The sequence below is a fragment of the Pinus tabuliformis genome, chromosome 4_2, assembly GCF_031772625.1.
Source record: "Pinus tabuliformis cultivar Carrire ecotype Pingquan chromosome 4_2, CPIR1, whole genome shotgun sequence".
Lineage (NCBI taxonomy): Eukaryota > Viridiplantae > Streptophyta > Pinopsida > Pinales > Pinaceae > Pinus > Pinus tabuliformis.
Window position 1 is genome coordinate 725,010,822 of NC_142304.1, and position 72,089 is coordinate 725,082,910.

A 72,089-nucleotide genomic window follows, 5' to 3' on the forward strand; every position below is an offset into this window, starting at 1 on the left:
CAATTGGAATCAGAGCAGGTCCTTCAGAGAAGCTTGATCGCTTGAAGGTAGATCGTTCATCATGAGCAACTACGAGAGAGAAGCATCAATCAGGCCACCGATTTTTGATGGGACAAACTTCAATTATTGGAAGGTAAGAGTTACTGCATATCTTCAATCTCTTGGTACAAAAGTTTGGGACATTGTAGAAACAGGCTATGCTTTTCCTTCAGCTACTCCTACAGATCCAGCTGAGAAAAAGAAGTATGAAACAAATGCAAAAGCAGTCAGTACTCTATTAGGAAGTATATCCCAAACAGAATTCATGAAGGTAATGCACTTCAAATCAGCAAAAGAGATATGGGACAAAATGGTCACGAGCTATGAAGGAGATGAACAGGTAAAACAAGCTAAACTTCAAACTCTCAGGATTCAATATGAGACTCTCAAGATGTATAATGATGAAAGTGTTGCTAATTATTTTCTTCGGGTAGATGAGATTGTTAATTGTATGAAAAATTTGGGTGAAGAAATAAAAGAGGCTATAGTAGTTCAAAAGATTCTAAGATCATTATCCCCCAAGTTTGAATCTAAAGTATCTGCAATAGAAGAAAAGGAAAATCTCCGTGTTCTCACTATGTCTCAGCTACATGGAATTCTAACTGCTTATGAAATGAGAAAGGGAGGTCCATCAGACAGAAGGGAAGCTGCTTTTAAGGCATCAGGCAAAGAAGATTACTATGAAGCAAGCCATGTTCCAGAAGAAGAGGAAGAAGAATCAAATTTTGTCAGAAATCTTCAAAGGGGTTCTGGAAGGTTCAGAGGTAAGCTACCTTTCAAATGCTTTGCTTGTGGAAGAGTAGGTCATTATGCTGCAAAATGTCCTTATAAGGATAAAGGAAAGGAACCTGCTAGATGGAACAAGAAACAAAGTGCAAATAAGAAAAGCTACTACACCCATGAAGATAGTGATGGTTTATCAAACAGTGATGAAGATGAACAAGGTAATAAATATAAGTTGTTAATGGCATTTGAAGATGATGATTATGAGGATGCTGTAGATGTGAATAACCTCTATGATGAAATTACTAGACTCAAGAGATGTATAGAAGAAAAGAATGTGATCATTGATACTCTACAATTTCAAATTGATGAAAAAGAAAAACATCTTGAAAAACTAGAAGGTGAAATTGTTGGTCTCAGAAAAGAAATTGAGAAAACAAAAGCTATTAATCTTAAGTTTGTCAAAGGATCTGAAACTTTGGATGAGATTATCAATGTGCAGCGGTCTCCTCTAAACAAGACAGGTTTGGGTTACAATGGAGAAACCTCTCAAGCATCCACCTCAAAAAGTTATCTTGATGCGGCAAGAAGAAATGAGCAGAAGAACAATGAAGATAATCAGGTAAAGCAGGGACAAAATACAAACAGAAACTATCAGGGGCAATCCATCTTAAGGGTGAACAAAAGCTACAACCAGCCACAGGTAAAATCTTCTCAGTTTGGTTCAAGAATAGATGAAAATAGAAATTACAATCAGTTGGCAGGTAGATTCAATAACCACAGAAGCTTCTTCAATGGACAATGCTTTTCTTGCCATAATTTTGGTCACAAAGCAGCTCAATGTGTTGCATATAAAACAATCATGACTAGGGAAGCTCAAAAACAAAGAAGTATGACAGGGATGACAAAAAGGACCTATAACAACTTTTCGGTTCTTGAAAATGAAGTCGAATGTTCTATTTGCAATAACTTTGGTCATGAAGAATCTGAATGCAGGAGCAGGTTTCAGCAGAAAAAGGAGCAAGCCTCAAGCACCAAAACATGGAGAATAAAGGAACCTCAAACAGAAAGATGTGGAATAGCATTTTATGCAGAGGGACAGGAAAATCTATGGTACATTGACAGTGGATGTTCGAAGCATATGACAGGTGATAAAGAAAAACTTGAATCTTATTCTGTTCTAGAAAATGGAAAGAAAGTCTCTTTTGGAAACGATACTCCTGCAACTATAAAAGGAAAAGGCATTGCTCAGTTAAAAGGAAAGGTCAAAGCTGGAAATGTTTTGTATGTTGATGGATTGAAGCATAATCTTCTAAGTGTCAGCCAGATGTGTGATCAAAGAACCGAGGTTATTTTTAGATCAAATGGATGTATTGTTCGTGATCTTGATACAGGTAAAACAGTACTCAAAGGCAAAAGAACTCCAAATAATCTGTACATATTTGAAGAAGGACAACAACAATGCTATCTAAGCAAGGATGAATAGCACTGGTTATGGCATCGAAGGTTGGGACATCTAAGCTTCTCACAAATAAGGAAAGCATGCAAATATCAGGCAGTTCGCGATCTTCCAGATATCAAAATTCCTGACAACACCATATGCAGATCATGTCAGTTTGGAAAACAAACCAGGACTAACTTTCCAGAGAAAGAAGGATCAGCTAGCATGCCTCTTGAGCTAGTACATACAGATACATGTGGTCCATTCAGGAAAAGAACACCTAGAGGAGAGGAATACTTGATATTATTTATTGACGATTTCTCCAGGTTTGTCTGGTTAGGACTTATGAAGCACAAAGATGAAGCATTCGAAAAATTCAAATCCTTCAAAGCCTTGGTTGAAAATGAATCAGGTCACAAAATTAAGTGCCTCAGATCCGACAGAGGTGGGGAATTTACTTCAAATGAATTTTTCGATTTCTGTGATGAACATGGGATAAGGAGAGAATTCTCTACAGCTAGAACTCCTCAGCAAAATGGAGTTGTTGAAAGAATGAACAGAACAATCCAACAAATGGCTCGTGCTATGCTTGATGAATCAGGAACTCCCGCAACTATCTGGGGTGAAGCTGCACATGCTGCGGTTTTTATTCTCAACAAAACAAATGTCCGGGTGAACAGCACTCAAACTCCTCATGAGCTTTGGAGTGGCAGGACTCCTTCGGTAAAGCACTTCAAAATCTTTGGGAGCAAATGCTATATCAAGAATACTGATGAGCAGCTTGGCAAACTTGAACCTAGAGCAGATGAAGGCATTCTTCTTGGCTATTCTCCACATAGCAAAGCATACAAATGCTACAATAAAAGACTTGGCAGAATTGTTGACAGCATTGATGTAGTGGTTGATGAGAAGGGATATATTCCTAGGCAAGTACATCATGAAGATATAGAAGAAGATGAAGGCTACCCTCAAAGACAGAATAATGAAGAAGAAGAACCCCAAGGAGAACCTCAAGAAGAACCAGAGGAGCAGGCAAGAATAGAAGAGAAAACTCCATCCAGATATGTTCAGAAGAATCATCCAGAATCTCAGATTGTGGGGCAGAAAGAAGCAGGTGTACAAACAAGAAGAACAGTTGCAGAAGCCTCAAGCTATTTGGCATTACTCTCCTCTACTGAACCACAAAATGTGAAAGAAGCATGCAAAGATGAATGTTGGGTGAAAGCAATGGATGAAGAACTTGAGCAAATCGAAAAGAACAACACTTGGGAGCTGGTTCCTAGACCAAAGGATAAGAATGTTATCGGAACAAAATGGGTCTTCAAAAATAAATTGAATGAAAATGGAGAAGTAATTAGAAACAAAGCCAGACTTGTTTGTAAAGGGTATGCGCAGCAAGAAGGAATAGACTTTGAAGAAACTTTTGCTCCTGTTGCAAGACTTGAGGCCATCCGAATGTTCCTTGCTCTCTCAAGTTTTCAAAACTTCAAAGTATTTCAAATGGACGTGAAATCAGCCTTTCTGAATGGAGACTTGGAAGAAGAAGTGTACATTGAACAACCAGATGGGTTCATTCTTGGAAATGATCCAAATCTTGTATGCCGATTGAAAAAGGCTCTTTATGGTCTCAAACAAGCTCCAAGGGCTTGGTACTACCGGTTGGACAAATATCTTCATCAACAAGGTTTCTCAAAAGGTTCAGCAGATAGCAATCTGTATATAAAAGTTGAAAATGACAAATTGCTAATACTTGTTGTGTATGTAGATGACATTATTTTTGGCAGCAATGAAGAAGCTATGAGTCAAAGCTTTGCCTCAGTCATGCAGAAAGAATTTGAAATGTCCTTGCTAGGAGAACTGACATATTTCCTTGGTTTGCAAATCCAACAAAAGGAAGGAGGAATCTTTTTATCTCAAATCAAATATCTCAAGCAGATTTTGAAGAAATATGGTATGGAAGATGCAAAACCAGTATGTACACCCATGGTCACAGGATGTAGTCTCAGTGCAAATGATGAATCTGCAGCAGTACATCAACCAACCTACAGATCTATGATTGGAAGTTTACTATATTTGACAGGTACCCGACCGGACATCATGCATGCAGTTGGAATAGTTGGAAGATTTCAGGCAAATCCGAAGGAGACTCATTTTCAGGCAGTAAAGAGAATTTTCAAATATCTTCAAGGGACTCAAAATTATGGCTTATGGTATCCTAGAGATACAGATCTTACTCTTCATGCTTATACAGATGCAGATTGGGTCGGAAGCGTGGATGACAGGAAAAGCACAAGTGGTGGTGCGTTCTTTATGGGTTCCAGACTGGTATCTTGGTTCAGCAAGAAACAGAGTTCCATTGCCTTATCTACAGCTGAAGCAGAATATGTTGCTGCTGCATCTTGTTGCACCCAACTCCTTTGGATGATGCAGACTTTGCAGGATTTTCAAATCACTTGTACTCCACCAATCCCCATCTTATGTGATAATACAAGTGCAATCAGCATCTCAAAGAACCCTGTTATGCATTCAAAAACCAAGCACATACCAATCAAGTACCATTTTCTCCGGGAACAAGTGCTTGAACAGAAAGTCAAGTTGGAGTATGTTCCTTCCAAGGAACAAGTTGCTGATATTTTCACCAAACCATTGCCCAGGGACACATTTGAATACCTCAGGCAAAAGCTGGGGGTTGTTGATGCATCATCTTATTGTTGAACATCTTCTTATTGGTGGTACAAGGCTCAGGGGGAGCACATAATGCATTGTTGGCATTATGGAGAAGGAGATCTTGGAAATAGCTGCAATATGTCTCTATCTCTTTCATGGTGGATTTCTGGTTATTTGTTGCAGATCTGGAGGAGCATGAGCTAAGGGGGAGCATACCCTTTGCCCTTGATGTCAAAGGGGGAGAATGAAGCTGAAGCTTGTAAGATTGAGGTTGCCATCAAGTCCAAAGGGGGAGATTGTTGGCATTATGTTATCTGGTATGACTGTATGTTACAGATGTTGTACTTGATGGCAACTCCAGTGGTAAGGCTCTCAGTTTGTTGAAAAATTAAGAAGGACGCAGGCAATCGGTTCAGAAAGTGCGTCCCCGCAGGTATACCATGCAGAACCCGCGTTCAGGGACGCCGGCCAGCCGTTCAGGGGGTGCGTCTACCCAGTGCACACATTTCAAGGCAGAGAAAAGCACGTGGGGGTTTCTTGTGTGGTATCTAGCCGACGGTTTTATGTTTCTATGGTGTCGGCTCGTGGTATTGTTCCATGTTTTGGGGAGGAGCTTGCCTATATAAAGCAAAGGAGTTCATTTGGATTGTGCAATTGTCTTGGGTTGAATATCTTATTTGGTGAGATCTAGTCCAGATCTAAGAGGGCGAATCTTCTAATGGACTGTGATCTCTATGGCGCATGATCAGATCTGTAGATCTGACTGTTTGGGTTTGTCCTGAAGCCTTCATATCATTTATATCTAAAGGGTCGCAGGTTCAGTGAAGGGAAAGTGCGCCGGGACGCAGGTACTGTAAAGGGCAAGTGCGCCGAGACGCAGCACAGTAGAGAGAGACCTGCGTGGGGACGCAGGGCGATCAAGGTTCAGGTGCGTCTCTGAAGCAGAAGGACGCGGCGCGATAGTGTTTTCAGGTGCGTCTCTGTAGCGAAAGACGCGGCGCGATAGTATCTTTGGGTGCGTCCCTGAAGCAACAGAACGCAGAGCAGTCAAAGGAACAGTGCGTGGGCACGCAGCGGAGCAGAAGGATATCTGCGTGTCGACGCAGAGTAGCAGAAGGTTAACGGCGTCTGGTCGCAGGCCACAGAAAGAAAAACTGCGTCTCTGTTTTAAGATGTTCTGTTGATTGAATTTCTCTATTGATAAGGTGTTCTGGGTTAGTTCTGTTGTTGCTGATCTCATATCTGTAGTGATCTATATCTGTTATGTACTTGTTGATTATCTGATGCTTTATGAAAAGAAGTAGGGGGTTATAGCTCCCTTCCAGGAGTAGACTGGAAAACGAGAGAGAGAGAGAGTTGTAGCTCTCTGCAGGTTGCAGCCTGCGTACTGGTAAAGGACTGCACCAGTACAAAATCATTGTAAAAGAAGTTTCTAAATTGAAAGAAGATAGAGACATATTGCAGCAGGTGGTTTTCACCCACATTGGGTTTCCACCTTACATCTTGTGTTCTTTGGTGTGACTATCTGTTTTTCATGCTCATTATTTTATGGTACTGACATGCTAAAATAATTCAAAGATCAAATAAGGAAGATTTATTAAATTGCTAGATAATACTGATTCACCCCCCCTCTCAGTATTATTTCCAACAATCTCACCCCAAGTATATGATTCAAATGGCAACTGAAAAATCTCTTGCAACCTGATATAATCAACAAACCTGGATGGAAGAGCAACAAGATAAACCTCTTTCCATAGCAGATTTTTTGAATCTTTCACTTCAGATTCTTTGCATCCAATCCCTGTGAAAGTCTTCATATTGTGACATCTTGTGACACTTGAGATTCATGAGAATAACTTCATTCTTATTTGCAATCTCTGTTTCACTGCCACACCAGTGCTCCAAGATCATAGATGTCAGAGCTCCTATCATGTTGCTTGTAGTTGAGCCATCTGAATTGTGAATCACATCTCCTGCTTCATCTTTAAGCACTTGTGCTTCCATTTTTATCAGTAGTGTTGGAGATGATTCAGTGTCCCACCACCTGAGCAGTGTTCCTGTAAAACACTGAATAATAGTCTTGCATGCTTCTATTTCACTTTTTCCTCTAAGACACATGAGTTTATATTCTGTGAACATCATATCAATTAATTGTCTAATCTGACCAACACTCAGATTATCAATATTCCACTCTCTGTGTGATTCAGGGAAAAATGTATGAGCTTCAGGAAGCTTGCCTTTTCCTTCAAGATCAGGTGCAGGATATTTATTGAACCTACTTTCAAGTGGTTCATATATGGGAAAGATCTGAGACTCAGATTCTTTCTTTTCATCTTCTTCTTCCTTGAATAAGGAAGCAATGGTGACTTTTTCTGTAGCCTCTGGTTTTTCTGCTGAAGATGTGGCTACTTCTTTGGGAAATAGTGCCGGGAACCTGTTGATTGGTTTAACAGGATCTTGAATCTTTATATTTCTTTTGTAGAGAAAAGAGGTAGGAACTGGTTTATCAGTTTTTGACAGATTTATTTTTTCAACCTTCTTAGTTAAACCAGATATCAGATTTTTAGTAGTATCCATATGATCTACTATTTTCTCTTCCACTTCCTCTATTTTATTTAAAGATTCTTTGGCATAAGATCTAACAACAGATGAAGTATACTGTACATCATTGAGGTTTCTATTAACCTCATTCAGTGAGACTTGAACAATATCAAACTGTTCCTTTATTTCTACAACCTTTGTTGTATTTATCTCCAGACCCTTTATTGCTATATTAGTCCAGTTGATTTGTTCACTGGCCTTTTGAATCCTTCCATCTATCCCCAATGCATTATCATCTTTTTGAACCAAAGGAATTTCCTTTGCTGCATTTTTATTTTCTTCGATGATAATTCCTCTGTAGGGAGGAAAAGTAGATGGAGTCTCTACTCTACTGCCATCTAAAGCAGTCCAAGCATGTTTGGTGGATGATGAAGAGGATGATCTTGTCAACACAACTTCAGGGGAAACATTTTTCTTCCATTCATAAAAGGAAATCCAAGAATTTGTGACTTCCATATAATGTTTCCAATCTTTAGATAATTTAATCTTCTCCTTAATAGTATGAATAAGGCCAAACTGCTCTACTTCTGGATTGGTAAATAAGTCCTAGTTCAACATGGATTTCATCCATTTAGAACTTATTTATGATTTCAAGAAGCCATTCATCAGAGTAAAGAACTTGTGCATTTCCATGACTGCAGGCTTTTTACAGTCATCTGGAACAGGACCAAATCTACATGAAGGAATCAGGCCTTTTGCTTGCTCAAGATAGCCTAGTCCATATTTGGGCTTGGCTGGCCTCATTATACTGAACATTTCTGTCAATCTGGGATCTTCCCCTTCTAGAGTGATAATCTCATGCATCATTAGAACATGGTCAGACTCTGGCTCATGGGGAAAGGGATGTTTGAACATTTTGGGTTCGGGCATGGATTAACTGATGTGGAAGGAGGAGCTTCTCCAGTTCTTGGATGGTGATTCTCATGGATGACAGATTCAACAAGGGTACATAAATTTACAACAGCTTTACATTCAGGACATGTAACTTCTAGGGAATTGAAATTGACTAGCTGGGCAAATTTAAACAAAGAAATATGTTTACAAGAAATTGAGCTAGACAAGTGATATTGACAGTGGATGGATCTTTATAAAATGTAGAACTTTTGAAGGCTCTTTCAATTCCTCTGTAATAAATAGTAGATCTTCTAGGGAAAGATAAAACAACAGAGGATTGGTTCTCTTGGATATCGGCAGAGGTTATTATTTTAAGTGCTGGAGGCTTGGGATTAGAAACTACCTAGTGTTCAGGGAATGTAAGATCTTCCCATCGAATTGTCTAATGTTATATTTTTTGATTCTTTGAATTTGTTAGAAAAACGACACTTGCTTTTGAATCCCGACTGGGTGTATGGCATATGGCTGGCCATAAGGTATTTGTGTGCCAGAAACATCCTCTGGATTGTATGGCTATGTTATGTCTTTTCTGGTGCATATCAAACCCTGAAGTTTGGATCTAATCTATTGTTTCGTCAACGACATAGACTGAAAAATTAGGATAACAGTCAAAGTATACTGGGCCATGCGACAGAGGGGAAACTATGCCTCCTATTAAGGAATTGGTATACTTATTATGAGTAAGATCTCAGACTGTGGCTAGCACAAAAGTATTTAACCCTTGATGAGTCAAAGGGTTGATCCCAATCCTTATGCATCCCAAGTGCAAATATTTTGTTTTTAACCTTTTAGCTTCGGCCTGTAAAGTTTTTGGATCTAGAAGAGGGATAGATTGAATATTGTCAGAATTCTCCTGAATCTAACTAATAGACTCCTTTATACTAATTCTAGTGGTGGCTTTTAAATGGAATATAGACAAATCATCATAAACTTCTGATGTAGAGATACTAGGTAATTGCCATCGAGCAGACGGTTGTGGCTCTTCATATTCAAGTTCTGCTTGATTTAAGACTCGACTAGAACTTGATGCAAACATATCCCTAAGGGGATTCTCTGTAGCGGATGACTCTCTATCTTCTAATTCATGGAAGGATACAGACTTCTTGAATGGATCCATTAATATGAGTGATGATTTAGAATACCAACCTCTTGAACCAGACGTTACTGGCTCTGATACCAATTTTTAGTAGGGGCTTTGGGCTTCCACAAAGCTTGCTACAGTGATGCGTGCTCCGCGCACTATGCTGTCGCGCTTTGCTTTCGTGGCCTTGTTGTGTCTCTTCGTTTGTCTTCATTGATCCATCTCTGGTGAACTTAGTGCGAACCTACTCGGATCTTTCACACTCTGTGACCTTACACACGGCTTCCTCGCCTTTTAACAATTTTGCGTCCCTTCGAACCTTTTGCAAACCCCTAATGAACTTCAAGTGAAGATTATGAGACAACTACTACACAACAGACGATTTATAAAAGTGCACAAGTATTCAAATGCAGAAAATGCCTTCTCATATTATTTCTCAGAAATGGATATAGATTACAGATTATAGAGTGTATTCTTTATCAAAGATAGACTATTGTTTCATTTATCAGACTTTTTCTTTTCACAGAGGAATAAGCATTACTGAAGGCTTCCTGGCAACAGATAGGCTCTGCCTCAGAATATACAGATTCGACTGGTATCTAGACTTGACTGACTTTAGACTACTAATAGATCTGGCCACTTTAGGTTCTTACTAGTGCTGAGCACACTGATACGTAGGCTTCTCATATCTCTAAGACTCTAAGACTCTAAGAATCTCCAAATGCAAATGCCTCAAGAATGAGCCTTACCCTCAATTTATAACAAATGAGAGGGGACAAAAATTCCTATAGAGCATCAAACAACTGGATGGAATCATTGCTTTCGGGTAACACTAAGGTGACATCCGCACAAAGATTCCAGTTCGGAAAAGTAAATCCTACGGGAAAATATGTTGTCTGTATTGTTTACATAGTGGATGCTTTTGTACAGCAAAGCCCACGAGAAAAGCTGGCCACAATTAAGTCCTTGTGACTGGACAACATTATTACAATAATGGATGCTTTTGTCGGTCAAGCCCATGAGAACCATCAGAATACAATGATTTCAGGGAATCTATGCTTTTTGTACAATAATTCGTCCCATGCTTTGGTAAAAATTCTCCGAACAATCATAGGTTTCCCCAAAATGATTTGATGCTTAACCTTGGTTAAAACTAACCATTCATAATGACGGGTCATATATTCTCTTAGAGTTTTATTGTCATCATGAAAAGGTGACCATTCTCCTGCTGTCATTTCTTTGACAGTTTTGTATGGGATGTGGAAGCAATCTAGGATGTTATGTTCGAAACATATGTCACAATGGAATCTATAGTGTGACTCATGATAGAGTGGATCCATTGCTGTCCCATTAACACCAAAATCAATGCACCAGTTTTGCAACCATTCACATTGTTGATTTCTTTGCATTATTCCCGTTGTACTAAATTTTAATTTAGTATAATGGGTTTCTTCCTTGTCATCTACAGTCAGAAAATCCCACCATAGCTTTTTATATGCTGCAAAATCATACACTATGTCTGGAAAGATTAGCTTAGGATCTCCTCCTGGCCATAATGCAGAAGTTTGAGTAGGCATAGGCCATGCCAGATTCCTGGTTCGGTTGATGCAGAAATATTTTTCATAAATTCCTCGGTGGATACCTCCATGACACCAAATTCCTGAAATATCATGAAAGTCTCTTTGAAGAGCATCTTTTGCATATAATGCATCCCTTTTGGCTTTTGTGTAGATCATGTCATGTATCCATTTACTCCCTTTTGGATACACCCTTCTTTCTGGTACAAGATGTTGAATGTCAGTATGTGCTTGCAGATTAGCATCTAACACCTTGGTATTTCTCAACTGCCATGTTGGCTTCCACTTGTCCCTGTATTCTTCCCAGTCCTGATTGTCTGGTATGGTGCGCAGGACTTCTTGTTTCTGATTTTGGTCCCATTCTATGACTATGACCATGATATGTTCTTGTGGTTGGATAAACTCCCTGCTGAGAAAATCTGGGAGATAGTTCTTTGTGCCCTTTATATGTTTGACTTGAAAGTCGAAGTTAGCAAAGAGTGCTTGCCATCTGGCAAATTTGGCCTCTCCTGGCTTCTTGATGACCTTAGTTAAGACTTTCTGCAAGGCTGAAGCATCAGTTTGAAGCAAGAACTGTTTGTTTATTAAATGAATATCAAATTTGCTGATACAATTCCACGCAGCTTTTACTTCTTTCTCAATTGTGGAATAATTTTGTTCAGCAGGATTCCAGGTGCCTAAAGCAAACTGGAGGATTTGCTCAGTGCCATCTTTTCTTTGTTTTAGGATACCTCCCCATCCTATATTACTGACATCTGTTTCAACAATATTGAATGCACTATCATCAGAGACATATAAAATGGGAAGAGACTTTACCTTGGCTTTGATGTTCTGAACAACCTTGGTGTGTTCTCCTGTCCACTGAGGTGGCTCCTTTCTGAGTCTTTGATTTAGCACACTTCTGTCTGTGGCACAATCTTTGTAAAAATTACTGACATAATTCAAACACCCCAAGAATCTCTGAAGCTGATTCTTGTCTGTAATAACATCTGGGAATTTGTCAGCGAACTCAAGCGCATGCTTCTGCAGAGAGATTTGGCCATTGAATATGGTATGGCCAAGAAATTTGATAGTAGTCTGAAAGACTTCTATCTTTTTCTTACTCAAAACTAGACCATTATGTTTTACCAGCTGTTTAAATGTATGAACATGCTTAAAATGGTCTTGGATGTTCTTGGAGAAGATTAGAACATCATCAATGTAAACTATAAGCCAATCAAAATATGGCTTAAAATTTTTATCCATTACCTTCTGGAATTTTGATGGAGCATTCTTTAAACCAAAAGGCATGACATTCCACTCATAGTGGCCTGCTGGAATACTGAAAGCAGTTTTGAACTTATCTTTTTCTGAAATGGCAACTTGCCAAAATCCTGCCTTCAAATCAAACTTTGAAAATATTTTAGCTCCAACTATCCTACTCATTAGGTCTCCTTTGTGAGGAATTGGATAGGTGTCATCTGCAAGAACATAATTTAAAGGTTTGAAATTTATTACCAGCCTTGGGATACCTCTGATTTGTTCTGCTCTTTTATTGACATAGCATCCATAACAGTTCCAAGGACTATCAGATTCTCTGATGAGCTTTTTGTCTAAGAGCTGTTTGATATCGTTTTCGCAGATATCTCTATATTCCTTGTTCATAGGAATAGCTCTACTTTTATAGGGCTTACCTGTATATCCTTCTTTGTATGGGAGCTCAATAGTATGCTGCTTTCAGTGCTAGAATGCATTTGGTTCTTCTGAGCAGCATTCATCTTCAATTTGTTTCTTCAATTCCCCAATTTTCCTCTTAACCTGAGGATCCTTCAGCTGTTCTTCTACCTTAAGTGTAGATTTCAGATCTTTCAGATATGTCAGTTTGGCTTCTGCTTTGTCCAAATCTTGGACAGTCTGGACCATTATAGAGACTCTAGTATTTGAGATATAAGGCAACTCAATCCTTTTTGTTATTTCTTTCGAAGTAGGAACAGAAATAAAATAACCAGTTTTGTTTTCTTTTAATCTGGTTGACCCATGTGGCTCAACAGCTACTTCATGTTGGGATTCTATGCTTCATGTTGGGTACATGCAACTTCCATTATTAGATTCTTCATTTCCTTATGACAAATATGTTGTGGAAACATTTAGCTTACGATTATATTTGTCGTTAATTCATTATGACGTTGCTCGAACATCCTTTTTTTCGTTAGATATTTCCTATAACAATGAGCTATGATAAAAGTCAAGATCCACATTTTTCAGCGATATTTTAAATGCCACCTTCAACAATCTTGTTCATAATCTGTTCCTCAGCACGTAATTTTCAAGAGGTTATAAATTAATTTTTTTTATAAGAAGAAAGATATATCTATATAAAAATTAGTGTTAGTAAATATGATTGATATCAGTGTATAGGCATGGATATAATTTAACTATATTTATTATACTAATATCGATGTTATAATATTATTATAATAATTTTAAATTTTAAATTATAATATAATTATTTATTTATTTATATATCAATTTTGTTTTATTAAAAATTTAAAATGTATACTTTCACGTCATATTTTTTTTTTATTTTTATAATTAATAAATATCTAATCTAGTTTATCCACCAACACAACTCTCAATGCTCTTATCTTAAATGTCAAGGTGAAATACCACCCAATAAATCTAAGACTATATGAATTTCATATTCTATATAATCCCATCTAATGGACATAAATTATTTTCTCTGAATAATTCGTGTTAAACATATTTATCAATTTATTTTCTCTAAATAATAGATGTTAAATGCATTTATCGAACATTGGGAAACATATTTATTAAACATCCAAAACATGTTTTAAATTCTCTATAGATCTTCCTGGCCCTAAAAATAAGTTGCAAACATTATGCTAATTTAAATAAATTAAACAAATATTATATCATAATTAAAATAAACAATTGTTTGGAAGGAGGTCCTTTTCTTCACGAACTAGAAATAACATTGAATGAGTACATCACCTTCAAATCAAGGATAAAAAATTGCATAGCACAAACAAAACAAGCAATCTAATTAGAAGCAAACCCTCTTCACGCATCTAGAGAAAAAACAAGCAGCCTAATTGGAAGAAGATCCCGTGACAAAACCAACAACCTAAATGGAAAAATATCCAATTAGAAGACAATTTTTCCATTCAGGTACCTGCAAATTTAGTCATTTAACTTTTCCATTATCTTATGGAAATGAAAACTCTAGTTAAGAGATTGATCAAATAAAATGCTGGTAAATCTAGATCTTTAGTTTTTATGTACATCACCATGGGATTGTGTTATACACAAAGCTTAAATTTATTAGGCATGTTGTTGTAGAGATGAGGAAATGCAATTCTATACTTTTTCTAAAGTGGAGAGCAGATAATAAGCATATTAATATCATTGAATTTATTCTAGTCTTCATCACGCTTCTCCATATCTCGGTACAAAGGCTCAAACTTTGGTCCTCTTGTTGTTAAAATAGACATGAGAATAAAAGTATGACTTGATTGCAACAATAATAATTATGACAAGAGAAAACAAAATAGATGACTAAAGATTGAAACAACATTTTTCTGGGCATGGACTTCATAATACCTAGTATGCACATTTTCTCATATCTAGTCTTGAACATATGTGAGGGCTTTTAGGTCCTTTCTCATACCTAGGTATTATGAAGTCTAGGTATGCACATGCCGATAGACTAGGTATGCACATTTTTCTTTGTCATGTATGTAGGTGATATGATCCCTATAAGAAATTTTGAGAAGCCCATGCATGATGCAAGAACAATCTAGCGAGTGAATTTGATATGAAGAACATAGTCTATATGCATTACTTTCAAGGTCTAGAGGCTTGTCAGGGTATAAGTGAGGTCTTCCTTGGACATGGGAAATGCACCATAAAATTTTTGAAGAGATTTCAGATGTTGGATTGCAAACCCTTGGTTACTGGTGTGGTTCCAAATCTGAAGTTTGGAGAAAAACCAAGAATTATTTTAGAAATTCTAGGATATGAAATATTTAAGTACATATGTTATTTATCTACCTTATGTTGTCTTATACCATCCATTCTAAAACCCATTCATAGGATTTTTTATCAGGTATACTTTTGAGGGCCCATTGCGGGCTCATTAGTTCTGACCATTTTACTATTCACAAACAACAAAACTAGATGTATGAAAATGTTCAAACACCAATACTAGATGCATTTTATACTATAAGCTTCCCTCTCTTTTCTCTCCTCTATTTCTATAGAAAACCTTCACATTTCATCATCTCCTTAGCTCATAATTGTAGGTTTTTACAATTCCTTGTCCCAAGAGCATGTTTCATTTTGAAAGACACAGATATTCCTTACAAAGCTACCAACAGATTTCCATTGTGTTGACGGTGTTGGACCATCCAACATGTCAAGGGATCTCCCCGCTAAGAAGTCCCAACTAGACCTCAGACCGTTTGGAGTAGGAGCCCCAGCAGTGGGTAGTAAAGTAATGCATTGATTGCGGTAGTGCACAGACGTAAGTAAAATAACTTTGGCTGGAAGCAAGTGTGCGGCCTTGCAACGAGTCAGGTGAGATGCATGGGGGTTCTAACACATGGAGGGGAGAAGGAAGTGTGTCCCTTAGAATCCTGTAATAGTACGTAGCCTAAAAGGAACACACGAGCGGAATGACATCACAAGTTGGAAAGCATAATAGTCCACAAACCAAATTGACAGGTTAAACCCAAAAAATGTTTGCAACAAGATTAATACAATTGCATAAAAAATAGTTCATAAACAAAGCGTAAGTTAAATAACCTACATTACTAAAGAAACCATAATAGTCCAAATACAATAACAACGTATGCCTGAAAATGTGTTGGATATGTTATACATTATTAAGTGAAAGTTTTATCCATACATACACCGTTGACAGCTACTAGCCCCAATAGTGGAACATTACAGCCAACACTTCCTACTCCTCCAAAGAGATGTGCTCGCTCTGCACTATGGAGAAGCCAAGGCTCGTCACAATACTCTCCAAGCCTTCTCTAAGCAATGCCTAGCCAAAAGCTTGGCTCCCAAAAGCCTATAATATGAGTGATAAGGTTCTATATATAAAAAAGGGTGGGGTGACCCTTCACATTCGCCTTTGACTCTTGGACTACCCACATGACTCTTCACCTTACATAGCGACTATTCACATTCCACTAGTGACACTTGGAATTTCACTTACAACATATTTACAATAATACTATTTCCACATAATATACCCATGTGGGAAAAAATAGGCTTGAGTCAGCCTAACAAGACAAACAACATCACTTGGGATTGTTTATATAATCTTCGGCAAAATCACATAACCAAACTTTTGTCGACACGTTTCGAACCAACCAGTGTGGTTCATCGTCAGGACAAGTTTAAGAACCAATCCGGCTTAGCTTGATTAAATAGAGTGTGCAGAGACTCCAAAGGCTATAATGCTAACGGCTAATTTTGACCTAATGAACCTAGTCAAACCACTAATTTAATTATTAATATTCTTAGAAATAGCTGATGTTCGGGAAAGACCAGCTTGGTAACATCCTCGTGATGCTCTTCGATGACGAATTGATACCAAGCTTGGAATTGTGTTATTGTGTCCCCGTACTTTTTGGTGATGTCTTTGTCGAGGTGAACTCTTGCCTCCATGGCTTCTGGGTATATGGTTCTGAAACCTCTGTCCAGATCATCCTCAAGCATGAGCACCACTATCTTGAGTGTGGCTAGACCACCTATGTACTTATGCATGTTCTTTGCACTGAGCTGCAAGTTATCACTTGTGGCTTCGCGCATCAACTGTTCTATGTACTTGTCGACCTCCAGCATGACTTAGTTATTCTTCATGGCTTGGGTGAGGGTTCCGAGGGAAGGGATCTTGGCATCCACGCTATGACATCTAAACTCATGGACAAACATGCATATGAATCCCCAATGCTAGTGATTAGCAAAGGAAGCTGCTCATAGTTCTGGATCAACATCTAAATCTGAGCTTTGTCTTGCTTAGCCTGTGGCTTAATCCTCTTATGCAAGTAAAGTGGGCCCCCCTTGTACCTCATTGTACATTCTTGTATATGAACAATAACAACATGGATTTCTTTAAGATTTGGGTTGTCAACGCGCACTGCTGCTGAGGACCGTATAAATGGGCAACTGCTTTGTGCATGGTAAAAAATCTGCTATACAACATCTACATGGTGGTATCCAAGGTTGATATCTCTAAGAGTATTTCTTTCTTCATTTATACCATAGCAGATCCCGCAAACTACTTTGTTCTTTTCCTTACCTCTTGCAAGTCCTTTGCCGTCCCATCATTCTCTACTATGGAAACTAGATGTCTTCTAACATCTGACACAATCACCCTTTCTTCTACATGTGTAGGTGATGTGTGATCATCCAGGAGCTTCTTTCTTCCTACCTATACAGTCCTTTGTCATGACTCATCAAATGAAAAATTATACACATCCATATCCATACCATCATCAAGGAGAACAAATTCTCCTTGCTCACTCGGGATTGGTTGTGATTTTGGAGGTGGCGGAGACTATGGTGCGACCTCGGATGCCCTCAGCATGAGATCAGTGTCTTGTTATTGTAGCTCCTGTTTCGTCTCCATGTTCATTGCCTCAACCATCTGTTTAACCTATTGAGTAAGTTTCTGAACCTGCACCTTCCCACCCTCTTCTTCATCTGCTAGTTGCTCTGCTTCCTCAACATGTATTTACTTAGTTTTCTTTGTCAGTGCACCTTGTCTTTCCTCCTATTCTTGTTTCTAGTTTTCTTCCCCTTCTCTCCTCCTGAGCTTTTGTTCTACTTTCAGCTTCTTCTCTGTCTCCTGTAATCTCTTCTCTGTATCTTCCAACCTTTGCTTCTCTCTTTTCCTCTATTCTAATCTCCTTTCACATTGTCGCCTATTTGCCTCTATATCAAAAGCTACTTTCTCAACAAATGGATCTTCTCTCAACTTGTAGCTTTGCTCAGCCTCTACACTCTCGGTAATCTTCCTCTTTCCTTTGTCTTGCACCTATTTGTTTCTCACTGTTGTTGTTGTTGTTTCTTTTTGTGGTGCTTCTCCTTGCAGTGCTGCTTTCCATTCTACCACTATGCTGATCGGTTCAATTAGATTAGAGGAGTTGTAGCAATACCTCCAAGGATCTTCCTCTAGCCAATGACATGCCCCGTGGATAGATGGGTAGTACACCTTCGCAAAGTGGTTCTTGCATATGTAGTGGGGATCATACGGATTGAAACTCTTGGTGCCAAACCCAAACTTCTTCAAGTCCTTGGCCTTGACATCTTTATCCTTCAAGGTACAAATCTCATACAATCTAATTGATAAAGGAAAAGTATGCCATGATGCTTTCTTCCTACTTTGAATTCCTATTGATAACCCTACGAAGATGTGGTATGCAACCTCTTGCATGACCAGCTTGTCCGTGGCAAAATTTGGTAGCTGATGTGGAGGCTTCTCTCTTCCAAACATCTTGATGAAGGTGCCACTAGGTGAGGCATACCAATATACAATGCTAAGCAATGCTTGCATCTCTTCTTGGGACATGTAAGGTGGATCCTATTTGAAGATCATAAGGTAAATCGGGGTGATGAAGTGGTCAGACAGTCTCGCCATGACTCCTTGATAGCTGCACTCAGATAGAAACTTGCAATAGAAATTCACAACATCATCTGATGTTGTCCATGTCCAACCCATACCAAGGAAATACTGTTGGGCACAAATTGCATCAAGCAGGTACGTGGACATATAGAATCTTGCTTGCTCATCCTTAGGTGGACTCCAGGCTTTAGAAAAATGCACTTTCAGTTGAATAGCCAACATGTCCGACCAGTTGAAAGGCCTTTCTTCATTTTCCAACTGATCCAACCTAACCACCCAACTCTGCAGGAAGGTCTTCGTGCCCTCTTGACCATATAAGTGACATGCGAAGATGACCAAGAGTTGATAGGCATTCCTGAGTGAATTCATCTTGTATACCTAGTTGGGTGTCATCTTGTATACATATGATGTTGGTTTTCAGACCTGAAGGTGGAAAGTTGTGTACCACTGCACCTGCTCAATGTGATCATCTCAGGATCGGTATATGAGACAATCCAGTGAATGATATCTGCATATGGGAAGGCGGGGTACCTGCATGTAACCCTGTACAAGCCTGACTTGTGAATGTTGACATAGACTTGTCGATCTTCCAGATCTTCCTTAAAAATACCTGTAAATATGTCCTTTATTTCTTACCATGTAATCTTCATGTCCTTCTCTACGAACAACTGTGTGTCTGCATAGATGGGCAAGTTCATCGACACTTGTTCAAGTGTTTCTCTCTATAGTGTCCTTTGATCGAGATCTCTTGGAAACAATGATGCTTGTATTGTTGAGAGACTGTTCGACAACTAATGTACTTGGAGACAGAGAAGACACTCACAAAGAGCAAATGTCAGCTTAAAACAAAAAGTGCTTCAAGGACCAATCATGAAAAAATTGGGTGACTGTTGGGCAAGATTGCACAGTTGTGACTGTAAAAGATGAGGGATTGTTAGTTGGATCTACGTATTGCACAGTCCCAACTACTAGTGAGAGGTATTGATGACTGGAACTGCATAGAGCGCAGTCTAGTGAAGCTTGTTGTGGAATAGAACTACGCAATGCATAGTTCAGTATGGCTTGATACTGCTGGGACTGCACATTGCACAGTCCCAGTGGGAAATACTAGGGAATGACTCCCAGAAATGCACAAAGCGCAGATGGAGCTAGTGAATGACAGCCTCTGTGCAATTCCTAGAGCCAAGGCAGAGCCTTGAGTTCTAGAAATGCATAGTGCATGCTGGAAAGAGCTAGATCTAAACCAAGGCAACCTAGCTCTGCCCAAAGGCAACTAGAAAATGAGTAGATCTAAATTCATGAGAGAAACATGGTGCATATATGAGTGAATGGTCATGCATGCAATCAAAACAAATGTAGGAATTAGTCAAACTGATGAAAAATGAATCTTGTGGGGAGAGTCACCACTATGAAAATCGTTAGCGCAAAAATTGAGTTATGCATATGATGCTCAAGAAAGACAATGGAAAACTTGAAACAACATCACTTCTACAAGTTAACAAAAAAATAAAAAAAAACAATAGTCATTCAATAAAACATGCAAAACAACACTCACACAAGCTAAGGAAACAAATGCGATAGAAAAAGCAGCAAAATACCTTAAAATCAAAACTTACTCGGAAAAGTTGCGTTGATCGTGCCAAATTTTCCTATATGTCTCAAGAATGCCAAAGATCCAAGATAAAATTTGAAAATGAGCTCTGGCAGTGTCCATTTAAATAGATTTGATTGATTTAGGATTTATAACGCGCATTCCAAAAATCTAGGAAAAACAACAAGTGGCGACAAGTTTCTAAAATTTACTCGAGTGTAACTCCTTGTGCTAAAAATAGATCCCTATTTTTAGGGACACTTTTTGCTTTTTTCTTTTTTAGAAATGGCTGCCATGCATGCATGGAGGAATTGTGCAGTTCTGGAGGGAACCAAGTAACCGGCTAGCACATGCATCAGACAACAACTGAGGGAATGATTCTACACAATTCTTGGGTTGAGTGGCTCTCGCTGCCTCTTATGCTCTGCGTGGTTTCTTAGCTAAAGACAAGTTGTCATCTGGTTCTATGCAGTTCTGGAGCGTAAGATCACTCTTGAGAGAAAGCCTCACTGCTGGGCTGTAGTGCACAATTCTTGAGAGCAAGGCTCACTGCTAGGCTGCACTACACAATTCCTGAGAGAAAGGTAGGATTTCCTCTAAGACTGCATAGTTTTCCAAGGTAGTGCAAGAAACTAACACAAACCAAGTCACGGGGGGTCAGCTTGTGGTTAGACAGCAAAGCATGTAAGAGAACACAAGTTGTAAAGAGAAATATAGACTCTAAATGAAAACATAAGCACGTGAGTAGTGCAAGACAGGCTGCTAAGATTTTGAGGAAGGAGGCACCAAAATAAAGCGAAGGAAAAATTTTGGAGGGTGGTTGTAGTTGCTACAACATTAGCGACACACTAGTAGAAATCCATCTCTTTGTATGGACCTTGTCTTGTGTAAAGTGAGTCTAACTCCTACGAAAGTATTGTTCTATTCTTAGATAGTCATGGCTTCCTCACTAGCTTGAATTAAAGATATAGTCCCTGCCATTCTCTTGATCGATCAACACACATACTAAGCCAAGTCAACTGATTTGTTTCGATTGAAAATGAGGGGTATATTGATGCAAAAGTAATATAGGCTCTCAGAGTTTTAGTTCCATCTCTGGTGTTTCTCCGTTGCCAGCAAACCTGGATAGTACCTCGATGGGTCACTTCAGGAACACAAGCATTGCTCCACTGCCAGTGAGCCTGAACAGTACCCTAACAGAGTTACTTGCTTCACCTCCCCACACAGGAATAATTTCTCTTATTTCACCTTTATTTATTTTTCACTTTCATTTTTTAGAGAACTGTGCATAGGCACTTATTTATTTCATGAGGCGGAAGAGGGATACTGACTTATTGAATGTAGTATACCTAGGGGGGATAATATGGGGTACAAAGGGAGGTACCCAAAAGAATAATGTAATAATGGGATGGGCCATAGTAATAAATAAGGTGGTTAACCCATATCATGTAAGGGACCACAAGTAGTTAACAATAATGTAATAAGCCCATGGTATTAGATAGATGGTATTGAGGGAACCATGGTAATGTATGTATGAGGCCTATATAGAGGCTAAAGACTCCCCGTTGAGAGGTGCCAAGGATTATTGTATGACCAACCATATGGCTTGTGAAGTGTTCTCCTTCCTTAAGGAGTGAATGTATGGTGTTGACCTACCTTAAGAGTTTGATCAATGTAGTATACCTAGGGGGGATAAAATGGGGTGCAAAGGGAGGTACCCAAGGGAATAATGTAATAATGGAGTGGGCCATAGTAATAAATAAGGTGGTTAACCCGTATCATGTAAGGGACCACAACTAGTTAGCAATAATGTAATAAGCCCATGTTATTAGATAGATGGTATTGAGGGAACCGTGGTAATGACCATGGTATTGTATGTATGAGGCCTATATAGAGGCTAGAGACTCCACATTGAGGGATGTCAAGGAATATTGTATAAACAGGCATATGGCTTGTGGAGTGCTCTCCTTCCTTAAGGAGTAAATGTATGGCGTTGCCCTACCTTAAGGGTTTTGATCAATAAAGAAGCATTTATATATAATCAAATCTTGTTATTTTTGGTGATTATTTGTAATTATTGGGTATATTGGTATTATTTTCATATATTTTTAGATTAGATCTGTAACAAGTGGTATCAGAGCTATAATAAGTGGTATCAGAGCTAATATGAAAATATATGAAAATAATACCAATATACCCAATAACTACAAATAATCACAAAAAATAACAAGATCTGAATATATATAAATGCTTCTTTATTGATCAAAACTCTTAAGGTAGGGCAACACCATACATACACTCCTTAAGGAAGGCGAGCACTTCACAAGCCATATGTCTGTTCATACAATATTCCTTGACATCCCTTAGTGTGGAGTCTCTAGCCTCTATATAGGCCTCATACATACAATACCATAGGTCATTACCATGGTTCCCTCAATACCATCTATTTAATACCATGGGCTTATTACATTATTGCTAACTACTTGTAGTCCCTTACATGATATGGGTTAACCACCTTATTTATTACTATGGCCCATTCCATTATTACATTATTCCCTTGGGTACCTCCCTTTATATCCCATATTATCCCCTCTAGGTATACTACATTCCACCCCCCTTAACATGTTTCATCCTCGAAACATGGGAAGAACACAAATAATAAGATCTACTCAAATAATAATAGTAGTCCACTGGTACCATGGACGTGCATCTAGCCATCTAAGAGAAAGGTGAACTCTCAATCTAGCTGGTGCCTCGCTCGCTTGAGATGGAAGTTGACCCTGGTGGCTCTTCTGTGTTGATGTGTAGTAGGTGGATCATCGCTTCTCTCTATCTATCATGTGGGGGTTGTTGTCCTTGTGGCTAATTGGTTGCCCTCTTGTTGGTTGTTTTCTTACAGGGTGATGTGGATAATGATATGTTGAAGTTTTAACCCATGGTGTCTTTTTCTTTGATTCACCCCTGACTGGAGCCTGACTGTTATCTGGTGCATGTTGTGGTGCCTATTGTGGTGTCTTATCTTCCAATATTACTTCAACCACTGAGCCCTCATTTGATGTATCAGCACCTGTAACCTTTTCTGCTTCAGCCTTTGTTTTTGTTTGATTATCGACCATCAAAGGCTCATCATCTGATGTGTAAGTGTCATTAGAGCTTTGTGCTTCTGCCTCCATAGAATCTGCTTGGGTCTTAATGGAAATATCCTATAATGTAATTTTCTTCTTTTTATACCAGAGCTTCAGGAATTTCTTCTACATATTGATATTGACAGTACCCACAGATTCCATCTAAGGATATCCCAAAACAACATCCATGTTATCCATATCTGAAGTATAAAAGTCACAATGAAACACATACTTATCCATAAAAAGCTTCAAATCTTTATAAACTTGAACCTCCTCATCATCAACCTATGTGTTTTCAATGTGTTTGGTTGGAACTCGCAATTTTTTTGCCAAATTAACATTGATAAAATTATGCTTGCAGCTAGGATTTATAAACACAATGATCTTCTCCTTCTGAATCAATCCATGAACCTGCAATAAGGAGATACTAGTAGAAAATAACCCTTTAGGTTTCTTGGTTTCCTTCTTTCTTGTACCAATAAAATCTTTGCTAGGTTTTGTGGTTTTCTCCTTTCTAGTATGAGACCATTTGTCCAAAAGTAGTTCTTCAATTTTGTCAGCACGACATAACTTTAGAATCTCACTGTTAAGTGATTTCCACCATATAGCAGCCTCATCTTTCAAATAATACCCTATTTTGTCCTTCCAACACCCTGGGAAGTCGAACTTAAGATGTGCTATAAATTCAATAGAAGACCCATTATTTTTTCCTGTAAAAAACTTATTGTTATAAGCCATGAAGAGGGTTTTTGAAAACAAATCGCTTACTTGGCGAAAATTTGAAATGGCCACAATTCAGTCAATATTACTCAGAATCCAAATTATGACCTATTTTCAGAAATGGAACAACCATTCTGCATCTTCCCATGTGATATAAATCTTGATCTAGGCACTAGAATTTCCAATTCGCGCTGCAACTGTCCCGCCGTAAAAAAAAATGTTTGAAAAAATAGCGGATTTTAAATCAGTGATATCTCCCTCATCCAGATTCTGATTCGAATGATTTTTTTTTTTGAAATTGGGTATTTTTTCACAAATAATCTAGATATGCAATTATATTCTATAGATTTTACACTAGAATGTACATATCTGCGCCACAAACTCACTGCCCCAAAAAATGTCTGCAACAACACTGATTTTTATTTAGTGAGATCTCCTTCATTCAGACTCCGATTCGACTGATTTTTTTCTTTCAAATTGAGTATTTTTTCATCAAAAACCTAGATCTACAATTATATTTTGCATATTTTTCCCCAAATCATACAGATCTGATCTGCAAATTCGCCGCCCCGAAAAGTGTCTACAGCACCACTAATTTTTAGATCAGCAATATCTCCCTCATCCATACTCTGATTCGGCCGATTTTTTTTTTTGAACTTGAGTATTTTTCACAAAGAATCCAGATCTTCAATTATATTTTGCATATTTTTGACCAAAATGTGCAAATCTGATCTTCAAACTCGCAGCCCCAGAAAGTTCCTGCAAAAAAATAATAAAAAAAAATTCTCCACCTTTGCCCAAGAAAGTGCTCTGATACCACTTGTTATAGATCTGATATGAAAATATATGATAGTGAATATACCCAAGAATAATCACCAAAAATAACAAGATCTGAATATAGATAGAAATGATTCTTTATTGATCAAACCCTTAAGGTAGGGCAACACCATACATTTGCTCCTTAAGGAAGGAGAGCACTCCACAAGCCATATGCCAGTTCACACAATATTCCTTGACATCCCTCAATGCGGAGTCTCTAGCCTCTATATAGGCCTCATGCATACAATACCATGGGTCATTACCATGGGATTATTACATTATTGCTAACTACTTGTGGTTCCTTACATGATACGGGTTAACCACTTTATTTATTACTATGGCCCATTCCATTATTACATTATTCCCTTGGGTACCTCCCTTTGTACCCCATATTATCCCCCCTAGGTATACTACACTATCAGAGATTTAGTTCCATCTTTGGCATTTCTCTACTGCCAACAAACCTGGATAGTACCTCGATGGGGTCACTTCAGGAACACAAGCATTGCTTCACTGCCAGTGAGCCTGAAAAATACCCCAACAGAGTTACTTGCTTCACCTCCCTACACAGGAATAATTTCTCTTATTTCACCTTTATTTATTTTTCATTTTCATTTTTTAGAGAACCGTGCATAGGCACTTATTTATTTCATGAGGCGGAAGAGGGATCCTGACTTATTGAGGAAGAAGAGGTTTTCCTTTAAGAGAAGTATGTTATATATACCTTTGAAATCCTTCTTAAGTTTCCCCCCTCACCTTACTCCACTTGACTAAGTTGACAAGGGTTAAACGAATATAGAAAAATCGATTACAGTAGGTGGTGCTAGTTAAGAGTGCAAGCGTTGTGTTTTCGCCAAGACTCACTCTGAATAGATCGTATTTTCCATCAGGGTATCATCCCTGACTAAAGAAATGCAAGCTCTTCATAATGAGAGAAGGTAATAGATAACCAAACATTGATAGTTGTACAAGTCCTCTTGTACTTCACCCTACTTGTTTCAATATCGAAACATGGTTCCATGTGAAGCTAATCCTGCATGTGCATAACAATCAAACAGTCGAGAAAGAAAAGGACAAAAGTAAAACGAAAGCAAAGTAAGTAGGAAAAGAAAAACATGAGAGCACATAAAACAAGAAAGCAAAGAAAACAAGAAAGAAAACAATACTTCTACTCCTAAGCTAAATAGTGCGTGTGCCTACTCATGTGAAGTGATATTTCCAATGCAACCACCGATGTGTTAGTTGACCCATGTTGGTGAAGGCATATTCATCAAGAAATATATTCAAGTAAACCAACACACAAGAAAGATAAAACAATGAAGACCAACACGCTCGACGTTTAAAAGTGTCCACAGAAAATAAAAGAGTAAAAGCGCAAGACAAAACTTTGTCGACGTACCATGGTGAAGCATCACACTGTGTGCAAACCACGTGTAGAAATTGTCACTGTAGATCACGTGATAATGCAATATACTAAAGCAAAATACTTGATCTACTTCTACAAACAAACTTTGCGGAAGCTTAATCGAATATGAGCAAGATTAATGAGAACACATATAACTGAGAAAGAGAAATCAATCACACATAACATAGAAGAAATAACCCGGGGAAAGCCTCAGCCTAAAACCCCAATCTTTGTATTATCATACAAGTAGAAATATGTTCAAGTTACAAAAAGAATCAGCTCTCAAGCTATCCTGCTCTCTCTGCAATCAAACAATGCTGCTCATAGACAGTCAAAGGCTCTCACAACCTTCTCCTCTGCCTTCCAAGCCTCCTATTTCCTTGTGCAGTTTCTCCTAGGGTCCAATGCTGCCACTTGTGTGAATTCACCTCTCACGCAACACATTAAATTCAATAGTAACTGTGCAGTACTAAAGGAGATGATTCCTTCTGCATGGATGAGTTTCCTATATAGGAAAAATCCTCCAACTGATAATACACTATCCCTTCCTCTAATCTCAACTAGGTCTCTGATTGAACTGACATGCATGAGTTATTTATGAGAGAATATTTAGTTATCTGAAGTGCGACAATTACATGCATGCATGCATTAACTAACTGAACTCACAATTAATTCCACAAATTGTTGGAACTAATCTAACTGGACTTAACTCAGTTAATTGAGCTAACTAATTACAACTCAAATTACAACTCATCCTTATCTCTTTAACTAAGGGATAAATTCCTCAATCAATGGGATAACTGTTGCATGTCCCTACATAGAATTCATGTTTGATTTTCTACAACTAATTAACTCAAGATGAATTAATTAATTATTAATCAAACAATTGCTAAGAACAAATTCAAATTTTACTTTTTAATGTTAGTTCAGGGACTAACTAAAATTGGAATCTAACCTAAAATGCTATTTATAGCAATGCTATTTTTAACACTTCCATTTTTCATTCCTTGTTGCTATGTCCAACACTGGTACCCGAACAACTATTTATAGCAGTTCTATTTTTAGCATTTCTTGTTGCCATTTTCAACACTCCCTCTCAACAAGAAAGGCACTCAACTCGAACCCAATCCTGAACCTTTGGAATGTTCTGCATGCAACACTTCACCCAAGTGTTGTTGCTCCAACAACTCTAGAAACAAAAAATCTCCCAACTGACCTCCCTGTTGGGCTAGAAACACCCTCTGATGCTGAAGCTCCCTCTGCTGCTGACAAGTGCTCCCTCTGTGACCTCTGAGCTACTGTAACACTCCATGCATCTCACACCGTTGCACACCTCTATGTGCCATCCTGCACTGGTGCAACAATCCTGTGCCTCTCGCATTGTTGTAGCCTACTAGCTTTGCACTGTCTTGGGATTCCTGCACTGTAGCTCTCTCTGCCGCTCCATCCGCATCTGCCTCTACCCACTCAGCTGGTCTTGCTACTCTTCATTGGGGCTCCCTTAGCAAGGTCTAATCAAAGAGGTTGGGTACCTCAATGATCCTGCCCCTATTCCAGCCTTCTTGGGAATGTCACTCCACATCGCCCCACCTCCGACCTGGAGGTATGGATGCATGTGATCCCTCTGCCCACTTGGCTCGAAATTTCCCCCTACTAGAGGTCCCTGCATGAGTGGATGCCTCCACTCGATCTCCTCTTGTCTTCTCCAGTTGTGGCTGCTCCACAACCTCCTGAAGTTGCTTCACCAATTGTTGCTCCTTCACAATTGTCTGAGACTTCTTCTGGCAATGCATGTTGAGAGGTAATGTACTCTCCCTCTCAACCACCAAGTCTCCATTAGTTGCCTTGCTCCTCAAGGCTTTGCATGCATCTTGAATCTCAAGAGCATACAGGTTCTTGACTCGTGAACTGATCAGCTTCACTTGTCTCGTGGTGACGTGTCTAAGGAAAACCTTTCCGTTACTGAAGACTACATCATAGCCTTTGTCTTCCAGCATTGCGATTGATACCAAGTTTTTCTTCAGTCCTGGCACATACTTCACATCTGTCAAGGTAATGCGAGCTCCATGCTCCCTCTGAAAAACAACTGTGCCTACTCCTGAGACACTATACTTTTCATCATTACCCATTGCTATGAGTATCTGGAGATCTTTCTCCTCCAAGGTACTGAACAAAATCTTATCGATGGTCATGTGGAATGAAGCTCCACTGTCAAGAAACCAACCAAATCCCACCATGGATCAAACCATTCATGCGAAGAGGGTGAAATCCAACTCAAACTGTGAGGCCACTGCCTCACCTTCTGATCCTTCCTTGAATCCCATCTTGGATTTCCTCAGTTGACAATTTGTAGTAAAATGGCCCACCTCATGACAATGAAAGCATCGCACTTTTGATTTGTCAAACTTATTCCCACCATGGGAAGAATTGGATTTGGGATGAGAAACCTTCTTCTTCCCTTTCTTTTCCTTACTCGCTAAGGCACAATTTTCTTCATCCTCCTTGGATGAAGAACTATCTGTGGTGCTTCTTCTTATCTCTTCCTGCATCAGATCCGACCAAAGTCATTCCCAATCTGGTAGTTTCTCTCTTCCATTTATTGAGTCTTGGTAGCTATGCCAGCTCTTAGGAAGACCAAGGAGAGATAGACTCACCATGTCGTCATCGGTTGTTGTGATCCCTACACTTCCAAGCTTATCCCTACAGGTGGTGAGCTTGTTTAGATATGTAGAGATCGTTTCGCCCTTTTCACACTTGATTTTCCAAAGCTTATCTTTGAGCGCCAGCTTCCTCTGATCGTTGTTGTTCTAATATAGATCTTTCAATGTTTTCCACATCAAAAATGATGTCTCCTTCCCATGGAGACTCAAGACTATGTGGTCTCGAACTCCCTCCAGAAGGATTCTCCTCACTCTATCCACACATTTCTTCCATTCCGCCAATTTTGTAGCATCAGTCGGCTTGGGGATTTCTTGATCAATGAAGTCCTTTAGACCGTTATCCTCTAATGCTGCTTCCATGCGATCCTTCAAGGCTATATAATTCGAGCTTCCATTAAGGGCATACTCGAGTCTTAAACCGTCGAATGCCATTGGTGAAATTGAGATGTGATAAGAACTCGATTTCTATATTCAGGAACTTCAAACTTTGAACTTCTCCCTTTTGTATACTATTCTTAGCTTTGATCACCTTTGCTCCGATACCATGTATAAATTCTCACTGTAGATCACTTGATAATGCAATATACTAAAGCAAAATACTTGATCTACTTCTACAAACAAACTTTGCAGAAGCTTAATCGAATATGAGCAAGATCAATGAGAACACATATAACTGAGAATGAGAAATCAATCACACATAAAATAGAAGAAATAACCTAGGGAAAGCCTCAGCCTAAAATCCCAATCTCTATATTATCATACAAGTGTAAATATGTTCAAGTTATAAAAGGAATCAGCTCTCAAGCTATCCTGCTCTCTCTGCGATGAAACAATGCTGCTCATAGGCAATCAAAGGCTCTCACAACTTTCTCCTCTGCCATCCAAGCCTCATATTTCCTTGCGTAGTTTCTCCTGGGGTCCAATGCTGCCACCTGTGTGAATTCACCTCTCACACAACACATTAAACTCAATAGTAACTGTGTAGTCCTGAAGGAGATGATTCCTTCTGCATGGATGCGTTTCATCTATAGGAAAAATCCTCCAACTGATAGTACATTGTCGCTTCCTCTAATATCAACTGGGTCTCTGACTGAACTGACATGTATGAGTTATTTATGAGAGAATATTTAGTTATCTGAACTGCAGCAGTTACATGCATGCATGCATTAACTAACTGAACTCACAATTAATTCCACAAATTGTTGGAACTAATCTAACTGGACTTAACTCAGTTAACTGAGCTAACTAATTACAACTCAAATTACAACTCATCCTTATCTCTTTAACTAAGGGATAAATTCCTCAATTAATGGGATAACTGTTTCATGTCCCCACATAGACTTCATGTTTGATTTTCTACAACTAATTAACTGAAGATGAATTAATTAATTGTTAATCAAATAGCTGCTAAGAACAAATTCGAATTTTACTTCTCAATTTTAGTTTAGGGACTAACTAAAATTGGAATCTAACCCGAAATGCTATTTATAAAAATGCTATTTTTAGCACTTCCATTTTCATTCCTTGTTGCTATGTCCAACACTGGTACCCAAATTGCTATTTATAGAAGTGCTATTTTTAGCATTTCTTGTTGCCATTTTCAACACAACAAACATGCACACTCTTTTGATCTTGATAGATGAGAAAACATGCAAAAAGAAGAAAGCTTTCACTTACAAACATGAATTTCTACGTATGACTCCTCCAATGCATGGGCGATAGGATTGTGTGATTCAAGTGGAGGATGTGCAATCTGTGCATCAAATTGATCTTCAATGAAAACAAGAGAGTGATGAGGAGCCTAGGGTGTTTCAACCGATGTCTGATCGGAAGAGGAACTAACCTCAAGACAGTGAGGACCTGACATAATCATCATCTCGGGCTAAAGTGCCTCGACAACTTGAGGGGTTTCCACTTCATCGGTAGGTAGATCATCAGAGGTCGGTGGCTTAGAAAGATCAATAGAAAATGAATTATCATTGTGATCTAATGAGTGAGTGAAGAGATCACAACATCCACAATCAGAAAATTCGAGATGAGCATTAACATCCTCATGATCTGACGAATCATATAGAGGGCTTGATGAGAAATAAAAAATTTACCCTCTAAATTTCCAAAAAAGAAAAGATGATAGATTGGTTGGATTCAGAAAGAATGATGTGTCCTCTCCACCATGCAATGACAGATTGACATCTTATGCATCCTGCAAATGATCGAAAGTAGAAACATCCAGGAATGAAATTTCACAGGAGAAATCAGGAATGGCAGAATAAAAAAAGATGCCAGGGAACAATAGATGAGGTGCAGAAAAAAGGAGGCCATCCTTCACCACATGTTCTTCTTTAGATTCCCACACATACTCATAAAAAATAACAATGCATGTTGGATTCTCAACACCAACTCCGTTGATAACTTCATCCTCATGAACAACAACGGTGGAGTCTGGAATGGGTGAAAACAACACAGTACAATCCAGATGATCAAAGGAACTAGAGGACGGAGGTTGAGAAGACAAGGCCACGTGACAACCATTGGGTTTGCAGCCCAAATCTACGCAGATATTTAGAGTAAGTGGGGTGGAAGGATGTGATAGTTCAACAGATGGGTTCACAAATTCTCCCATCTCATGTTGCAGAGCTAGAGCTGTTTAATGAGAAGAGGACGGAGGGTCGCTTGTGACAACAACCTCGTCTGTCTTAGATTTGGAAGCTCTAACACCAAGGTATGCTGGGATGGGTTCGAATTATTCTAATTCATGTGGATTTTCATATATGTGAAGAAGATACTAAAATATTTCTTTGAGGAATTTCCAATCAATTTCATCTTTAGGGATTCGAAAAGCAAGATTCAAGAAGCACTCCCAAAATTGCAAAAATTGATTCATCGGGTGCTTTCCATAATTCCAGAATTGTTTTATTGAGTGATTTGCAGTCATAATGACTGAAAGCACATATTTATCTCTGATCATGTGATCATACGAGTGAACAGAGGTTGTGGGTAGTGTGCGACGCCACTGGTCAGCATGCTCGTCAAGCATGTAAACGAATAGCACACATGCAATGTCGTTCGAAGGGACTTCATTCCTTTCACATAAGCCTAAGAAGGAAATTTCATGTATTAGCAAGGTGGATTCTCTGCCTTCACCGTCACACTTAATACATGACAAGTCATCGATGATGTCCTCTGAAACTTCGAGGTCATGTGCATGAGAAAAATATGTTGGAGTTGAAATTGTAATGTAAGTTATGGATGGTGTGCAGAGATTCAAAATGGACTTTGAGGGATCATCTTGTCATATAGCCCTCCTTCTAGAGCCAAAAATGTTGATGGTGTTGGACCCACTAACATGTGACAGGACCTCCCTGGTAAGAAGTCCCAAATAGACCTCAGATTGTTTGGAGTTGAAGGCCCAAAAACGTGTAGTAAAGTAATGCCTTGTCTGCGGTAGCATACAAAGGTAAGTAAGATAAGTTTGGCTGGAAGAAAGTGTGTGACTTTGCAGCGAGTCAAGTGACATGCATGGTGGTTCTAACACATGGAGGGGAGAAGGAAGTGTGTCCCTTAGAAGCCTGTAATAATAGCAACCTGAAAGGAACACACGTTCAAATGAAATCACAAGCTGCAAATCAGAATAGTCCATAGACCAAAGTGATAGGTTAAACCAACAACACGTTTGGAACAAGATTCATACAATGGAATACAAAATATCTCATACACAAATGTGTAAGTTAAATAACATACATTGCTAAAGAAACCAGAATAGTCCAACTACAATAACAACATATGCATGAAAACGTGTTGGATATGTTATATATTATTAAGTGAAAGTTACATCCATACATACAATGTTGACAGACACTAGCCCCAATAGTGGAACATTATAGTCAACATTGCCTACTTCTCCAAAGAGATGTACTCACTCTGCACTGTGGAGAAGCCAAGGCTCATCACAATACTCTCCAAGCCTTCTCTAAGCAATGTCTAGCAAAAATCTTGGCTCCCAAAAGCCTGTACTACGAGTTATGAGGTTCTATATATATAAAAGTGTGGGGTGAACCTTGACATTCCCCTTTGACTCTTGGACTACCCTCATGACTCTTCAAATTACATAGCAATTGTTCACATTCCATTAGTGACACTTGGAATTTCAATTACAACATATTTACAATATTACAATTTCCATATATACCCATGTGGGAGAAAATAGGCTTGAGTCAGCCTAACAAGACAAACAACATCACTTGGGGTCTTGGGGAAATACCAACTCAGTGACATCCTCACGATGGTCTTCGGTGATGAACTGATACCAAGCTTGGTACTGCGCTATTGTGCCCCCGTATTGTTTGGTGATGTCTTTGTCGAGGCAGATTCTTGTCTCCATGGCTTCCGGGCATATGTTTCTAAAACCTCTATCCAGCTCATCCTGAAGCATATGCACCACTGTCATGAGTGTGGTTGGACCAATGATGTACTTCTGCATTTTCTCTCCATTGAGTTTCAAGTCACCACTGGTGGTTTCGTGCATCAACTACTGTATGTACTTGTCAACCTCCAGCATGACTTGGTTCTTCTTCATGGCTTTGGTGAGGGTTCCTATGGAAGGGATCTTGTGTGTCTGCACTATGACATCGAGACTCCTAAACAATCGTGCATAGAAAACCTCAATGCTAGTGATGAGTGGAGGTAGCTGCTCATAGTTCCAGATCAACATCTAAATTTGTGCTTTGTCTAGCTCAGCCTATGGCTTCATCCTTTTCTGCAAGTAAAGAGGGGCCCCCTTATACCTCATTGTCCATTCTTGTATATGTGAAGTAGAAGCATGGATGTCTTTGAGAGTCTCGGTTGTCTACACGCATTGCTACTAAATATCATATAGATGGACAACCGCTTTGTGCACGGTGACAAATATGCTATACAACATCTGCATGGTGGTCTCCAAAGTAGATATCTTTGCAAGTATTGCTTTCTTCATTTCTTCCATAGTGGATCCTGTGGACTCCTCTGTTCTCTTCCTGGCCTCTTGCAAGTCCTTTGCCATCCGATCATTCTCTACTATCAAGAAATTGACCGTAAAACTCGTGTCTTCTGCATAAGTCTTAGAAGCCTTAGCCATGGAAATTGGATGGCTTCTAACATCTGACACAATCACTCTTTCTTCTATGTGTGAAAGTGATGTGTGATCATCCGAGAGTTTATTTCTTCATGCCTATACAATCCTTTGTTGTGGCTTGTCAAATCATAGAATGTACACATCCATTTTTGGATCATCATCAAGGAGAACAACGTATCCTTTCTCGCTTAGGACTGGTTGTGATTCTGGAGATGGCAGAGAATGTGGTGCGACCTCAGATGCCCTTGGCATGAGATTGGTGTTTTGGTCCTATAACTCTTGTTCTGTCTCCATGTCTGTTGCCTCAACCATCTGCTCAACCTGTTGAGCAAGTTCTCGAACCTGCACCTTCTCACCCTCTTCTTCATCTACTGGCTACTCTACTTCCTCAACCTGTATTTGCGCAGTTTTCTCTGTCAATGGATATTGTCTTTCCTATTGTTCCTATTTCTGCTTTTCTTCCCTTTATCTCCTCTTGAGCTCTTGTTCTGCTTTCAGATTCTTCCCTGTCTCCTGCAATCACTTCTCTGAATCTTCCAACCTTTTCTTCTCTCTTTTCCTCCTTTCTACTCTCCTTTCATGCTGTCACCTCTGTTCCTCTATCTCCAAAGATACTTTCTCAACAAGTGGATCTTCTCTCAACTTGTAGCTTTCCTCAGCCTCTGCGCTCTCGAAAATATTCCTCTTTCCTTTGGATTAATTCGGTTTGTTGCTCACTGCTACTATTGTTGTTACTATTTGTGGTGGTGCTTCCTGCAGTTCTACTTTCCATTCTACCACTATGCTGATTGGTTCATTGAGGCTAGAGAAGTTTTAGAAATACCCCCAAGGATCTTCCTCTAACCAATGACATGACCTGTGGATCCATGGGTAATACACCTTCACACAGTGGTTCTTGCATATGTATTGGGTATCATACGGATTGAAACTCTTGGTGTCGAAACAAAACTTCTTCAAGTCCTCGACCTCAACATCCGCATCCTTAAAGTTACAGATCTTGTACAATCCATTCCGCAAAGGAAGAGTAGGCCATGATGTCTTCTTACTCCTATGAAGTCTTTCTTATAACCCTATGGAGATGTGGTGTGAAACCTCTTGCAGACCAACTTGTCCATGGCAAATCTTGGTGGCCCATGTGGAGGCTTCTCTCTGCCAAACATCTTGATGAAAGTGCCACCGGGTGAGGCATACTCTACAATGTTAAGAAATGCCTTCATCACTTCTTGGGACATGCAAGGTGGATCCTTTTTGAAGGTCATATGGTAAAGTTGGGTGATGAAGTGGTTAGATAGCCTCGCCATGACTCATCAGTAGTTACACTCAGAGAGAAACTTGCAATAGACATTCACGATATCATATGATGGTCTCCATGTCCAATCCATTCCAAGGAACTGTTGTTGAGAACATATTGCATCAAGAAGGTACAAAGACATATAGAATCTTTCTTTCTCATCCTTAGGCAGACTCTGGGAGTTAGACACATGCACTTTCATTTAAAGAGCCAAAATTTTCGACTAGTTGAAAGGCCTTCCTTCATTTTCCAACTGATCTAACCTAACCACCCAACTCTGTGGGAAGGTCTCCGTTCTCTCTTGACCACACAAGTGACATGTGAAGATGACCAAGAGTTGGTATGCCTTCGTGATTGACTTCATCTTGTATACCTAGTTGGGTGTCACCCTGAACTTCGATGGCTCTTTTACCCAATGCTTGATGATGCCTCTAGTGTTCACATTATTGTTGGGAATGAAGAACAATGCATCCATGTGGTTCACTGGTTGTGGCAAGTGATACATCTGATGGTAGTTTTCTAACCTGAAGGTGGCAAGCTTTGTTCCACTGGTATTTTTCATTGTCATCATCTCAGGATCGTTATGTGAGACAATCCAGTGAATGATATACATGCACGGGAAGGCAGGGTACTTGCATGCAATCCTGTACAAGCCTAACTTGTGAATGTTGACATAGACTTTTCTATTTTATAGATCTTCCTTGAAGCTGCCTACAAATATGTCCTTTATTTCTTGCCATGTAATCTTCATGTCCTTCTCTATGAACAATTGTGTTTCTTCATAGTTGGGCAAGTTCATCGACACCTATTCAACCACATCTCTAATGCTTCTCTCTATAGTTTCCTCTGATCTAGCCCTCTTGGAAACCATGATTCTTGTACTGCTGAGAGACTTCTCAATAACTAATGTACGTGGACATAGAGCGGACACTCACGGAAATAAAATGTCAACTTAAAACACAAAGAACTTCAAGGACCGATCATGCAATAAAATGGGTGACTGTTGGGCAAGATTGCACAATTGTGACTCTTAGAGGTGAGGGGCTGTCAGCTGGATCTGCACATTGTGCAGTCCCAACTACCAGTGAGAGGTACTGATGATTAGAATTGCATATAGTGCAATCTAGGGAGGCTTGTTGTGGACTGAAACTGTGCAATGCGTAGTTCAGTATAACTTGATGCTGGCTGGGACTGTGCATTGCACAGTCCCAGTCTGCAAGACTGGGGACTAACTCCGAGAACTACTTAGAGTGAAGTTGGAGCCATTGATTAACAACCTCTATGCAATTCTTAGAGCCAAGGCATAGCATTGAGTTCCAAAAATGTGCAGTGCATAGCGGGAAGAGCTAGATCTGAGCCAAGCTAGCCCAAATTTTCCCAAGGGCAACTTGAAAGTGAGTAGATTTGAATGCATGAGTGAAGGATAATACATATGTGAATGAATTACCATGCATGCAGTCAGAACAAATTCAGGGGTCAGTCAAATGGATGAACAACGAAGCTTGTGGGGAGAGTCGTCGCAACGATGATTGTTAGTGCAAAAACGGGGTGTTGTAGTGGCTATAAGCACCCTCCAAAATTTTTCCTTAGCCTCGTTTTAGAGCCTACCTACCAACCATCCTCAAAAACATGTCTTGCATCGTCAAGAACATAGGCTTCAATTGTTTCATAGAGTCTAGTCAGCCTGTGCATGCAACTTTGTTCCACCTCCTTCATAGGCTACTCTCCAGACTTAGTGTCAGTGGCTGGTTGAGAATCTCCCTCTGGGAATTACACAATTCAGGAGGGGAACCAGCCTTCCCTCTAGAAATTGCGTAAATCCAGCTGGACACCCAGCTGACTCCCATAATTGTGCAATTCTTCCTGAAAATCGTCCTCTAAAAAATTGCACAATTCATCTTAGGAGAGCTACTCAGCCCATAAATTGTGCAATTATGGGCAGCAATCACCTGCTGCTCCTAGAAATTGTGCAATCCCTTTGGGACATTGAGCTCGATAGCTAGCAAAAATTGCGAAAATTAGTGAGGCAACCTGCTGGGCTCAGAAATTGTGCAATGCAGTCAGATAGGCTTCCTTGATAAAATTTCACAATCGGACCCTGGACAGTTTCTCAGCCCAGAAATGCAAAATCCTGGGTGATAGTGTTATGAAAACATCTCAAAAAAAGATAGAAAAGATAGATCAACGCCTTAGAATTCAGCCTCTTCGAGGGGGCAACCTCCTTTACATTACATAAATGAACAATTCTTGGATGATTCAAATGACAAAACCTCCTTTCTATATATAGGAGTCTAAGGAGTCACAATATAACCCAGCCGACCTAACAATAATAATATAAAGCCACAAAAATAAGAATAGAGGGATTCTATGGGGCACAGTAATAACAATATGGGGATAATAGGGGAACAACAATATTAATAAGGGATGCAACTACAATAGTAATGGGGTAATCACTAGTATTATAGGGACCCAACATGCCCCTCTCCTTCAAAAAAGTGTTGTCCTCAACGCTTGAGTAGTTCTGGATGCTTCTGTATAAAATTCTCATTCTCCCATGTGGAATCTTTAGCGGATAAGTTCCTCCACTTGATAACATACTCCGAAATTGATCGATTTCATAGCTATTGAGTTCTTGTTTCTGTGACTGCTTTCAGTTCCAATATAATTTTTCCTTCCTCGTCATGTTTTGGCAATATTGTTTGAACTGGGAGCTTGTCGCCTATAACCTTCTTTAAACATGAAACATGGAAAACTGGGTGCAATTGAGAAGTTGCAGGAAGCTCCAATTTGTATGCCATAGTACCAATCTTTTGCAAACACCTAGTAAGCAACCTGAAAGCTCTAGCATGACTCATGAAGAAGAGGAAGAAATGTTACATGATATATCATAATTACAAGAACAAATGCAACAAATGTCACTCTCACAAAATCTAATAGAAGCTAAGATAAATGGCGTGGAATCTAAGATAAAGGGCGTGGAAGCTAAGATGGACGATTTGAAGATAGATTTGAAGAGAGACATGGCAGATTTGAAGACAGAATTGACAAATTTTCTACAAGAAATACTTACTAATGGTGAAAAGGTAGTAAAGGAAACTCATGATGTGAACAAAAGAAATGTTAATCATGATTTCTTAGACTCTAATGTGGGATCAAAGACCCACCACATTCCAAAAATCGATATGAGGAAGTTTGATGGCAAGGATCCCGCAACATGGATATTACAGATGGAGCAATTTTTCGATCTCAATAATGTGCAAAACACACAAAAGGTACATATTGCAACTTTATATTTGGAACCAAATTAGTTTGTATGGTATCAATGGCTTTTCTCTCATAAACAAATTATCACTTGGGCAATTTTTACAGAAGAATTGAGAGCACATTATGAGGATACAAAAAGCAACACTTTTTTTAGCCAATTGATAAGTCTCAAACAAAAGGGTTCAATAATGTAGCACATTGAGGAGTTACAAAAATTGAACATAAGGGTAAAAAATATTCTAGAGGAGCATAGGATTGATGTGTTCATAGGGACTTTAAAGGATAATATCCAACATGATGTTCGCCTTTGGGAACCTAATTCATTAGAGAAGGCATTCAGGTTAGCAAGAAAAACGGAAAGCAAAATTATGGCAACCAGGAAGCATACCACTCACAACTATAAAGATGGAAGTGTTGTTGCCTCTGTCTTCCACAACCTATAAGGTTGACACCACAACAATTGGAAGAAAAAAGAGCAAAAGGGCTTTGTTATAGTTGTGATAGCAAATACACTAAAGGTCATAAGTGTGCTGAGAAGAACTTATTCTACATAGATGCGAAAAGGAAGAAGAAAAGGAGAAAGAAAGGTCAAAAGAAGAGGATATACTCTAGGAACAAAGCCTAGATAAAGAAGAAATGAATCCAACCATATCTTGTAATGCATTGGCGGGAATTACCACTCCTCAAACCATCAAGATAGAAGGACAAATCAAGAAGAAAAAGGTAATAGTGTTGATTAATTCAGGAAGTACCCACCATTTTATTCATTGAAAGGTAGCAAAAGAATTGAATTGCTTCTTATATCCAACACCAGAGTGTCAAGTGATGGTTGCAAATGGAGGAACAATAAATTGCTCTGGAAAGTGCCATAATATCAAGCTATCGATGGGAGAATATTTATTGACTAGCCCAATGCTTTCCATTCCAATGGGAGGTGCTGATGTTGTACTAGGAGTCCAATGGCTACAATCCTTGGGTACAATAGCTTTTAATTTTCAAGAACTTTTCATGAAATTTTTTGTGGAAGGAAAGGAAGTTGATTAAGGGGTATTGCAGGGAAACCGGGAGAGATAATAAGCTCTGAAACGAAATGTTATGAAACCAGCTCAAGAAAAGATAGAAAAGATAGATCAACGCCTTAGAATTCAGCCTCTTCGAGGGGGCAACCTCCTTTACATTACATAAATGAACAATTCTTGGATGATTCAAATGACAAAACCTCCTTTCTATATATAGGAGTCTAAGGAGTCACAATATAACCCAACTGACCTAACAATAATAATATAAAGCCACAAAAATAAAAATAGAGGGATTCTATAATAATAACAATACGGGGATAATAGGGGCACAACAATATTAATAAGGGATGCAACTATAATAGTAATGGGGTAATCACTAGAATTATAGGGACCCAATAGATAGTCACATGTTCCTCCCAAAAATTGTGCAATCCCTTTGGAACATCTAGCTCTGCTCAGTCCAGGAACATCGTATATTTTCATCCCAGGCTCGCAGACCAATGCATGTGCCTTCAGGTTAACCAGTTCCCTTCAGGACCGAGAAAAACTGATTCGCATGCATGGAATGCTTTTCCCAAGGCAGCATGCAAAGGCATCCCTAGATTTAGGGATCTATTTTTAGCAGCTGGAGGTTACATGTAAGGATCATTTCAAAAACCTCTCGCCAAGTGTCATTTCTCCTATATTTGTGGCATGCGCATCATAACCTTGATTTTATCAAAAATTATGAACTAGACGTTGTAGAGCTCATTCCTCGCATTGATCTTACTGCTCTGACATCCCACATCATATCTAAGAGTCGTCGGCACATTCAGCTTAGTTGTTTCAGGGTAAGCTTGCTTCACATGTCTTACCCTGCATTTGTGTCGCCTTTTGTGTTTTGACTTGTTTGAATGTTGTCTAGTTGATTTTTGTGAGTGCTTGTTGTCATTTGCATCCATGTTTTAGTTTTCATTCGCATCTAATTGCTATCGCATGCATGACATTTTGTTTGCATCGACAGTCACTATTGCAGTGACCCGCTTTACACACATGCATGCATCCCATTTTCTGAATCTTGCACTTACTATTTGCATGCATAATCATTCACTCTTGTTTTCACTCATCTCATCATGAATTTAGACTTCTCATGTTTTTAGTCACCTGTCGGCCAGTCTCGACTTCCTTGGCCCGGACCATACCTTGCCTAGCTAGCAATGTGCATTTCCGAAAGCGAAGCCTTTGTCTTCCCTCCAGAAATTGCGCAAGTCTGGCCCAACACTAGCCTCCAGGCTTACATTGCGCAATTCTTGGAGGTAGTGTCCTGTTGGCCCCAGAAACTGTGTAATGCAGTTTGCTGGTTGCATGTCACTACTGACTGAAAATTATGCATTTTGTAGTTTCAGTCCTCAACAAGCCAGGCTCGACTGTCCATTGTATAGTTCAAGTAGTCAGTCAGCCTCCAAGCAGCCCAATCTGTGTCATCCATAGTCCTGGTAGTTAGTCTTCAAGCCTCCCAGTGAAAATTGCGCAATATTCATGGACAGTCACACAGGTATGTTTCATGTAAGTCCTCCAGTTGGTTTTGGTTTTCAACTCACAGATTTCTTGTCATGAGTGTTGCTATGTCTCTAGGTATCACAGATGTTGTTCGCCTCCCAACAACACATGTATAATGGCTTCCAGGAGAGCAGAGTCAAAGACACCGTTAAGAGCACAATTGGGGATGCAGTCGATCAAGTGTCTATGAACTTGCCTATCCATAGAGACATCAAGTTGTTCATGGACAAGGATATCAAGATGAATGGCAATGGCATCATAGGGAGCAACACTATCAATAGCAACAGAAGGTAACACACCTGCACGTGATGAATGCAAGAGGAAGGTTGTTAACAACATAGAGGCAGAGAAAAGCTGCAAGTTCAAATCAGACCCACTCATGATGAAAGTAGCTTTGGAGATTGAGGCTATGAGGTGATGGTGTGACACGTAGATGAAATGAAGGTATAAAGAGAAATAGAGGAGTTGCAGGTGTTGAAGCAGCAACTCAAGGAAGAACAAGAGCTACACCGACAAGAGAAGAAGTTGCAGTGGGAACATGTACAACAAGAGGCACAACATGCACAAACTGATGAAACTGTGCCCATATAGGTTATGGACCCTTCTAGCAGCTAGCATGGAGCAGATAGGGTGAGCAGTGTTGTCGATCGCATGCAAGGTTATTCAGCAGCATGGATGTCATTGTGCACGTGCATGCGATCCCACCCATTTGGAACACTCACCAAAGCGAAGACAAGAAGCAAGTCTAACTAAAGCTGAACATGTATTTTGACAAGTTGATGCACATGGTCACCAGAACACACTCGGAAATCAGCACAGACACTATGCATCAGTATATTTCTGGTCCAGTTGCACTTAAGAAGATGATGCACAAGTTGTCAGACGAGTTGGGCAAAGGAGCCATTATATCAAGGTACCTGGATGAAACAAAGGCAAGAGTCCACTTGCAGCAGGATGTCACCATTGAGCACACAGACACCATCACGGATGACCAAGATTGGCATCATTTCTCCACCATCAACCATCACGAGGATGTTGAATATTTTGTCTTACCATAATGGTCTGAGTGTTAATGATGTCTTGCATAGCTTTCTCAAGCCCTTTTGTCTCACATGGGTACATGTGCAGATTGGATGTAACAACTTGTAAAGTGGAAGTCCAAGTGTCGATAGTCGAATGTAACAGTCATAGAGTAGTTGAAGAGTCAAGAGGGTAGATGAACAGTCACAAAGGGGAATGTCAAGTGTCACCCCACCCTTTTCTATATATAGTACCTCATAACTCATTGTATACGCTTTTGGTCAGCCAAGCTTCCGATAGGATCATCTTAGAGAAAGCTTAGACAATATTGTAACGAGCCTTGGCTTCTCCACAGTGTAGAGCTAGTATATCTCTTTCGAGGAGCAGGCGATAGTGACTGTAACATTTCGCCGTCGGAACTAGTGGTTGGTCATGGTTGTATTGTATGACTGGAACTTTCACTTCTTAATATAACAGAGCCAACAAGTTTCATGCATATGTCGTATTGTATTTCAGCTATCTTGTTTACTCTAAATGATATATGTATATGTTTTCTTACACATGTGTTTATAGACTCTTTTTGTATATGTATGTATGAATATTACTGAAATGTGTTGTTGGTTTAACCATCACTTTGGATTTCTAGCTTATTTGCCTTCCAGTTTGTGATGCATATTTTCTCATGTGTTCCCTTCTTAACTCCATGCTTCACAAGTTTCCAAGGGGCACACTCACCTCACCCTCTGTGTGTTAGAGCCGTTCATGCACCTTCCTTGAATTGTTGCATATGTCACACCCTTGCTACCAACAGGGACATCTTACTTGCCTCTACGTGCAACCACAGTCAAGGTGATACCGTATGACCCACTGCTTGGACTCCTACACCAAACGGTTTGAGGTCTAGTTGGGACTTCTTACCGGGGAGATCCCTTGACATGTTGGCGGGTCCAGCACCGTCAACACGAGGTTATGCATGCGACGCTCAAGAAATACAATGCACAAATTGAAACAACACTTCCACAAGTTAAAACAAACTAAAACACCAATGGTCAATCCATAAAACACACAAAACAACACTCACACAAGCCAAGGGAAAAAAGTGACAGAAAAATCAACAAAAGTGCTGAAGAGAAAAATTTACCCAGAAAAGTTGTGCCGATCATGCCGAAGGTTCCTAGATGCCTCGAGAATTCCAAAGATCCAAGATCGAATGTGAAAATGAGCTGTCGCGACATCCGTTTAAATATATTTGATCGAGTTAGGGTTTATGATGTGCATGCCAAAAATCTAGGAAAAAGCAACAAGTGGAGACAAGTTTCTAAAATTTACTCAAGTGTAACTCCCAGTGCTAAAAATTGATCCCTATTTTTAGGGATGATTTTTGCTTTTTGCCTTTTCGGGAAGGGCTGCCATGCATGCATGGAAGAAATTATGCATTTTTGCAGGGAAATAGGCAAGCTGTTGACACATGCATTAGACAATAACTGAGGGAACACTTCTGTGCAATTCCTAGGTTGAGTGGCTCTAGATGCCTGTCATGCTCTGCGCAGTTTCCCAGCGCACTAGTAGGTTGATCTTGGCCATTCTTGAGAGAAAGGCTCACTACTGGGCTACACTGTACAATTCATGAGAGCAAGGCTCACTGCTGGGCCTCACTGCGCAATTCCTAAGAGAAAAGGAGGTTTCCTTGTGGGACTGCGCAATTTGCCAAGGCAGTGCAAGAACTGGATGCAAAATAATTCATGGGGGGTCAGATGTAAAGTGAAAGATAGACTCAAATGAAAATAGAAGTACCTGACCTGTGCAAGACAAGCTGCTAAGATTTTGAGGAGGGAGGCTCCAAAACAAAGCGAAGGAAAAATTTTGGAGTGTGATTGTAGCTACAACAACACATTGTAGCCAATATCATATTTTAGTGAACTTTCAAAAGCTGATCCACTGACAGAACCCATAGATGAAAAATATATTTGCAATCCCCTGCTAAAAGCTTCATTGAACAATACACAAGTCTACATTGAATGAAAAATAGACAACCATGATAGTACATCGATGGGAATCATAATAATGATGCCAAACATGATTTCATATAAGTGAGAAACTGCAATAACCATATCCTAGACAATGGAGTATCGTAGGAAAGGCTTCAACACTCAAGTCATCAATATGTAACCCTAGTCAGTTGGTACAGATTCCAGTCACCAAATATAACAATTTTAATTCAGTGGGTTGTAGCAAAAGTAGAATGTCTAATGTCGTGCAACTCATGACCAAGCATTTAATTTTGCGGTAATACATACATACATACATACATACATACATACATACATACATACATACATACATACATACATATATATATATATATATATATATATATACATATATATAGATATTGCTTTTCCACATATATATAATATGACCATTTAAATTGCAAGGAGTACTCCCACATGTATCCAAGAGAGTAGGTATACAACAATGCTTTTTCTTTCACCTGAAATTCAATGTTGGTAAACAATACCATACTAGAAAAATAAAAAGTGAAGATCAGGTGGTATATCTAACATTATTCACCATAGACCTGTGTTTTGTAAATTTTCATGTTCTTCTTTCCACCAAACTTCTCGACATTGATCTGACTTATTTAAGATCCCACTCTTGTAGAATATCTAGTTCATAAATCATTGACTTATTTAAGATCCCACACTTGTAGCATATCTAGTTCATAAATCATCAACGTCATCAGCAATTTTTAACCAACCAAATGCTAATGGGTTGAACTAGAACAATGTGATGATCCATGATAGGACAAGAAACCAACTTGAGATGGTTAAAAGAATATAAAAAATATGTATTGCTTCTGAGACCACTACATGATGCATAAATTATTAATAATATGCAAGTTTAGTATCCTTCACAAAATGACTATGTGAATTAAGTCTATAATTTTTGGTAAATCACTTATGCTACATAATAAAGTCATGCCATGTATCCTGATACTTTGTACCCCCCATGAAGTAATTTTCTACTATAATAGTTCGTACAGAAACCCATTGCGAAATTGTTATAAAAAAATATGCTAATTGTAAGTATATGGTTTAAAATCCCCATATTTCATTAAGGAATCCATGCTCTGGATAATTTTGGATGATCATTGGGAGAATTATGAAGAGGTTGGGCTGAATGATGAATTGGTAATGGAGGATTGTTGCAAGTTCCTAGTTGTCTGTATTAACTACTTTATCTATAATGGCCTCCTCAACTCGAGTAAGATTCAAATACACCCTTTCCCCAAAGGAATGCAAAATTGTTAGGCCCATAAGCATAGTACTAAAATAGAATCCAATTGTCGAGGTGTTGAAGGAGAGTATGAAAATAAATAAATAAATAAATTGAGGTGGGTTCCAAGGAAATACACATCCCTGCTGAGAAACAGCTCATTGTTGCTACTAGCAACCTTGGCTTCAAACATGTATATTTGGTTTAAACCAACATCATGTCCTTTTCCAACCTGTATATATTCACAATGTGTCACATTCCTCCCATGCAGTGTGCAATTAAAGACAACAAATATGTCCTCCATAAACATCTCCATAGAAAGTGATGCATAAATCTCTTCAAACACATGAACAATAATTAAGTGTTCTTTGGTATATGTCTTCACATTTCTCTAAAGCAGACACATTTCCATTTTTATCACTCGACAAAAATGGTACTCATTCTTGTATATTTTCCTCCATAGGTTCTTGTCAATACGTCCTACCACCCTAGCCTCACATAGGGCAAGAAATATCTCATTGTAGAGCAACAGGCATGGCCATTGAATGATGTGTAGGTTCCATGGGTTTCAAGGCATCTCCAAAAATTCCACTTCCAAGTCATTGAAAATATCCTCTTCCCATAATATCCTCAGAATTTCATTCCAAATAAGGGAAAACTAATTTGCTTCAACCAAATTATTAGTCTTGATTGTTTATATTGTGAGTGAAATCCATATTTGAGTTTAAAACACCTAATGGTGTTCTTAATTTAACTTTAAGAGACCCCTTGTTTTTGAATAGAGGCTCTTTAGGAATCAAATTAAATTGAGTGGCACCAGTGAATATTTGAAACCATAACTTCAATTTTTGAATATTTTGAATTTCTCTTAGATGATTAAAGAATCCCACTAAGGCTCCAACTTTATATGATAGTATTGAATGGCATATATGTGTGTCCATGAAGTAGATTAGGACCACTGGCACCCATAGTTCAGCAATGGTGAATCAGTTAGTTTGTTTGAAAAATGCATGCCACTTGTATTGAATGGCACCAGCTAGGAGCTTCAATATTTGCTTTGTTGGCATCACCATAGGCTTAATATGGAAATAGTAGCCAAAAGAAAACTTTGCATCCAACAATATTACAGAAAATAGAGAATATGAGATGCTATAAATTATTACCTCTTAAATCCCATATCCAACAAACACTCTATATTGAAAGCACCATGTCAAAACATGGAGAATACTATGCAATGTATACAACAATTGTTGAATATTGCATGCTTTATATCGGCTAAAAGGAGGTCAGATTGAGAGCACAAATACAACATAAATACTAAAAAAATACAATGCCCAACAAGAGTCTCAAGCAAATTTCCTTGAATATCTTAAAGAAAATGTAAGAAAAATACCAAATACTTACTTAGAACCACTTTCCAGATTAGATTCCACCTTGCTCAAAGCATCTATAGGTGCATCTGTTAGCTCTAAATTATCAATTGCATTCAACAAAGCCCTACCCTAAAAACACATCAATTGCAGTAAATTAAACATACAACTCCAAAATCTGCTTGAGGAGAAAACATAGGAAGAGAAATTCATTCAAGAAGTTAATATTAACAAGATAAGGCCATGAAAATCCATACATGAGCTACCTGCTTTAATAGAAATGGACTTATTTGTCCTAGTTAGATGTGTTTGACCATGCCCTAGCTAAATGGTTAAGGATAGACCTAGTCTTAAACATGTGAAGCACATGCCAAAGGAGAAAATATTAACAACAAAGCTTGAAAATCCACATTCAAACTACACACCAAAGAATAATTCGATTATTGGTCATAAAAATTTTCATTTGTCATTCATTATCACTTAAAATATTTGTGTTTAACCTCTTACAAAGACGTGCTTGTGGAATCAATACTTCCTAGAGAAACCTTAACGAAAATTGATTAGGTAAAGACACATTGCACGGAAAAAGTAGAATATATGGTTGAACTTGGCATCGTTTGATTTGTGGCCTTTATCAGAAAAAAAAAAAGCAATGGGGGCTTTCCTGTAATTGCATCGAAATGAAAATAAGAAAACGTTGATAAATACCAACCCTGTGAAAAAATTGGCATATTGGTTTTGCCATTGTGGAAATTAAAACCAATATGCCAATTTGGTACCTCGTGGCTTCATTATTATTTTCATTAATGCCATCCTCTCCTTTGTAATTTTTTTAGAAAATTTGTAAGTTAATATAAACATACCAGTTCAAGGTCTCCGTTTTCCTTCTTATATCCACTACCAGAATAAAAGAATTGGCATGCTTTGCTAGGGAATCTTGTTTTTGCCTTTTGTCGTTTAGTGAGGCTTCAACTTCAAGCCTTCACTACACTCACTCACAACCTGATATAAAATTTTAAAATCAAAGTTTAAGAGGTGAAATTAGTAAAATGTGCAGGTTATTTCCAGTAGTGAAGATTCTATGTCTAGCTCTCTAACTTAAAAACAGAGGCTGCAATTATGAAAGAATTAGTGACAAATATTGCACACAATTGTAGGAGAGCAAACCAATATACTAACCTCATGTCAAACCAGAAGCAAATTACTCATCCCACATTGCGAAATTTCTATATTAACTCTTAAGTAAATACTTGGTTGTCTTATATTCATACCGGAAACAAACCTGGCACGTTTGAGATGAAACCAAGCCTATTCTCTATTCTTCCACGTTCAACACTGGTGCCTAACGCATGATCAAATGAGAGTTGGATGGCCCTTCCCTTTTGGCACAAAACTTCTCTAGAGTTACCAAAGTCTGGGATAATGAGCCCCACGCATTGAACACCCAGCCAAACCTATCCAATTCTCACCGCTGGGATAAACTGCACTTTGAACCCATCGTGTAGGGAAGGTAATCCCAGGTTTGTATATAGAACATTTATCACAAATACTATAAAACAAACAAGCTTACAAAGATTAAAAAACATGTCTCAATTTCTAATATTAGAGTATCTGCTACACAAAATTTTTGAATATTTTTCTAGTATAAATTGAACAAACCTTAAATAAATTATTAGTCAAAATTTATAAAATGTTATCATATAACTTTTCCTCCCAACAATCAAATAATTGAGAGAGATATACATATTAGAAACAAAGCTAGAGTAAACATCGCTAAACGTTACCATCTTGATTGTCTATAAATCCATGTGTTAAATAAAGATTCAAAACCAGAAATAGTCCAACCAATGTTAATGAAGAGTATTTTGCAAGTATCCTGTATTTTGCAAATTCTGCAATGAAATTTCAGTTTCCTTGAAGAAAGTGAAGAGGTTGACCAACACTAGAAAGAGGTTGACCAACACTAGCTCCACTTCTATAGGGCAGTGAATAGCCAAGGCAACCTTCCTCTAGATGAAGCTACCTAATTAATAGAGGAAACCATGATGTAGTTTTCGACATAATTCCATGTATGATCGTTAAAAAAAAGTGTAACACATGCAACTTATATCCTATGTTGATCGTTAGACACAAGTGTAACACATGCACCTTTTCCCTTCTCTTATTAGGAGGTGATATGAATTTTAGCTCTTCTTTAGAAACACTGACATTTTCACGTCCATCAAATGTGTAGTGTACAAGTGCATCTAGATTCTTAGGTGAAGGAGGGGGATAAGATTGAGGTTTTGTTATTATAGGATCGACATATGATCTTAGGATAACTTAGACCTCTTTAAACCTTTTGCTGAAAATGCAACAAGAAAATCTTGATTTAATTTTGTTCTTGAATTAAATTAGGAATAAAATTGTAATTCCACATTACAAGACAACTTGTATGAATTAACTAAGTTAATTTGACTTAGTTAGCTCAGTTAATTCGAGTTGAGGGTCTAACTTGATTCATGTAGAGTGCCTTCTACTTTATAGGAGCATTAGTTGAGTTTATTTTAAGTTGTAATTAATTAATTCAGTTTAACTAAATTAAAGTCAGTTACACTAATTCCAATTGATGGAGGAACTAGTAGGAGGTCAAACAATGGGGTGTTGCTTCATGTGTTCAACCAGTTAACTAATTATTCACTCATAAATAACTCATGCATGTCAGATGTGAGTGTTACCCAGTTTGTATTGGGGTTCAAGGACAATGTACTATCAGTTTTATAATCGTCCAAATTATACAAGTGGTACATGTAGTGAGAGGAAGGCCTATGAGTATTGCACAATTCCAATTGAGGAATTTCCTTAATTAATAGGGGGTTGATTCCCAAAGAAATAACACAAGGAAATAAGGACACGGGCAAGCCAAAATTTGGTTAAGTATTGGCCTAGTCTTATCTAGGAAGCAATGAGACAGATCGAGATAGTGCAGAGGTTGCTTGGGTTTGAGCAAAACATTGTAATCTTCTCATATTTTATGACTAATGCAATATACAGATAGTATGGCTTTTTAGCTGTGGCTTTCCCCAGGAAATCATTGTGAAATGTGTTGATTGAATTCCTTCTCTTGTATGCTTCATGATTTCTCAATCGCTTAATTGTTTCTGCTAATGAGTAGAGTAGATTCAAGTCTTTTGTTTTAGAAATTTACATAATAATTTTGAATCTACAAGGACTTTCTATACGGTTTTAGAGTGGAAATCACTCTAGAAGAGGAGAATATGAGTTTGTCTTTTGCACATGAAATTTAATTTTCAGTATAATTTTTTAGATCCAACAGTATGCCATTCTACAGATTGAGACTTGAATATGCCCTTGAGGGTAGTTCGAACTATATTACTTGGAAGGACAAGATGGAGGTAGTGTTGGAAGACAAAGGGCTGAAGGAATTCATAGACAAAGATATTCCTAAGCCTCCATCAACAAATGTTCAAGATCTGACAGAGTGGAGGAAATGTGTTGCAAAGGTGAGGAGGATCATAGTAGGAGTTCAAGATCATATTGTCTCCAATCTCCATGGGAAAGATATACCATATGCAATGTGGCAAGCCTTGATTGACTTGTTTCACAACAACAGTGACCACAGGAAGCTAGCACTAAATGGCAAGGTTCAAAAGATCAAGATGGAGAAGGACGACACAATACTACAGTGTTTGATCAGGTTCACCCAATGCCGGGATGAGATTGGGAGCGTTGGTATTATAGTTGTTGAAGATGATCTAGTTAGCCTAGCACTTATAAGCCTTCCCAAGAGCTGACACAACTACCAGCATTTTGTAAATGGGAGGAAGCATTTACCAAAGTGGGAGCGTTTGTGGTTCGAGTTGGTGCGAGAAGAGATAAGGCGAAGCACCAAAGATGGAACCTCATCCAAGAATGATGATGAGAATAATTGTGCCTTAGCTCGAAAGGCACAGAAAGGGAAAGGAAAGAAATTCCAATCCAAAGGAGATTCCAGTCAGGGTAGCAAGAAGAAGGAATTTTCGAATATTAAATGTTTTCACTGTCATGAGCTGGGATACTATGCCATGACGTGTTCTCATGAGAAGGGCAGCAAGAAACCCTTGGGGGAGCGATAGGTGAAGATATTGATTCACAATTCAAGTTTCATTTCACCCTCATTTCTTGCATGGTGACATCGATGATGGGTAGTGTGTGGTATCTAGATAGTGGAGGCTCATTCCATATGACCAAAAAAAAAGAAATTTTCAGTGACTTGGAGGAGAAGGACCTCCATATGCACATGAAAATGGGAGATGATGGAAGATATAGCATGACCGACATCGATACTTTTACTTTTTCAGAGGGAGATTGGTTCTCCTCTCACATTAAAAGATGTCATGTATGTTTCGGGTCTGAAGAAGAATTTAGTTTCAGTTACTATGTTGGAGGGCCATGGCTACGATGTGATATTTAGCAAAGAAAAGGCTTTCCTTTGTCACATAGCCATAAGAGAAGTGAAGCAGACCAAAGTTCAGGTGAAGAAACTTTACAAATTGGATGTGGAAGATTGTGCAGCATTGAGCACAAAATAAGAGAAGGATCAAGGTTGAGACATTAGTGAATTATGACATAGAATATTGGGCCATCTTCACAATAGAGCTTTCAAGATCATATAGTAGATTTCTTCAGGACTTCCCAAGGGTTCACTAGAGAATAGAGATACATGCAAAGGGTGTTCATTGTGAAAGTACACCAAAGCCACCTTTCATTATAAGGATAGTCGAGCACAAGCGATCCTTGAAAGGGTTCACTCAGATGCCTGTTGGACATTATCAATAGCCTCCAAGACCCAGAACAAGTATTGTGTAATAATTATAGATGATTTATCAAGTAAGTGCTTGATTTTATTCATGCAGAGGAAAGATCAGACATTCTCTAAATTTTGTGAATTTAAAACACTTGTTGAGAAAGACATTGGTAGGAAAGTGAAGGATCTCAGGAGAGATAACGATGGATAATATGTGTTAAATGAATTCAAAAACTTTTGTGCTTCAGAAGGCATTCGAGAGGAGATAATAGCACTCCCATAAGCCACAATAGAATGGGGTAGCTAAAAGGAAAAACACAATTATTTTGGGAGCTGCATGGGTGATGTTACATGATCAGGGCCTATCGTTGCACTTGTAGGCTGAAGCATGCAACACAATTGTATATGTGTAGAACATGAGTCCTCGTCGGATTCTCGGGATGAGTATACCAAAAGAATATTTTCCAGGGAAGAAACTAGATGTGTCACACTTTAGGATCTTTGGTTCATCAGTTTACTGTAATGTTACCAACAATGCAAGAAAAAATCTAGAGCCAACAACTGAGTTGGGCATATTTGTGGGGTACACTAATGCACCTCACAACTATCAGCTATACCTACCATCTCACAGGATGACAGTGGTTCTTAAATATGTGAAGTTCAATGAAGAGAAGGCCACGAGATGTTCCCTTGAGAGGGAGCTTCATTTGCATGCAGATGAGGAGCTTTTAGCTCCAAAGGAAGAACCCCAGGATCATTTGGAGAAACCACATGTAGAGGAGTAGAGAGTCAAAGAACCTACTCATGCAGATACTTCAAGAGATGGAAGGAAGCGCACCAAACAATTTTATAGATTGATGCATGATACTAGAGAGAATGTGGGAGCACCCACATCACAAAGCAAGCAAAGGAGATCATCGGATCGGTACACTGGATACATGGATCTAATGAGAAAGAGTGTAGAGATTGACCATCCTCATTCGAGGAAGTAGTGAAACAACCAGTATGGGTTGATGCCATGGTAGAGGAGTATGACTCCATTATCAGAAACGATGCTTAAGAAGTGGTCCAAAGATCAGCAGACAAGTTAGTGGTGATTTTTAGATGGCTTTAAAAGGTAAAGCAAGAAGCAGATGGGATTTTCGAGAAACACAAGGCCGTATTTATGGCCAGAGGGTTCTCTCAGGTGGAGGGAATTGATTACGAGGAGACATTTGCTCCAGTAGCAAGGTACTCTTCAATCAGATCTATTCTAACACTTTCAATGCATATGGGATGGAAGATACATCAGATGGATGTGAAGACAAAATTCCTCAACAGAGTGATTGAGGAAGAGGTGTACATAGAGCAATCAGAAGGATTTGAGACCTTCAATAGAGAGTCGCATGTGTGAAAACTCAAGTGAGCATTGTATGGATTGAAACGAGCACCCTATGCTTGGTAAACCATGATCGATATTTATTTCACCAAAAGTGAAGTAGATGAAAACCTTTACCATATTGTTGTTGAAGGTAAATTATTAATTATAGTAGTATATGTCAATGATTTAATTCAAACATGTGATGAGAAGCTAGGTAAATATTGCAAAGAGGATCTTGCAAGAGAATTTGAGATGAAGTACCTAGGGCTCATGCATGATTTCCTTGGTATGAAAGTATGGAAAGGACATGGGAAACTGTTTGTCTCTCAGGTAAAATATGCCAACGAGATACTAAATAAGTTCCATATGGAGAGCAATAATCCCATGGAGACTCTGCTAGTAAGGAATTGGAGGAAGAAAGATGCTACTTCAGGTGAAGTAGTGAAGGCTACTATTTATAGGTAGCTTGTGGGTTCACTTATGTATTTGGTGCAGTGTTGTTAAAGGCACGATTTAATCGCGCTTTTTTCCCTCAGGCGATTTAATGTAAAAAAGCGTGGGGTGCCAGGGCAGCGGGTTTTATTATCCGATTTTCGATTTTTTTTTGTTCATTTGGACTGTGGGCGCGCGTAGGAGGAGAAGAACGTGTTGGAGAGAGGAGCTGGAGGGTTTGTGAGCAAATCTAAGTGCTTGTAGGAAAAATTCAAGAGGAGACCACCAATTTCTCCATAAAAACGGTATGTGGATTAATTTTTTTTTGTTTTCCTTGTTTAAAAACATTTTTTTTCATTGTTTTTGGTTGGGAAACTTCATATGGGCACCATTTTCCTTTTGTTTTCATCGTTTTTAAAGAATTTTTTGTATTTTTTCATTGACTTGGGATGGGTAAATTGGTATGACTATGGGAACCAATTTTTTATTTTTTTTTTCATTTTTTTAAAACATTGTTTATGTTTTTTCATTGTTTTTGGCATTTGCCATTTGGTTGGGTAACTTGGGTTTGGAACTTTGGATTTTCGAAATTTGTAACTTGTAATTTTGTAAATGCTAAATTGTAATCCTAAATTCCTATTTCCTAATCCTTGTTTTCCCATAGGTTTGCAAATTCAAAATTCAAAAACAAACATGCCAAGGAAATTGGATCCTTTCTGGGAATATGGTGAACCTAAAGCTCCGAATGATAGAAAAAACTTGAATTGCAAGTTGTGTGGAAAGGACATACGCGGGGGGGTGTACAGGTTGAAGTTTAACCTTGCAAAAATCCCTGGACATGATGTGGGGCCCTATATAAATACAAATCCTGAACTTATCCAAAGAGCCATGAGAGCATTGGGAGAATTAGAGCACACTAGAGAGGCCAAAGAAGAACTCAAAAGGCAACTAAAAAGGTCAGCTGAAGGAAGTGGGCCAAGTGGCACTGGTTCTACTGCAGCATCAGTCAATCCGGTAGCTGCATCATCATTTTTTGTTCCTCGAACCACACCTGGTTCACAACCATCTATCGGTTCAATGCTAAAAATAACTGAAAAAGAACAAGCTGACAGGTTGATGGCAAAATTTCTCCTCTGGAGTGATATTCCTTTCAGCATTGTAAGGAATAATCCATTTTTCCAACCTACTGTTGATGCTATTGCTAGTGTTGGCCCGGGGTACAAAATCCCTTCTTATCATGATTTCAAAGGCCAGATTCTTCAGGATGAAAAGCGTGACTGCACCCAAAGATTGGAGGATTTTAGGGCATCATGGGCACAAACAGGATGCACTGTTATGTCAGATGGTTGGACTAACCAAAAGGGGAGAACCCTTATAAACTTCTTGGTTAGTTGTCCCAAGGGGACTATGTTTATCAAATTTGTTGATGCATCTCATCAAATCAAAGATGCAAGAACTTTATGTGATTTGCTGGATGTGTTTATTTTGGAGGTGGGTGAACAACATGTTGTCCAAGTCATAACAGACAATGATGCAAATTATGTTGCTGCTGGTAGAATGCTTATGGACAGGCATCCTACTTTATTTTGGACACCTTGTGCTGCCCATTGTATTGATTTGATGTTAGAGGACATAGGGAAAATTCCCTTTGTCAAAGATATTGTTGACTCATCAAAAAACATCACAAAATTTATATATAATCATACATCTGTGCTTAGCTTGATGAGAAGATTCACCAACAACAAAGAGTTGGTGTGCCCCGCCATTACACGGTTTGCCACGAGTTTCATATCTCTTCAATCCCTCGTGAATTCTATGTGGGATGTGAAGAGAATGTTTCTTTCAGAGAAGTGGCGTGCTATGTCAATGAGCCGCAAACCAGAAGGAGAGGCCGTATGTAGACTAGTTTCATACTAGGAAGACTTCTGGGCGGGAGTGCAGGAGGTCTGCGTCGTTACTGAACCTTTGGTAAAGGTTCTTCGGTTGGTTGATGGTGAGAAGCCCGCAATGGGCTATTTGTATGAAGCCATGGACAGGGCCAAAGAAGCCATTCGGGCCTACTATGATGATAAGGGAGATGATGGGTTTCAGAAACAACTCCTTCTATGGGGAGTGATTGATGAGCGATGGAACAACACACTCCATCGTCCCATTCATGCTACTGGGCTTTTCCTGAACCCTGCATTTTCTTATGCATGTGGGTTTGATTTTGATGCTGAGATCATGGATGGATTCTTATCCTGTGTCCAGAAGATGGTGCGATCTCCAAAACAACGTATAGAGATCTCTAAACAAATTGAGACATATAAGATGGTAGGTGGCACATTTGGCTTTGAGATGGCTGTCACTGATAGGACGATTAAAATGCCAGGTATTTTTTAGTTTGTAACTTTGTTTCAAATTTCATTGTCTCTTCAAATTCCATTTTTTTCTTATGTTTATTTAAAATTTTATTTGTAATTTTGTTGTAGATGCATGGTGGAATATGTATGGTGGCAGAGTACCCCTTTTGCAAAAGCTTGCCATATGCATCCTCAGCCAAACATGTAGCTCCTCAGGATGTGAGCGCAACTAGAGTGTATTTGAAAAAATACACAACAAGAAGCGCAACAGGTTAACACTTAAACATTTAAAATATTGCAAATTTCCAAATAAATTTTTGAATTCATTAAACAATATTTTTTTTATAATATTAATTATTAATTATTATTTCATGATCTTTGTACAGGTTGGAGTCCCAACGACTTAATGACATGGTCTACGTCTACTACAATCTTCGATTGTGGGTGAGGCAACTTGAGAGGACACCTGATGTGGATGCCATCTCATTGGATGGGATTGACACCATTGCTGCATGGAGGTTTGAGGCCGAGAGGCCTCTCATGGATTCTGCTGATGATTGGTTAGTGCAGGATGTAGTGGAGGGGGAGGAGGAGCAGGAGGAGGAGGAGGAGGAGGAGGAGGTGACACCGCCTACCCGGGCTACCACTACCACCAGTAGAGGACGTGGTCTACCTTCTGTAGCTCATACTTCTAGTTCTTTAGCTTCTAGAGCACATCAGACTCCACTGCCATTTCCACCAGCACAGGCACCAGCATCTACATCTAGAGGGAAAGGGAAAGCTGTGACATTTTCTCGCAAGAGGGGCAGAGGAAATCAATAGGATTAGACTTTCATTTTATTGTATATGAGTCTATGACATTATGACATGATGAGATACATTATCATATTTTTTGTTGATATTTTGAGGCTGAGCTGGGACTCCGGAGTCAGGACTTACTATTCAGGACATGATTCAATGTTATGTGTGATTTTAGCGCTAGAAATGATATTAAACATCTTATATATTAGTTTTCTTATCATATTTATGTGTCAATGTATTTATTTTATGTTGTAGATGGTTTATATATTAAAAAAAATGAAAAAAATGAAAAAAAATGAATATTTTTGTTCCAAACGCTTTTTTCCCGCTTTTTTCAACTTTTTTCCCGATTTTTACGATTTTTTCCGCTTCATTCCTGGCGCCGATTTAATCCCACTCGCACTTTTCACAACATTAATTTGGTGAACACACGACCAGACATATGTTTTGCAGTTAACCAACTTAGTCAAGCAATGGTTAAGCCAACCAAACTTTATTGGAAGACATCTAAACATGTGTTGAGATAACTTAGAGGCACCACTCAGTTTGGTCTTTGATACAAATGGATAAAGGGAGTGAAGCTGCAAGGATTCACAAATGAATATTAGGCAGGGAGTCCATCCGATAGGAAGAGCAACTTAGGGGGAATCTTCAGTATTGGGTCAGTAGCAGTTTCTTGGTACAACAAGAAGCAAAGATCAATTTCACTTAGTCAAGCAACTTGTGAAGTTATCTGGAAGAGGAAGATACTTGTTGGGTTATTTGGTCAACAGATGGATCCTACAATGGTTTATAGTGACAATAAGATTTGTATCAAACTCTCTTAGAATCCAGTTTTTCATGATCGGTCCAAGAATATCAACATCTAGTATCACCATCTACGAGATTGTGTGCAAAAGAGAGTCTTATTGCTGGATTACACTCCTAAAGAGGAACAAGATGTAGACATATTGAATAAGGAACTGTCAAAAGGAAAATTTGAGTTCCATAGAGGAAGGATTGGGGTATATGATAATCCCTTCCTTATTGAGAGGGAGCGTTGAAAATGCAGCAAGAAAATTTTGAATTAGTTTTGTCCTTGAATTAAATTAGGAATAAATTTGTAATTCCACATCACAAGATAACTTGTACTAGTTAACTAAGTTAATTTGACTTAGTTGGCTTAGTTAAACCAGCTCACAAAAAGATAGAAAAGATAGATCAACGCCTTAGAATTTAGCCTCTTCGAGGGGGAAACCTCCTTTACATTACATAAATGAACAATTTTTGGATGATTCAAATGACAAAACCTCCTTTCTATAGGAGTCTAAGGAGTCACAATATAACCTAGCCGACCTAACAATAATAATATAAAGGCACAAAAATAACAATAGAGGGATTCTATGGGGCATAGTGTTAACAATATGGGGATAATAGGGGCACACCAATATTAATAAGGGATACAAATACAATAGTAATGGGGTAATCAGTAGTATTATAGGGACCTTACATGCCCCTCTCCTTCAGAAAGGTGTTTTCCTCAACACTTGAGTAGTTCTGGATGCTTCTGCATAAAATTCTCATCCTTCCATGTGGAATCTTCAGCAAATAAGTTCTTCCACTTGATGAGATACTCCGAAATTGATCGATTTCGTAGCTGTCGAGTTCTTCTTTTTGTGGCTACTTCCGATCCTAATATAATTTTTCCTTCCTCGTCAAGTTCTCGCAATATTGTTTGAATTTGGAGCTTGTCGCCTATAACCTTCTTTAAACATGAAACATGGAAAACTGGGTGCACTCGAGAAGCTGCATGAAGCTCCAATTTGTATGCCATAGTACCAATCTTTTGCAATACATTGTACGGACCATAATACTTTGGTGATAACTTATTATCCTTCTTAGCTTGCTTGAGGGACATTTGTTTATATGGTTGTAGTCGTAGGAATACCCAATCACCTACATCAAAACTTCTTTCGCTGTGATGTTGATCTGCATGATGTTTCATTCTATTTTGTGCCAACACGAGGTTATCCTTTAAGAGTTGGAGGACTTGTTATTGATGTTCGATGTGATGTTCCACTGCTTTAACCTTATAATTTTCTCTTAGATATGGTGTGATGGATGGTGGCTGATATCCATAAAGTGCCATAAATGGGGTCATTTTTGTTGCTGTATGGAAGGAAGTGTTATACCACCATCCAGCTAGAGGCAACCATTTGACCCATTGTGTTTGTTTATCAGATACAAAGCAACGAAGATATACTTCCAAACATTTGTTTACTATCTCAGTTTGCTCATCAGATTGAGGATGATAAGATAAGCTATGAGCTAATTGAGTACTGAGACAAGAAAATAATTCTGTCCAAAAATTTCCAGTGAAAATGGGATCCTTGTCACTTACAATAATCTTTGGGTTTCCATGTAGCTTTTGAATTGTTTCCATAAATGCAGTAGAAACTATACTGGCTTTAAATGGATGTGATAATGCACAAAAGTGTGCATACTTGGTAAGTCTGTCAACTACCACCATGATGACACTCTTTCCCTCAGACTTGGGTAAACCTGTGATAAAATCCATTGAAACCTCCTCCCAACGTTGGTTTGGAATGGATAAAGGTTGTAATAGACCTGGGGTCTTAATTGTTTCAACTTTATTTTGTTGGCAAACGAAACATTCTGCCACAAACTTTTGAATATCCGATTTAAGGCCATCCCAAAAAAATTCCTTCTTAACCTGTGGTAAGTTTTTAAAAATCTTGAGTGCCCTCCTAAGGGAGAAGTGTGCAATTCCATAAGAATCTTTTGCTTGAGTTGGGAATTATTACAGAGGTATAAGCGATCTTTGTACCATAACGAATCATTTTGCCAGCTAAATGTATCAGATGTACTAGAATCTTGTTATAACTTTCGAATAAGTGCCCACACTTCTTCATCATTCTTCCATTCCTCCCTTGCTTCATTTATCCAATCTGGTTGGATAGTAGAAATGGCGCACAAAAATGCTTCCACATCCTCATCCTTTCTTGAGAGTGCATCTACCACCACATTTTGCTTCCCTTTTTTGGAGATGATTTCAAAGTCATAACCCAACATCTTGCTGACCCACTTTTGTTGCTCTTCAGAGGATAATCTTTGTTCTAAAAAGTATTTAAGGCTATCATGATCCGTTTTTACCTTGAAGTGTCTTCCCATTAGGTAGGGTAACCATTTATTAAGTGCATGTAGTATTTCCAACATTTCCTTTTCATAAATAGCTTTGTGTAAAAACTTCCCCTTGATTGGACGACTTTCAAAAGCAATGGGTCTTTCATCTTGCATTAAAACAACACCAATTCCATTTCCTGAAGCATCACATTCCAGAATAAAGGTTTTTGTGAATTCCGGTGTAGTTAAGACCGGTGCTTGGCACATTGCCTCTTTAAGATGTTCAAAGGAATTTATTGCTTCTGGAGTCCATGAAAATGCATCTTTCTTCAATAATGTTGTTAGAGGTGTTGCTATTCTCCCATAATTCTTAACAAACTTGCGATAATACCCTGTCAACCCAAGAAATCCTTGCAGATGCTTTATGGATGTGGGGATTTTCCATTCCTTAATGGCTTTAATTTTGCTAGGGTCTACCTTTACTCCTTCATGAGATACAATATGACCTAGATATTCCACCTCTTGTACTCCAAAGAAACATTTGGATCTTTTTGCATATAATTGTTTCTCCTCCAATAGTTGTAGCACCCTGTCAACATGTTCAACATGATCCTTCCAAGACTTGCTGTAAATTAGTATATCATCAAAAAATACTAACACAAATTTTCTAAGGAAGGGTTTGAAAATGGAATTCATCAAACCTTGAAATGTAGAGGGTGCATTGGTAAGGCCAAAAGGCATGACCAAAAATTCATAATGACCCTCATGAGTTCTAAATGGTGTTTTCAGAATGTCTTCAGTGTTCATTTTGATTTAATGATATCTTGAATGAAGATCCAACTTGGTGAAGTAAATTGATCCATGCAATTCATCCAATAATTCATCAATGATAGGAATGGGAAACTTATCTTTAATAGTGAGCTTGTTGAGCTCCCTATAATCTAGACACATGTGCCATGATCCATCCTTCTTGTGCACCAATACTACTGGAGTAGAGAAAGAACTTTGACTAGGTTGAATTATACCAGCCTCTAGCATTTCTACAACCATACGTTCAATTTCATTATTTTGGGCATAGGGATATCTGTACGGCCTGATGTTTGGAGGAACACTTCCTGGAATCAGATGGATAGCATGATCATGATCATGAATAGGTGGGAGACCTTTGGGAGTCTCAAATACCTTGGAATGATTGTCCAAGACTTTTTGGAGATCTGGAGAAATAGATGATTTCGATGTGGAAACATCTAGCGAACATAATTGTGCAATTACACCTCTTTGTTCCTTTTTTAGAAGCTTTGTCATACCATTAGAGCTGATTATCTTTCCCAGTTTCCCTGCAATACCCCTTAATTCAACTTCCTTTCCTTCCACATAAAATTTCATGAAAAGTTCTTGAAAATTAAAAGCTATTGTACCCAAGGATTGTAGCCATTGGACTCCTAGTACAACATCAGCACCTCCCATTGGAATGGAAAGCATTGGGCTAGTCAATACATATTCTCCCATGGATAGCTTGATATTATGGCACATTCCAGAGCAATTTATTGTTCCTCCATTTGCAACCATCACTTGACACTCTGGTGCTGGATATAGGAAGCAATTCAATTCTTTTTCTACCTTACAATGAATAAAATTGTGGGTACTTCCTGAATCAATCAACACTATTACCTTTTTCTTCTTGATTTGTCCTTCTATCTTGATGGTTTGGGAGTGGTAATTCTAGCCAATGCATTACAAGATATGGTCGAATTCATTTCTTCTTTATCTAGGCTTTGTTCCTGGAGTATATCCTCTTCTTTTGACCTTTCTTGCTCCTTTTCTTCTTCCTCTTCACAATCTATGTAGAATAATTTCTTTTCAGCACACTTATGACCTTTAGTGTATTTGCTATCACAACTGTAACAAAGCCCTTTTGCTCTTTTTTCTTCCAATTGTTGTGGTGTCAACCTTATAGGTTGTGGAAGACTAGGGGCAACAACACTTCCATCTTTATAGTTGTGAGTGGTATGCTTCCTGGTTGCCATAATTTTGCTTTCCATTTTTCTTGCTAACCTGAATGCCTTCTCTAATGAATCAGTTTCCAAAAGGCAAACATCATGTTGGATATTATCCTTTAAAGGTCCTATGAACACATCAATCCTATGCTCCTCTAGAATATTTTTTACCCTTATGTTCAATTTTTGGAACTCCTCAATGTGCTCCATTATTGAACCCTTTTGTTTGAGACTTATCAATTGGCTAAAAAAAGTGTTTCTTTTTGTATCCTCATAATGTGTTGTCAATTCTTCTGTAAAAATTGCCCAAGTGATAATTTGTTTACGAGAGCAAAGCCATTGATACCATACAAACTGATTTGGTTCCAAATATAAAGTTGCAATACGTACCTTTTGTGTGTTTTGCACATTATTGAGATCGAAAAATTGCTCCATCTGTAATATCCATGTTGCGGGATCCTTGCCATCAAACTTCCTCATATCGATTTTTGGAATATGGTGGGTCTTCAATCCAACATTAGAGTCTATGAAATCATGATTAACATTTCTTTTGTTTGCATCATGAGTTTCCTTAACTACCCTTTCACCATTAGTACGTATTTCTTGTAGAAAATTTGTCAAATTTGTCTTCAAATTTATCTTCAAATCGTCAATCTTAGCTTCCACGCCATTCATCTTAGATTCCACACCATCTATCTTAGCTTCTGTTAGCCTTTGTGACAGTGAAATTTGTTGCACTTGGTCTTGTAAAATTGATATATCATGTAGCATTTCTTCCTCTTCTTCATGAGTCATGCTAGAGCTTTCAGGTTGCTTAATAGGTGTTTGCATTTTCTTTCCTCGGGGCATCAGTTACCGCTAATAATTCTCTACTATGCCCTTTTAATTCCTTCAGAATGATTTTTCAAACCATGCTTAAGCAAAAATTTAAAAAAATTATACACACCTTTTTTCACTTTGTAGGAGCTCGATATTGCCTCTGATGTATCTCTGTAATTTTGGTCATCTAGTTCTGAAATTGTGTCCTGTAGTAGCCCTCTATGTCCTCTTTCCAATGTCACCAGTCTAATCCCAGTTGGATTCTCCAAGGAAGAGTTATGCCAAGTCTCCCACACTGACCTGATTATAGACTAGTTCAGTAGAGCGAACTTGTACGATGTGCCACGTGTCCCTATTTTGACTTTTGGCTCTGAAAAATATATACAAGAAACTACAGTCCATTCTCTTTTTGTAACTTCTTACTAAATTTCAATCTAATGCTCAGAGCGAAAGTTATGATGATTTTCCCCATCACCTGTTTGGAATGTAATTCAGCGGTCTGCAAAAAGACCAACTTCCTCAGATCATATCTTCATAAATATAGTACGAAAAGATCTGAAATTTAGATCCAAGCTTAAGTGCAATCTCGTCTCAAATGGGTTTTTTTTTTAGCTTCTGAAACGTCACGGAAAAAAGTTATAGTGAAAGTGCCACGATGATATATTTGGAGCCGCGAAACCCTATAATCAAAAGCTTTGATACCAAACGTTATGAAACCAGCTCACAAAAAGATAGAAAAGATAGATCAACACCTTAGAATTCAGCCTCTTTGAGGGGGAAACCTCCTTTCCATTACATAAATGAACAATTATTGGATGATTCAAATGAAAAAACCTCCTTTCTGTATATAGGAGTCTAAGGAGTCACAATATAACCCAGCCGACCTAACAATAATAATATAAAGACACAAAAATAACAATAGAGGGATTCTATGGGGCACATTAATAACAATATGGGGACAATAGGGGCACAACCATATTAATAAGGGATACAGCTACAACAGTAATGGGGCAATCACTAGTATTATAGGGACCTAAAAAAGATTTGTATCAAACTCTCTTAGAATCCAGTTTTTCATGATCGGTCCAAGAATATCGACATCTGGTATCACCATCTACGAGATTGTGTGCAAAGGAGAATCTTATTGCTGGATTACACTCCTATAGAGGAACAAGATGTAGACATATTGACTAAGGAACTGTCAAAAGGAAAATTTGAGTTCCATAGAGGAAGGATTGGGGTATATGATAATCCCTTTCTTATTGAGAGGGAGCATTGAAAATGCAACAAGAAAATCTTGAATTAATTTTGTCCTTGAATTAAATTAGGAATAAAATTGTAATTCCACATCACAAGATAACTTGTACTAGTTAACTAAGTTAATTTGACTTAGTTGGCTTAGTTAATTTGAGTTGAGGGTTTAACTTGAGTCATGTAGAGTGTCTCCTACTTTATAGGAGGCCTGGTTGAGTTTATTTTCAGTTGTGATTAATTAATTTAGTTTAAGTGAGTTAAAGTCTGTAAAAACCCTGATGAAAATTCCATGTAATCAAAATAAAAAATAATAACCATGGTTGATGGGAACACTTATTCCAAGCTGAATGTTGGGAAAGACATCCTAGGGGGTGTTCATTTGTTTATTATGGCTAAGGAAATTGGCAAAGGCAATGGATAAGGCTTTGGAAAGGAAAGATGGCCTTTTTGGCACATTTATTTATGAAAATAATGGAAATTAGGAGAAAATGGAGGTGAAAGGTCACAGGTTGCATGTGAGGAGGAAATTGAAGGAAAATAATGGAAAATGAAGAAGATAGAGGCCTTATTAGAAAAAGGGTTTCTGAGGATTAGTTAGTAACCTTTTGTCAGTTTAGTTTTTGAGGTCTCTCATTATTCTCTCTTTCCCTCTCACTCTTGGATACTTAGAGTTTTCTTGGAGAACTTGGGAATTAGAACAAGAAAGGCACAGAAGGCAAGATGAAGCGAACATAAAACAAAGAAAATGAAGATCAAGAAGCTTCAACAGGATTCCTTGCAGTTATCGATTTACATGTGTATCTTCCTTGCCAGATTTGGCATGCATGTTGTAGCATGTAGTTTTTTTTGTCATGTCACGGGTTTCTCTAGGTGTGACAGTGTTTCTTTAGCCTAGCCTTGCCATTTCCTGATAGCCTTGATGAGATGGGTTCTCATATTTTGGTTGAGCTGGATTTCCATATGGATTCAAAGCTGAGTGGGGTGGATCTCTGAAATGACAAACAGATGGCCTAGTGGTCCCTGAATTGGACTGTGGATCACGGTAAAGCCACTGGCATAGTAACCCCTAAGCTAGACTGTGGGTTGCGGTAAGGATAGGATTGTGTGCCTCGATGGGCCTAGGAATCCTTGCCGATGAATGGAGGGATATATGGTAAAGCCAAGAGGTGGATTTCTCTTCGTTGGGCCAAGTAGTCTTGGGATGGGATGTACAGTAAAGCCGTGAGAGTGGGTATCAGTGTAGGGTCTAATTATCCCCAGATTAAAATGTGGATTACGGTAAAGCCTACTAGGAGGCACTCAAATTCCTCACGGTGTAGGTGGAGAACTCTAGTAGCATCCATGCATGTTTGTTTAATTTTGGTTAGTTATGAGTCCCACATTCTTGCTTGGAATATGGCATGGGGGTGATTGGCTAAAGAGAGATTTGGCTTAGCTAATCTATGGTCAGGGGGGACGTGGTAGTCCCATCCCCAGTTGGTTTCTATATTCATTAATGAGAAATTCATCCCTTTGGTTTTCATGTGTAAAGGTATTGGTTTATATGTGGATTCTATTGTATTTTTGTTGTTACTACAATGGTTATGTATATGTTTTATGACATCAGCTATGTATGGCTTTCATTATGCTTTTACTTAGAAATGAATGGACAATGTATCTATGACCTAATAGATGATAATGCAACAAATTACATGAGGGAACAATGGTTCTTAGCGATTCTCAGATAAGTACGAGATCCCTATGTTTAAATTTGTTGTTTACACTTGTAGATTACATGTTTACGATATGTTTGACAAAATGCCTATCATTGCTAGTAGGGGTTTAATTAAGGGTTTGTTTAACTAATTGTTTTTGCATCATTATTTCCCTCTTATTTTACTGCTTTGAAGATGTCATTCCATTCTCGGCAGTGACCTGGGCTCTCGGCCTAACAAAGTGGCTCAAATCTTGGGAATGTTGGAACATAACTGGACAAAATGGTCCCTAGATGCTGGGTTGCAGGAATGGGAGAGTGTCCATAGGTCCCTAGACGCTAACATTCCCATAGCATAAGAGAATCCAGAAGTAAAGTGATCAAAAACTTCAGTGGGGCCCAGGGGCAAGATGCTTGAAGTATTGGCATGGTTCTTAGGGGTCTTGTAACTGATGTGGAAGTTCTATATGTTGGGTTTCCGTCAATCCCATTTGATTAAGGTCACATAGGAGGTTGAATTCATTCATAGTAGCATCTCATCTCATGTTTACCCCGGTTGGCTGGTTAATTGGGTAGATGTGGGAGGAGGGTGTTACAGAGTGGTATCAGAGCATGGTTCACCCCTCAAACTAGATGGGCTATGTGTTGTTCATGCATGCATGCCAATTACATGTGTGTCTTTCACACTTGCATTCCATGTGCTTGTTTCATTTGCATAATCTCCATCATGGTTGTAGTGATGTTGCAATGTGAAAGTGGACGTTGTTATTGTGGGATGCATCGTCATGAGTGTATGATTGGTTGCATGTTGTTATATGTCACTTGCATGTATCATTTTTCACGCTTGTTTACATTCTCGTATGTTTGGCTACATTCTTGTATGTTTGGTTGCATGTATCATTCTTGTAGGTTTGGATACAAGTATTGTTCGTTTATGCTTGATTACATGCGTTCATGTGTGTATATGGTTGATTATGCATTTCTTATGCATGTTGATGTTTGTATGTGGCTATGTGTACAATGGCATAATGGTTGTTGTCATGCATGAGGTCATGGTATGTGCAATCAATATGGTCATGCATTAATGACTAGATTCTAGCTAGAATGATGTTTATGTGTTGATGCAGTTATTTGTATATATCTATATGTTGTTATGATTATGTTATACATGTATCACGCTAGTTTGGATGAGCTTGCAAATGAGGTAACCTCCCCGGATTATACTAAGGTAAGTTGGTTTATTATGATTTGGTTTATCTGATATAGTATGCATTGCAAGAAAGAGATCAAATGGCTAGCAAGATGGTAGACTACAAAGACTCTCCCTATGAATTAGATGAGCAGCATGGTGGGCACTTTTCTGATCTGGAAGACAAATTGAGAAGATTGAAGGAAGAGATAAGGAGTTGTAAGGCAGACAATGACATGATCATATAAGCACAAGAGAAACAAACAGAGGTTAATGTAATACACCTTCAAAGTTTGTCACAACTGCAATGATAAGGGAAAATTCATATCAACCATGGACATGAGGACAAAAATAATGGGGCATATGGTAGTAGGTCTCTTGGTAGAAACATGTCAGATAGATTTGACACGGTGAGAAATGGTGGGCTATTGGACACTCCAGATACAAGGGGTGATTAGTACAGGTACTATTCTATTTTTGGTTTTGACATGCATCATGTTTGTTATCATTATCATGCTTACATGAGGAGTGATAGGGGATACTTGCGAGATGAATTTAAGAAAGAAAAGCCACGTACTTTTGATAGAGATGTAAACAAGATGGAAGATGCAGAGGCTAGGATACTTGGGATGAACAAATTATTTGATATGCATGAGTACACAGATAACATGAAGGTCATAATTGATATGTTTATCTTGAAAGGTAAATAAGATATTTAGTGGGAAGATGTGAATCGGGTGTTACGAGAATAATACACCCTAGGGTATGGGTTGAGCACCCCAATAAAGTAGAGGGCATACACCAACAAGAAGAAAACAAACAAGAAACCTTAATACTTAAACTACTGAAGTAGTAACAAGAATTATTACCCGAAGGTCCTACGTTTGAGGTCATTCCTGTAGGGTCCAAACCCTCTACTTCCTCCAATGCTTCAAAACATACAACTCATTCAAGAAAATCACATATACCAGCAGTAATTGAAAGCATGTTCATGATATAAATGTTAGATCATATAAGATTATAAGTATAAAACATGAAATCATACATTAGTTAGATTAAGACATGAATTAAAGCATTAAGATCTTAACATCAGGAACAAGACATGTCTTCTTTATTGATGACTAAAAAAGAATGTGGAATAATACAACCCGATTCATCCACAACTCTGAGTGAAACCTTCCTCCTGATCCATCCATCCCAAGCCAACGATTTTGTTTCAAATGCATAGACATGGATGCCATATAAAGGAGATGGAAATAACAATGAGGAAACATGGGTCTCCTATAATTGGGAGTGCAGGAGGCACATGGATAAATCAGACTTGATTAAGGACAATTTGGATATAATATCAATATCTTATCTTTCTCTCCCCTTAGGCCTTCCCCATGAGGTGTAGTTAAATGACCTCAATTTTTTTTTTTGTTTTTGTTTTTTTTTGTTTATTGTTTTTTTTTTGTCTTTGGTTTTGTTTTGTTTTTTTGTTTTTTGTTTTGTTTCGTTTTTTTGTTTTGTTTTGTTTGTTTGTTTGTTTGTTTTGTTTGTTTGTTTGTTTGTTTTTGTTTGTTTGTTTTTTGTTTTTGTTTTTGTTTTTGTTTGGTTTTGTTTTTTGTTTTGTTTTTTTTTTCAATTGGGAAACAGTTAGGCCACGGGCTCCTGTAGGTAGGTTTCTGGTGTAACCCGCCCAAAAAATTGGGATTTTATATTTTTTTTCATATTTTAAATCATATACGCAGGTTGGGTATAGATGAAACCGCGTGTGCATGCCCAAGGGCTGCCCAAGATCATGACTCAAAGCATCAAATATACAAAGGTGGTAAATGATGCTATAACGATGGGTTAGAGACATCAGGACAAATGGCTTGAGTTGGCATGAGTTCAAGAGGCTTTTCAAGAAGAAGTACTTTTTAGAAAGGTACTACGACAATAAGGCCAAATAATTCTATGAGCTAAATATGGGGTCAATGATAAATGAAGAGTACACGACCAAATTTCTAGAGCTATCGAGGTATGTACCATATCTTATAGATGAGAAGGCTAAAGTTCAACGAATGGTCAGTGGTTTTCCATTAGCATTTAGATAGCGAATTGAGTATGATGAGCCTCGATCACTTGAGGAAGTCATTAGGAAATTGAAGCATTTCTATGAAAACTCAAAGCGTAAGAATGGATCTCAACAAGGATGGGAAGGGAAAGACAAAGGTAAAGGTAAATGGAAGCCTAAGGGAGCAAGGCCTCAAAATGTAGAGGAGAAAGAAAATGTGGCACCTCAAAATAATTTTAATGCAGCTAGACAGGGACATGGATCACAACAAAAACATAGAGGTAATTGTACTGGACAGTTGGAGTGCTGGATAGGTGGTGAGGAACACCTTAGGAGAGATTTTCTGTAGAATTAAGGTGGTAGGCCTAAGATATGCAGTGCACAGGAGGCACAAATTGTTGGAGATATGGGACATAGTATTCCTTGTATTTATGTAGTCGTGGGCAATAGATAGGAAGAACACTAGGCATCTATCATTGAGATGCACGGTAAGTTTTGTGATCAAGTTATTGCATTTTGATTGACCCTAGATCTAATTATAGCTATGTTAATCCTGACTTGGTGGGTAAGTGTGGTTTGAGTAAGGAATTGCATGCATAATATTGGTTAGTGCAGTTGGCTATAGGTATAAAGAATCGAGTCCATCATTGGTAAGAGCTTGTGCATTTGATTTGAATGGTATGCCTACCATGGCACATCTGAATGTATTACCATTAGGATCATACATTATGCTTTTGGTCATGGATTGGTTGTATCTTCATAGTACCAAAGTGGATTGTTATGACAAAGCCATTAAGTGTGTTTATGACAATGGGTAACCAAGAGTCTTACAAGGTAAGAAGAAAGCCACATCAGTTAGGATGGTGACAACTATGCAGGAAAAGCGTAGTCGCAAGAAGGGGGTATGTTATTTACAGTGCACATTTCTAGTGACAAGGGTAACGAAGTTGAGGATGCATATGTGTTGAGAAGGTACCCAATTCTACAACAATTCAAGGATGTATTTCCTGAGGACATTGTCACATTACAGAGTTTCCACCTCATAGGGAGGTAGACTTTTCTATTGAGTTAGTGCTAGGGGCAGCTCCAACATCAAAGGAACCTTATAGGATGAGCACATCAAAGTTGGTTGAGTTGAATTTGTAGTTAAAGAAAATGCTAGACAAGGGATACATTAGGCCAAGTGTATCACCTTTGGGCACACCGATATTGTTTTTGAAGAAGAAAGATGGTACTCTCAGATTGTGCATTGATTATAGGAAGTTGAACAAAGTGACCATAAAGAACATGTATCCATTACTGAGGATTGATTATTTTTTTGATCCGCTGAAGGGAGCAACAATGTTCTCTAAGATTTATTTGAGTTCAGTACACCACCAGGTACGCATCAAAGTGGAGGACATTTACAAGATAACTTTCTGGACCAGGTATGGACATTATGAGTTTGTTGTAGTTCCATTCGGTTTGACTAATGCTCCAACTACATTTATGTTCTTGATGAATAATTGTTGCATCCATATTTGGATATGTTTGTTATTGTGTTCATTGATGACATATTGGTATATTCTAAAAATGAGGAAGAGCATGCAGCAAGCATTTAGCAATAATGTTGAGGTTGTTGAGAGAGCATCAGTTGTATGCTAGCTCGACAAGTGTAGTTTCTTTTAGACTGAGGTACATTACTTGGGACTTGTTGTCTCCAAGGAGGGAATTGCAGTAGATCTAAAAAAGATAAGGGCCACAATGGAGTGGATAGCTCCTAAGAATGTGGATGAGGTGAGATATTTTATGGGGTTGGCAAGATATTATAGGAGGTTCATGAAGAACTTCTCACAAATTTCTTATCCTATCACATCATTGTAGAGGAAAGGTAAAAAGTTTGAATGGATGGAGGAGTGTGAGGGAAGTTTTGAGAAGCTTAAGCAGTTGCTGACACATGCTCTAGTGTTAAAGATTTCAGATTCAGATAGGGAGTTTGTAGTATGCACATATGATTTCAAGAGAGGACTTGGTGGGTTCCTTATACATAATGGACAAGTGGTGTGCTATGAGGTGCGAAAACTAAATGAGCACAAGAAGAACGAACCGATGCATGATTTGGAGTTAGTAGTAATCATACATGTCTTGAAGATGTGGAGGCACTATCTTCTCTATAGCAAGTTTGTATTGATGAGTGATCATATTGGGATGAGTTATTTGTATGACCAATCGAATATGAATGCTAGACAGGCTAGATGTTTGGCCACGATTAGTGAGTTTGATTTGGAGATCAAGTACATCAAAGGAAAAGAGAACAGGGTGACAGATGCTCTTAGCAGACAGATACAAGTAAATTACTTAGCATCTATAAGCTCTTATGGGACATAATTATAGGATAGGATCTTGCAGGTAGGCCAGCAGGATGATAGATGTATGGAGATTATGCACAAGTTGCAGTTGGGTAAAAGTAAAGGTGATAGTAGAGGTATAGGTACAGGTATAGGTAGTGGTATAGGTACAAGTATAGGTGCACAGGATGTGGATTATTTCCTTACAACAGATGGATTGGTTATATTCAGAGACAGGATATATGTGCTAGACAACAGTGAGCTCAAGGAGGTGATCTTGAGGGAGTTTCATGCGGAACAATATTCGGGTCACCCAGGTTATCAAAAGACACTGAAAATAGTGAAGAGATTTTATTATTGGTTGAACCTAAAAATGGATGTAGCAAAGTTTATGGTTAGGTGTTTTTATTTTCAACGTGTGAAGGTAGAGTGTAAAAATCCAGGTAGAATGCTACAGGCAATTGCATTTCTAGAATGGAAATGGGAGGTAATTTCCGTGGACTTCATCATAGGGTTTCCAAGGAGAGTGAGACAACATGATTCCATCATGGTTGTTGTGGATAGGCTGAAAAAGTTTGCGCAGTTCATCCTAGTGAAGATAGATACGTAGCACAGGTATTCATTAGAGATGTGGTCAGATTGCATGGCGTTCCAAAGAAGATTGTATCAGACATGGATGCAAATTTCACTTCCAAGTTTTTGAAGGAGATTTTTGCAGGATTGGCACAAAGTTTTGCTTTAGTACAACTTATCATCTGTAGACTGATGGATAGAAAAACATGGTCAACATGATACTGGAGGACATGTTGAGGATATATGTGATTCATAAGCAACAAAAATGGGAGGAGTACTTTCCCTTGGTTGAGTTCACATACAACAATGGTTATCAGGACTCATTAAGGATGAGTCCTTTAAAGGAATTTTATGAGAAGAGTTGCAATACTCCCATTAGTTGGAGCAATCCAGTTAACATGGTTTTGATTGGCCCGGACATGTTGGCGGGCATGGAACTGGAGATGAAGGTTATAAAGAGGAATCTAAAGGTAGCAAAAGATAG

General features: G+C 38.5%; 1 pseudogene; it reads right to left on the reverse strand.

The window, feature by feature from the left end:
• Positions 1-12,745: 12,745 nt before the first annotated feature.
• Positions 12,746-44,897, reverse strand: LOC149171624 (callose synthase 11-like; annotated as a pseudogene).
• Positions 44,898-72,089: the final 27,192 nt, after the last annotated feature.